The following is a 64,866-nucleotide window of genomic DNA, read 5'->3' as shown; positions in this document are numbered from 1 at the left end:
GTGTGGAGGTGAAAATTTCTGCAATACTTCAAAAAGACTCATAAGCAAGTCAGGTACTGCGACTGCCCCAAAACCTGTCCAGCACTCTGATATTAAACTTTCCCATGAGGCTGATACAGCTGCTTTGTAAAGTCCAGTTCTGATACTGATCACAGTTAATTTAGTTACTTAAGCATTTGCTTACCCCTTTCTTTTTTGTCTGGAATGATTGGTATGCCTGGGTATTTCTTGCACTGATTTTGATTTCTGCCACCTACAGAAATAAATACAGTGTATATCAACTGAAAAATAGAACCTTCCTTCACTAAAAAATGACAAATAATTAAAGCAGATGTCAGTAAGCAATTGCAGCAATGTCTCAGAACCTGGTATCAGGTGGTAACTTATATTTAAATTTACATTTAATTGTAAGGTTTTAGCAGTCCTCATTCAGATGTTACAAAGTCTCCAATGGCATTAGTAGCATTTGGAGTTACGTTAATGAGTACACTACTGTTAAATTGCTAATTCAGTTGTAAATCTTGAAAATTGAAAAATATTAACCTGTTCACCACAAAAATCAACAAAAATACTCCGAACAGAACAAAAGCTATTTGAATTTGGCATGTCTTAATACATCTCCTAAGACACACATTTTAATGTTCTTTAATATTGATACATGTATGAAAAAATTATGATAATGTAAAAAAGGGGAAGCAATTTTAAATGTCAGTTTACATCAATCACATTATTTGTTGCATTTAATATTATTTTTTAAATATCAACTCTGTAGGAATGGGTTGGATAATTCGTGTTCTTGTTTAGTCAAAAACTGGTATGCTTAGATAGGGTCACATGCATAGACCAAGAAATATAAATAATTTTATAAAATTCTAACAGGAAACTAGACAAACTTAGTATGTGTTAAGTATAATTATAAACTGTTATTTTTTCCCTTAGGATCGAAGTGTTGTTTGTTGAGGAGTCACTGCAATGAAAAATCTTGAAAAGTAGGGGTTGGTTTCAGCTTTTTCTACCTGGTAAATATTCAGTGTACTAATCTGATTTATGTTTGAATAGACAAAGAACTTACTCTGATTCTTCAGTTTGCATAAACACTGAGTTGCAAGTAGATTATTCAAATTTATCTTATTTTGTAGAATACTTTTTATTCCTTCAATATTAAAGGTTTTTAAAGTAATTTAAAATTACTTCAAATATTAAAAGTTGTGTGATTTTGTTGCACACCAGAACACTGGATTTTTCTGAAGCATGTTTTGCAGAAGATCCAGGTATCTTTATTTAGGAAGTCACTTGTAGGTCTTGGATTAAAAAGTTCCTAATTTTAATGAATTCCCTTTAATAATTGGGATTAAGATGTTTTACAGTATGTGAATTTTACTAGAAACTAAGAACACTGAGCACTTTCATATTCATGTCTGTAATAAGATTTTTTTTACAAACCAACTTAATTAGAGACAAGGCTTATAGACTTTTTCTGACATCAGTAGTCTTTGGAGCAGACAGTTATTATTTTTACAAAAGTTAGTCTTCCAGTTAAATTTAGCTACCCTTTGCATGTCTGATTTTGAAGTCTCTAATCAGGCAACTTTCCACTATCATAAGTAAAATGCAAACATAAACTTTCAGACTTTTTTTTATTGCTCGGAACTTATAAAGGAAGAAACAGATTTTTGTTCGTCAATGAACTTGACAATTTGTTGAAAGAATAAAATTCCTATAATTTTATCAGCAGGTGAGGTCCTCGATTCAAAATTAACAGCCAAAATGCCACCTGTCCCTTATCTAATATTTTGGGTTTATCTATCTGCAGTGCAACACCAGTTTGTGCTTACTTTGTTTTATGCACCATGGGTAGAACTGCTGAATTGCAAATACCTGCACCAGGTGAAGTAAGTTAATCCATCTTTCTGTTCCTTCAGGATCTGACAGCTTGATCAGGAAAAGCAGCTACAGGGCCTGAGACAGGTCTTGCTCTCTTCTTGCATGGTGAGGGTTGAAGACAAAGCCTTCTGATATCAGTGAATATGTCAATTCACTGCTTTACAATGGGGCTTTATTAGCAGTATTATTAAGCCTAGAGTATTAAAGTGTTGCTAAAGCTGAACATGAGTGGTTTCACAGGATGCAGTTACATGGTTTCTTGCTTAAATGTACATTTTAAAAGAGCATAGCGAATATTTAACAAAAAGCCTTTCACTTCTTGAATTTATAATGCATTTCATCCTGGTATATTTTTCTAATTTTCATATTTGCTTTCTGTCTTCCAAGATTTCTATAAAAGCGAGATTCTCAAAAATGTGAAATAAATAGATAAATATGCAGTTGCTGCAAATTTATTTAGAGACTTGAAAATCCACCAAAACCTTTTCTTTTCTTATATATCAGCATCTGTAACGAAACCTTCCCTACCTATTATTTATGCAGTATTCATGGCAATGGTATGTAAGTTGTCTGATGACATATACAAAGGAAGAGAAGTCCAAGACACTCAAAGTAAAGATCTGTGCATTAACACCTGTGATCAGAACTAGAGTTAGCTTCATTTAACCAGGTCAGTAAAATTCAGATTAGATTACACAGTGCATGGGTAAACAGTGCCTTACTGCTTGGGTAGTTCAGTCCTGTATTGTCTCCACAAGCTGAGCAGGTGCTAAAGGACTGCCACCATTCAGGCACAAACGCCTAACTTTATCGAAATTCATGGACACTGAGGAGAGATTACTGTGAAAAACAGAAACTGGCTGAACAGTTCTATACACATCTTTGTTGTGGCAATGCTCCAAAATTAGTCTTTCCTTATGTATATTTTGCACAAAAGCAAGAAAACCCATCGAGTAAGCCTAAAGAATGCTTGAGAGAATAATTAGTTTTGAATCGAAACATTCACCAGGTTGAGATTATGTATGAAGGAAGAGAAATGGACAGCTTTCCAAATCTGTCATTTTCCTTCCATCTTCAGCAGGGAATGAGTGCCTGTAAATCATTAACAAAGAGGAACACTGCCCAACATACTGTAAGAACAGAACATGTCAGTAGAAATTCTGGAACATGATTTTACCATGCATCTCATCAAAAACTCTCCTAAATACCTGGATGTGATTTTTTTTTTAAATAACATCTTTGTCGTCATAACCATCCTCAAATTTGCATGGCCATCACAGACACAGGTGACTTTATTTGTGGAACTTCAATGCCTGATCGAAAAAATGCCAGAGAAAATGTCTGTTTCAAATCCCAAGGTGAATTTTCATAATTGACATTAGAAAAAAATTGGTGTTATACTTAAAAGGCTCAATTAAAACACTGATCAGTATTGCCCTTCATAATGTGAATGTGAATGCATAAAAAGTGGGACACTGATTGATGGTAAATAAAGAACTGGTAGAGGAATTCTTATGTCTAGGCTTTTAATTGTCTACTTTGTTTTCACAAATGAGAATATGTACACAATAAAAACAGGCAACCCCCCTGAGCCTTTGCATTAGAGAGAATGTTTAGAGGCATCAAGGAGAGTAGAAATAGAGCCTGCAGTTTGCATTCAAAAATAAATGAGGGTAGAATAGAAACAGCTGAATGGCCCAACTTCTCCACAGTGAGATCTGCTTCTTGCAGGACATAGCAACCTGACAAAAGTCTTCTGCTAAGGGAGGCAGGTTCCAACTTGTGAGTTGTATTAGCCAAGCTCCTACAGAAAAACAATGTTGTTTAGGCATCTATCCCTCCTGAATGTCTACAGCAGTGCTTTGCTGTACATGATGTCAAAATGGAAATACCTGATCGGGGGAAGGATGTTTCTAAAATAACACATTTGCAACTCAGTCTTGGTGCCTAGCATGGTATTGGCAAGCAAATGTTTGATATTATTAACACCTATTGTTTCTATTTTGCTTATCAGACAGCCATGTTCAGAAAGTTTTATGTGTAAACCCTGAAAAAGGGGTTTTGTGTAGATTACATAAACATATCCTCCTGGATAACCTGTCAAGGCATGTGGATGACAGGGTGTTTATTAGAGGCAGCCAGCATGGCTTCACCAAGGGCAAAATCCAAAGAGCTGCCATCAACAGCTCAGTGTCCAAATGCTGATTGGTAACAAAGGGTGTCCCTCAAGGGTCCATGTTTAGACCAGTAGTGCTCAATATCTATATTAATGACAAAGGCAGTGGGATTGAAGGCATCCTGAAAAAGTTTTTTGAGTGGTGTAGTTTTCTCTGCTGGAGAGAAGGGGTACAGCATGCACTTCCAGCCCAGAAAGCCAACAGGATCCTGGGCAATTCTGCTCCTCTGTTGTACCCAGATCCCATCTGGAGTACTGTGTCCAGTTCTGGGGCACAAGAAAGACATGGACCTGTTGGAGCAGGTCCAGAGGAGGGGCACAAAAATGATCAGAGGGCTGGAGGACTTGCTTTTGAGAAGGCTCCAGGGAGATAATCCAGCAACCATGTGGTGAGACATGCAAAGAGGCTGCCCAGAGAAGCTGTGGATGCTCCATTGCTGGAAGCATTCAAGGCCAGATTGGATGGGCTTGGAGCAAGCTGGTCTAGTGAAGGTGTCCCTGCCATATCAGGACAGTTGAAACTCGATGATCTTTGAAGGTCCCCTCCAATCCAAACCATTATATAAGTCTGTGAAAACAGACGTATTTCCAATCCTGAAACAAATCAGCATTCATTCAAGAGTAGAAATATGACAGTTTGCCTAAAGTGATGGTCTGGACTGGTGAGCATTTCTTGGCTTCTGAGCATTTCTTTGTCTACGCATAACTAATTCAACTATTTCAGGAAAACTGAAATAAGTAGTATCTAATTGAATAAGTCTTGGGAAAAACTGACTTTATTTATTTATCTTCCTTAAAAGATGAAGAGAGCACTAAAACTATTGAGAAATTGTTTGTTGTTCAGATTCTCATCCTATCAAGTAGGATAGGATGAGAATTTGAACAACATGATCTTGGTTCTGTTATCTTTCCTCTTTGCTACTCCTGTTTTCTTTCCAATTGTTATGTCCCTTTTTCCCCAGGGCAGGGACCACGGCTTCCTATTTGTCAACTCAGTGATGCTCCCAGTAGGGCACTGAGTCTGATTATTACTTTTGGCCTCTGCTACAATATGAAGAGCAGTCCTGAATACAGAATGCTGCATTGAACAAATGCGACATTTAGAACATGTGAAAACCCTCATGCAGCTGTGTGTGTTATTGAACAGAGTTGACACTCAGCAATTCTGACTCAAATAAAACACCCACGGTGGTTTTCCCTTTGGTCTAAATTTCATCATAATATTTTGTCTTACATACCAATATTATGAACTCTTTTACTATTCTGCTTTATAGTAGATCCTTTTTGAAATACATTCCTAATCTAATCCCTATTTTCATCCACACATAATTATCAGATTTAGCTTTAGATATTCTCAGTGATTGGGGAATGTTTTTGAAGTAAAACATTAAATCATGCAGTTAGATTGAAAGGAATGTTTATAAAAATATGCTGAAGGTATATCAGGGCAATGACTCGAATATTTGCTTTACCAACTAAGAGTAGAAGAAAAGTGTATACTTAGAAAGAACTTGTTTGACTTTAATGAGCTGAAATAAGGTTGATGTTTAACAATTTTTTCCCTCACAGCAAACAGACTCAAGCAGCTCCTAATGGAAGACCAACCATTCTTTGAGGGCAAGCTCAGAACCTGTGGGGTAGGCCAAGCTGATTTCACTTTGTTTATTCCAAGTGGAAGTCTCACACAGCAATTGGTTTAAACTGCTCTTATGTGCATCATTTCCGAGAATTCAGGATTAACTCAACATTCAATGTCATGTAGTCAAACAGAAGTTTCAGTGAAAAGAGGTGGCTCACTCAAAAGTGTGCACATTCAGCTGTGCCCTGTGTGACAGAGGTGGCTGCTGCCTTTAACTGGGAAAGGGAAGCCCCTTCTCCATCTCTGCAGCTGACTTGTGTCATCTCCCTGTGCTGGCTCAGGGTGGTGTGACAGCAGCAGGTCAGGCCCTGGGCTGGGCTGGGGCTGCTGCTGGGCCCCGTGAAAGGACAGGCAATGGGCTGAGGGAGTGCACACACAGCAGCCTTGACTGGCGCAACACTGACTTCTCTGCGGCATTCAAAGCTCTGGGGGAAAGCTGTGGTTTCACAAAGTGGCTGGGTTTGTATGACTTATCTGTGTGGTGACATGGAAGCACGATGTGAGGACATGAGATGGGAAAGACCAGGAAAAATTAAACCCCTTACTTATCCTTCACAATAAATCTACAGTTAAACCCACCATGCTTTTTCTTTTGGTCTAGTTTTACCATGGTAGTTTCTTTCTGTACTTGCTCTTGTTTAACACAGTTTTCTCTATGCATCTGATATATAACACTGTATCTAGGTACAATTTCCTGGCATAGCTTGAACAAAATCAAATGCTTGGATCTACATAAACCATCAAAAACCCCACATAATATCCTAACCTTCAGGAGATTTTATACCTCTGATCCCTCTGTCCTTTATTATGGAGAACTCAGGAGGGTGGCAGCTGTTCTGCAGCATGGGATACATTAGCAGTCATAGTATGACAGACTACACCTTACAGCACAACAGTGTGAAAGGCCTTTAGGGAGGTGTGCCTGCTCCAAGGTTTTCTGCTTTTTCAAGTGGAAGTCTCTGTGCCTGCTCCAGTGAAGTTGTTGTTGTTGGGTAAGCCAGAAAGAGTTTTTCCAAAGAGTAACAAGAAATCAATAATAAGAAACCCTTAACTTCGTGGCATTGTTTTACTCACTCTCATGGACCTCTTGAGGAAAGAAGAGCAGAAACTACAGAAGCTGCTATAGGGCTGCTGTAGGAGTCATATCAGCAGAAGAGACCATGTAGAAAGACAGAACCTGATTAAGCACTGGCAGGTTTAAGAAGCAAAGATGATGCTTGAGGAGAATGAATGTCGGGTTCCAGAACTGGATGTTTCCCCCACAGACAAGAAAGGAATACAGTATGTCTGGATTCCCTTTAAAAGTTTTGTGGATAATACTGAGTTCTAGTGAGAAACTCCCATGGAAATTAATTGAGTTACCAATTTCACCAGTGTGAAACTTTGCAGCTGAGAGTGGAGCATTTAATATGTTTTTATATGTCCTGTGATGAACTTTTAAAATAATGTAAATTGCTCCAGATATTGTATTTTCCACTTATTTCATAGAATTATGAAATCAGAGAATATGGTGAGTTGGCAGAGACCCACAAAGATCATCAAGTCCAGCTCCTGGCCCTGCACAGGACACCCCAAGAGTCACACTGTGTGCCTGAGAGCATTGCCCAAACACTTACTGAGCTCTGTCAGGCTGGTGCTGTGACCAATTTCCTGGAGAGCTGTTCCAGTGCCCAACACCCTCTGGGTAAAGAACTTTTCCTGATCACCAACCTAAACCCTTCCTGACACAACTTCAGGCCATTCCCTTGTGTCCTGTCACTGCCACCACAGAGAAGAGATCAGTGCCTGCCCGTCCTCTTCCCTTCCCAAGAGCTGTAACCATTGTGGGGTCTCCCTTCAGTCTCCTCTTCTCCAGCCTGAACAGACCAAGTGACCTCAGCCACTCCTCACACGGCTTCACCCCAAGGGCCTCAAGGCCCTTCAGCATCCTTGTGGCCCTCCTTTGGGCCCTAATGGCTCAATGTCTTTCCTATAAAACTATTTATCATAGGTCTGACTTTGGATTTTGCTTCTCATTAAAACTATAATGGTTAATAGCACAATTGTGGTGTAAAACTTTGGTTAATTTAAGTCTAAATGTATAAGAAGTGGATCCAGAGTACAGTCTAAAAGTCCTGAGTTAAGGGCAAGGTACTGTATTTCTCAAAATACTACTTGTCTTTCCATCATTACTGCACTCTCTTTGCAGGTTAGTATTTGCCAAGGACTGAAAACCAGCAAGAAGAAACTTTGGTTTGTGTCATGTCATGAAAGATTCAAAAGTATGTTACAGAAATTTCTCCTATGACTGATCTTTGCACAACACCAAGGAAGAGAATGTTAACTCCATTGAAGTAATGTAAATGAGCAGTGTTAGACAGAAAGAAAATTAAATATCCTTTTATAGAAATCCCTGGGAAAATCTGTAAGTAAGATTATATGTGTTAGAATTTGGATTTACAAAATTTTAAAGCCAAGAAGAACCTGTACAGTCTAAACTTCTGCATAACACAGGCAATGGAATTTCACCCAGCAATTTCTGCATAAAGATCATAATTATCTGAGCTAAGATATCTTTTTTAGAAAGACAGTCTTGGATTAAAGAGGTCAAATGATAGAGAGCACACCACATCCCAAAGTCAGCTGATGCAATACTTTCTTCCCTTCCCTACAAAACATAACAAATGTGCCTTGTTTATAATTTGAATTGAACACCTTCACTGAAGTTTTCATGCAGGACAGCACCTGTACTAAAAAAACATCTGTTAACACAAGCATGAATAAAAATGTTTTAAGCATGGCAAATGTTGACTAGAGAATTAAGAAAAAGAAAGCAAAGTTTTGTTTACTGTTCTTATTGCCTCGTTTTTATAAGGTCCCTCACTTTTCCCTCCTGGCTGCTTGCTTCATGAGGGAGGATCAGATTTTTGGCAATGAGCTGCAGCAGTTTTGAAATACCCCTGCCATTATCTGGTCTTCAGAGTGACTGTCTTTCCCTGGGTTTCTAACTGAGAAACAGACACGTTGCTGTAAAGGAGATTTGTGATTCAGACTCTGGTGTGCTGAAAATATATTTATCTGACTTTACATTCTTCCTACCAAATGATGGAGTACTACTGGGCTGACAAAACCACTAGTAACTGTCAGCTGGGAGGAGGAGATCCACTTATCCTCCAGAAGCATTTTGGAAAGATTTCATACACATGCACCTAAAGACAGTCTGATGTCTTTTTCTCAAGGAGTCATCAAACACATTAATTAGGAGAAATTGCTAATTCTTCTCTTTTGTTACATGGCTTCTGCTTGCCATAAAGCTTGAACATGACAATCAGAATCAGTGATGCATCCCTTGAAAAAATTCAAATTCCTTCACCATTCAAAATTTATATTCAGAATGCATTTATAAATGTAGTTTATAGAACTACATTTAGGATCCATACTGTAGTAAAAAGGCATAGTTGGTGGAGGGACTTCTCAAAAGAAAGCCTGGTACTGGGGCACCACAGAGCTCCTTAGTCTTACATCATGATTTGCAGCTATTGGCCGGGCTTAACAGGTGTCACACAAATTATATCTGCACATACCTGAAGAAACCGACCCGGTTTCTTTCTCTGGGGTCAAAGTATATCAATCAGAGGCCAGAAACAAGGTACAGATTTTCACTGCAATTAGCGTGACCCAGGCAGTCCTGTCTTGCCTGTGCAGTCCAACTGAGTCCTGTGCACCTGTCTGTTGCACCTCCACCTCTGTGTGATAAAACTCTTACTGAAAAGTACTTTTCCAAAAAAAGCTGCCAATCAAAATAGAGTTTGCTGGTACATTCCTTCCTGTTCTGAATCGTCGGTGGCTGTATAGCATCTGGACAGCATCTCTTATCTCTAGGTTTTAAAATACTGTTGAGAAAAAGTTGCCTTCATTTTTACTTTGCTCCCTGTGGCAGCACCCCAATTGTAAAAGTAATGCTCTCATAAACAATAAAGTTTATCCTCTTGAAGAACATAAGATTTCATTAAGTCATTTTCTGTGATCAAAAAAATGGTCATGTTGTTCTTCATATCCCATGAAATCATGTTTTTATAAACAGGTATTTAAAATGCATTATGTCAGAAGAATGTTCCAAGCAGTGAGCAAACTGTGCGGGTTAAGTGTGAGAAAACAATATCCTGGAGAAACATGAACTCAACTCATCTGAACCCATAAAAAACTAAGCACTGAGGTTAAACCATAAAAAGTGGTGGGCAGTTTCTCACTGCAGTAAACCACTAGACTATTAGGTATGCAGGCAATATGTGTTTGTTTGCTCCGGTGGATACTAAAAGTATTCTGAATTCCTCAGGACTTTAAATATTATGTTATAAAATATTAAACCAATACCTTTAGGACAAAACAAGAATCCAACACATGCCACCAAAATTACTAAGGCTGAAAAATAAAAAATCAGGACTTGAGCTTCAGAAGAATATTTTTTTGGTGGAACATATTTCCACTTCAGCTATAAAAAGGCTCCCATTTAAACCCCTGCACTTGTTTATACCTGAGAATAATGATGTACCTTATTCATTTGCTTTTGGAGAAGGTTATTTTTGTTTCTGCTGAAGCAACTTTTTTTTTTTAATTTTTTTTTATTACAGCATCTTTGAAGTTAACAGTTACCCTGTCTTCTTAAATGAAGAAAATTATATGCCTCAATACAGCAGTACAATTTATTGTTGTTTATGTCTGCAGTGGACTTAACAGCAACACACAGAGCAGCAAGCATTTTTTTTTCCTGGGGAAACCAAACAAATGCAGTCCTCCTTTTGTTAATGAACACACAGATTTTTCAGAGTTCACTCAAAGTTAAGCTTCCTAAAAGTGACTAAAATGAGCTAAATTGGTTTCTTAAAAAGAATATGTGCTGGGAAAGCAGCAACTTAAGAGTGCGTTCATGTGAAGACTGTTGTGAAAGCAATTTCTTAGAACAGATATTTTTCAATGGGTTTTCCACTTCTAAATGCTGGTTGTTAGGGTGGGGTTTTTTTGTTGTTGTTTTCTAATGCAAATTTCTGTGGCATTAATTCTGGGAATTTTTCCAGTTAAACACATTCTTCCATTTAGCACAAGAGCAAATTCTCAGCAGCAATTCTGAACTGTTTTTTATTTTAGCAAGATGGATGAGGAAACCTTTGGTTTGTTTTGAGAGACCCTGAGACTTATTGTGTGCAATGTGGTAATATTTAACCCCAGAACTGCAGCTTCTTCAGGGCCAGTGATGCTGCAAATATATATTTATCCCTTGATAAAAAAGAAAAAAATGGCATACCATTCAGTAACTTGGGCCTTCCTAGCTATCAGCAATATTCCGTGTGCTCATTGCCCTCTCCTGGTTTCCTCTGGTAAGTTTTCAGGTTTAATATATCCAAAATGGGTTTCCTAAGAACACTGAGCACTCCTTGGACAGATTTTTGCCTTTGTCAGTCGAAGGTATCACTCGTGAACATCTTTTTTCAGCTAACACAAACAACTCCTTTCATCAGGGTGCAGATACCAGGCTAAAAGGCTTCACTGGAGTCGCACCTGAGAGCTCTCTGCTCCCTGTGCTGCTGCAGCACCTGTCTGCAACACCTACTTTGGGGCATGCAGGCAATTCTTGACTTTGGTTTAAGAAAATCTTTTGGTAACATCCTGCCTTACATATTTGCAACAAAAAGAAGCTGTTGTGAGATAACAGCTCACATAATCCCTACGTTATAGCAGAGGTTCCTCAGAGGGCAGAGGTGTCTGTTTCTTCATGAAGCATATGAAGCAAAGCCTCAGCAGCTTGCTCAGGTCAGTGCCCAGGCTGGTTCTTGGTATCTCCAGGGATAAAGACCCCACTTGTTTTCTGGGCCTGTTCAAGTGTTTCACAACCCTTGCAGTAGATATTTTTTCTTAATATTAAGTTTCCTACATTTTAATTTGATGAGGTTGTTCCTTATAATAGGACGTTTCACTTCATAGAGGAGAAAACTGATGTTTTCAAAGGAACAATACAAATTAAAAGTTTTGACTGATGCAGAGAAGGGGAATAAAGAGATTTTTTTTTTAGTACTAAAACCTATGACCATTGCCAAGTTTATCTTAAAATGTAATATTTTTTTTCACTATCATATAATTACCTTGTAAACTTGCTACTTCTGATTAATGTAGAGGCACAATGCTGTCTTATTTCTACACACATTTCGTGTGTATGTGTGTATATGTTACACAAACAAGTGTGCATATACAAAATGTAAATACAATCAGTACATTTAACTTAGAAAGTTGTTCTCTGACCTGCTGTCCTGCTCCTGTGAAATGAGAATGCTGAACTAGTAAGAGAGACTTGGAAGGCCCACACCTGAGGGAAGACTCTCCCAGGTGTGGAAGTGTGACAGTGAGCAAACCAGGTGTCTTCAAGAGCAGCTTCATTAGGGTCACATCAGCAGTAAGCCTAGGGTTTGTAACTGAGACATAGTAGTGAATCATCCCTGATTTTCCTCCTTTTGAATGGCAAGACCGTGTGTTTTATAATGCAAAATCAGCACTTTAAATTTATCAAATCCCCAGTCATTTGCTCTATTAGAAAACCTGCATGGGCATCTACAATTATTTAAGCAAAATTTTGCAAAACACAAATTTGTATACTCTCACAAACTTGCAGATGCAGTGTTGTTGTGAAAGCCAAAATATTGGGATATTCCTGAAATTTCACTTTTCCTTTAGCTATGTTATGTATTAATCTACATTTGAAGATAATTCCATTCAGATCCCAAATTGTCCAGGAGGTATGTTGGTGGTTTCAAGACCTCTCAGGAGTAAGAAAAGTCTTTAACTTCTGATGGGATGAGACTTTAAACTGACTGTTTAGACTAAAGAATTTGTCTAAAATAACTTCATAGTGCTCCCAAAATAATCTGTCTGCCAGATTTAACAGACATTCTGCTAGGTTTTAGTGGAAATGTCCACATCCTGGAATAATCTGGCTTTTATATAACGTGGTAATACTAACATGGGTTAGAACTTTTGGTGGTTCTGCAGGTAGAATATACAGTGACTATTAGCATACTATCCACAAGGCATCATATCCTATGTTGTTCTAGGTAGATCTATAGCCAAATCCCTGTGCCACATACAGGGAGTGGTTATCTAAGGCACATCCATGTCTTTGGGTTCAAGATATAAAATGACATTGAAAATAAAGAGCTATTCCAGCAGTGGTTACATGTAGATTATTTGTTATGTGACTACCTACTTCTGACCAATCCAAATCCATGACAAACTACATGACTCTTAAGGAGATCAAATGCATGAAAATCGGTATGTCTTATTTTGTCTTTCCTTTAGTAAATCTTCAGGAGTATACCCAGCACCAGATCCAGAGCCTTCTTAAACAGCTCTGGGGATGGAGAATCCACCAGTTGCTCCCTGGGCAACTATTCCAATGTCTGACCACCTAACAGGGAAAGATTTTTTTCTGGTATCTAATCTGAATCTCCCGTGTCTCTGTTTAAGGCCATTTCTCCTTATCCTCTCACTGCAGGCACCGTACAGGAGACTGATCCCCACCTCACCACAACACCCTTCCAGGAGGCACAGCAGGTCACCTACCATCTCCTCCCAGACTGTGCAGGCTTCACTAATCTCCCCATCACCAATTTCCATCTCAGGGAGAGGGGTATCTAAAAGACAACTGGTTTTGATATTAAAGACTGAGGCAAAGAAAGCATTAAACTCCTTTTGCCTTTTCCTCATCCCGTGTCATTACAGTGCTCTGCTATTCACAGATGATGGAGACTCCTTGAGCCTCTTTTTGCTGCTAATGTATTTATAGAAACTTTTTTGTTATCTTTAACTATAGCTGCCAAATAAAATTCTAGCTGAGTTTTGGCCCTTCTAATCTTCTCCTTATATGACCTCAGGACATCCTTATAGTTCTCCCAAGCTGACTCCCCTTACAGACATGGTAGAGTCTGCTTTTCCCCTAAGTTCTAGCCTAACTTCTTTGTTTAACCAGGTCAGTCTTTTTCTCCTGATAACTTGTCTTTCCACACATTTGGACAGCTTGCTTCTGAGTATTTAACAGTTTTTTGAAAGCACACCCAGCCTTTCTGGACTCCTTCATCCTTCAGTACTCATTTTTGCTACTCTCCTTATAGCTCCAGGGCCACATGTGTGTCTAAGACCAACAAATTTGATTTTTCAAACAGTAGCACCAAATTAATATTCAGGCACAGATTTTCAACATATTTTTAAAATATATTTTTAAAAGAATTTTGTACTCTAGGCTCATTTCTAAGTGTTACGGTTTATTTAATTAAGATCAGGAAGCCCACTAGAGATTGAAGAGTGCAAATACTTTTCTGTTTAAAAGTGTTTAAAAGGTATTTAAGAAACCATAAATGCAAAGCAATTTTAAATAGAGCTGTTGATTAGCTAAAACAATACAAGAGAATAGTTGAGAAGCAATATCTTAAATGTAGTCCAGAAGAAGTCAGACTACACCTGGTCAGCCCTCTCTGTCTCTATGGAAGTGTACTGCTGGAAAGCGCTGCAGTCCACGGTGATAACAGCCCTCTTTTGGGTCACTGCTAACAAACCTTGCTGTCCAGCACAAAGGCAGGAAGTGCTGTGCTGTTCAAGGTACAGCATGTTATGTGAGTTGAGGGGAGAATTAGGGCTTAAATAACTTGCAACCATTATATGTAGAGCAGTGTTCAAGAAAGAAAGGATGTTAGCCTTGGCATAAAAGCCAAGTGATAATGTGAATGAGTAACTACACCCACATAAATTCCCCTTTATACTTGCATCATACTCATTGATACAAAAAACTATTTATAACTTATTTTCCCATCAGAATAACATGTATATAATAATAAATTACTTATCTTGTATAAGCAGACAGTTTTGCAAGGCTGATGTGATGGTAGTATTTATATTTCACTTAGTCTTCACCTAAATTATTCAATTCAAACAAATATGCCTTAATTGTCACCTAAATTATTTAATTCAAATGAATAAGTTAGAATAATGGTATATTTAACTCTCAGTTACATCTTGAAATATCCCCAGTCCAAACAAAATTCAAGAATTTTTATAGAGTTGAAACCAGACAAAACTCTATATAAAGCTTTAATTATACCTTTAATGGTACTAAGATTTTTCTGGAGCTGCAATCAATCTGATAGTCTGTGATTTCACATTAAGATGATTCTATGCTTCTGGCTCAAAATACAAATTTGCTCTGAACTGTTAATCTTTTGGGGGGGCATAATGTACTGCATATTTTATGTTTTTCCATCACTTCTTTTTCTTGTGGGTACTCTTCACAATGACACACTCCAAGTGTGTATCTCTGTTAAGCCATTCTGTCAGCATCTATCAACTTCGTCCCAGCTAAATGGACATAATTCTTCCATTTTTTTGTACTACTGTGATTCCCAAAATTTGACAATGAAGGGTGACACAGCTGGTGGCTCTGCCATTCCAGAGTCATACTTTTAGTCAGTATGAACCACTTCCAAAATACAAACATAAGTAGTATTTGCTTCAGTTGACTTCCTAATTTAACAGGAAGAGAATATTATTTCCAAATATCATTGCAATTTAGAGTGAAAGTAAAGCTGAACTATTATTTGTGAAGCAAAAGACACTGTTCCAGCTAGATGTAAGGGATGAGTTACTAGATCTTCAAGGATGAGATGGGGAAATTCTCCAGCAAGCAATATGAAACAAGAAACGTTGGAACACACAGTCTTGCACATAGCTGTCATTCTTAACCTCATTTTAGGACAGGACATGATGCTGTATGTGTATTTCCTTGAATAAGGGAAAAACAGGTAAACCAGACAAAAACAGGAAAACCAGAAAACATGAAATGCTCAGTTTTTATTAAAGTAGGTGTCACTTTACATCTAAAGAAAGTGAGTAAGTCATAGTTTCCCCAGCCTACTCCTAGAGAAGGACTGAGAGGTTATGCCTAGATAAGAGGTCCATGTGGAGGCTGAGGGACTGCCTGAATGCACCAAGGGCATTTTAAAACCAGAAGCCTGGCACAAGTGGGGTCCCCCAAGGATCAATACTGGGCCTAATGCTCTATTTATTAGCTCTGTAAGTCACTGATAAAATGGCACCAGGTATAACCTGAAAAAGTTTGCTGATGACTCTAACCTGTGTGGGCATGTGGACACTTTGGAAGAAAGAGCCACCCCTTAGGAGCCATAGAATCACAGAACATACTGGGTTGGAAGGCCCCCATCAGGATCATAGAAGTCTAATTCCTAGGCCTGCGTAAGACACCCCAAGAGTCACACCATGTGCCTGAAAGCATTGTCCACATGCTTCTTGATCTCTGTCAGGCTAGTGACCACTTCCCTGGGGAGCCTGTTCCAGTAACCAGCCGATCTTTGGGTGAAGAATCTAAACCTCCCCTAACACAACTTTAGGCCATTCCCTCAGGACCTGTCACTGTCACCACAAAGAAGAGATCAGGGCTGCCCCTCCTCTTCCCCTCACAAGGAAGCCACAGAACAGTGAGGTCTCCCCTCAGTCTCCTCTTCTCCAGTGTGACCTCAGCCACTCCTCACATGGCTTCACCCTCAGGGCCCTTCACCGTCTTCATACTCTCTAACAGTTCAATGTCTTTTTTGCATTGTGGTGCCCAAACTGTCCTCAGCACTCCAGATCTGTACAGGCTGGAAGAATGGGGTAACAAGAATCTTATGGAGTTCAACACAGACAAGTGGAAGGTTTGGCACCTGGAAAAACATAATCCATGAATGCAGCAAGGGCTGGGATCTACCTGGCTAAGGATCTGCTCTGTGGAAAGGGACCTGGATGTCCTTGAGCAACAAGCTCAGTGGACAGTGCTGCTATGGCAGAGAAAGCCACTGGGATGCCAGGCTGCATCAACAAGGACACCACCAGCAGAGACAGAGGAGTCATTGTCTCACTCTGCTCAGCGCTTGTCAACTACAATACTGGAATCGTGTGTTCAGTTTTGGTCCCTGCCACACAAAACAAAAGAAATGGAAAGGCTGGAGACAGTCCAGAGAAGGGACAGAAAGAACAAAAAAACCTGCCAGATAAGAAAAGACTTAGGGAAGACCTAATCAGTGTGTTCTAGTATTTAAAGGTTGTCTACAAAGAAAATTGAGACTCCCTTTCCACAAGGAGTCTCATGGAAAAGATGAGGGGCAATCTGTACAAGTTACTCCTGTGGATAGTCTGTTTAGACAGTAGAGGAAAGTCTTTCACAATAAGAGCAATAAGCCCTTGGGTTAATCTCCCCAGGAAAAAGTAATGAATTCCCCAGCACGACTCAGGAATTTGGCTGAACATGGTGCTGGATTCTTGTCTACACTGTGCTTTTCCCAGGATGATCCTTGAGCTCCCCTTCCAATCTTATATGATCATTTTATACAATAGATAGTAATTCAATTTTTAAGTTACAAATTAATTATTTGTATGTATATTATTTCTATGTTAAGCTTTCAGCAAGAGGTGAAGGCACAAAAAATCTGACCTAAGGAATCATCATTGTATTTTAATACAGAAATTATTTTGATTGTAAGCATTCTGGAAAAACAGGCAAGTAACAACTCCATTGCTATGAAATTTAAAAGTTGACAGCCTTATAAATTGTCTTGTCCTACTCCAGAAGAATTCATAGTAGCATCCTCTCAATGCTTGGTCTATCTATCCCTGTCCTGATCTGCAGGTGCTCTATAAAACTGAATTAAAATAGTTTGCACTTGATCCATTGCATCTCCCCTTTGTGCCAATAAGTACTAAAAATGGGAGAGGCTTTATTTTATATATACAATAAGTGACCCCATACAAATCATGGGTCAGCAGGAAACCGTCAGACAAGTTTCTTTAGGACAGCATCATTCTTGAACCATATCGGCTACACATATCCTCTTTTTCTCTTTCAAAAATATCTTTTTCTCATTTCCTCCTGCTGGTATTTTTGCTCTTCTCCTGTTTTCAGAAATATTGAGTTCCGAAAAGGCAAGAAAAAAGGAGACTAGGAAAAATAAGTACCTCCTAGAATCAAATACATGAGAACTGGAAACCTCTTCTTCTGAAAACATTAAAGTGCTTCAATAAGGCATTTCCTTGTTTACTTCATCATACTCGAGAATCCAGTGTAGCCACAATGTGTTCACACTGAATATGTAATTTTTAACTTTCAGAAGTTTCCCAATTGCAGATTTTTCTGTTTTCTCACCCTTATGATGAACTGCATTTTACTGGTCATAATTCAGGTAAAGATCAGACTGTTTAGTATTACAGGGCTGATACAGGAAAGATTACTGACGCTAAAAGTTCAGAACTTGTTTTAAAATCTGCAGTTTCTGTAGTCACCGTCAGAATTCCTTTCTTTAAAGTATTTCTTAGAGGTGTAATATTAAATAGATGCCAATTTTTCTGCAATGTGTTGTAGCAGCTTTGTGGTAGCAAATACACTTTAACCACCACTGTCCTCAACAGGTTGCTTTTTTCAGCCAAGATCTGACACCACATTTCCAAATCAATTTCCATTCCTAAAATGCTGTTATTACTCCATAAATCCTTTTTATTTTAACTCTACGTTCCTCCCAGCTTTGGTATTCCAGCAGAAAAATGGAGGGATCTTGTATGATACATATTTACTGGCTAAGTTACAGGCAAGTGAGCATTCTTTGACCCTAGTTCAGTCTGCACCTATGCATGGTGGGTTTTTGGGTTTTTGGGCTTTTTTCCCATAGGTAACTGCATCTGTGGCTGTTTGAAATGCCTCATAAAGTCTGAAGCATATATGTTTTTAAGTTCCCCTTCTTAATGTTCAAGTTCTTTCTCTTCATACTCTCATTCCCTATTTTCCTTTTATCATCCCTCTCTTCTTTTACAAAGGCACACAGGCAGATAAATGGCAGACAATATTTGTTCAGATGATTAGACTGCTGTAAGTACAGTACTTCCTTTCTGTTTAATCTTCCCACCTGGTTCAACCTATGAGTTTTCAAAATGTTTTCTGGAAGCTGAGAGAAGGATGCACAGAAATGAAATTTGCTGGGAAAAAAAGAATGCAAACCTTCAACACTAATACCACATTCCAGTCACAAATTTTTGTCACTTTGCCTTGCATAATGTCATAGCACAGAGTGATATGACAAAAACAAGTATTATAGCAGGCACTTCTTTGTACAGTTAGGGAATACAATATTGGCACTGTATCCAAGCAAGGTTTGGGAGCGGTCCCTGCAAGAGGAGATAAGGGCTGCCCCATGGGTCACAGCTGCTCAAGCCAGCTCCACTAGATCCACCACAGGACACAGGTGAGTCCTTCAGCCATGATGCTGGTGTGTCAGGGAACACTTATTTTAAAAAGGGCAAAATGTGAAAGGGAGACAAAAAGAGTGAGAAGCAGCACTGGGAAAAACCAAGGTCAGACAAGGAGAAGGAGATCCTCCACAGCAGAGCAGAAATTCTCTGAAGACCATGGAAAACCCATGTTGGAACAGGTTTATCCTGAAGAATTGGAGTCCATGAAGAGTACCCACACAGGAGCATGGGAACAGTGTGAGGAGGAAGGAGCAGCTGGGTGGGAGTTAGACTGCTGTGTGTTTACTGCAACCCCTGCTGTGCAACTCTGCGGGGGATAGAGTCAGGAGGGAAGGAGTCAGTGTGGGCCTTGGAATGGAGGGCAGGAGAGCTGTTCCACTGACTGTCTTTGTATCTCACCATCTGAATCTATTTTAACTGAAAATAAATTTATTTTCCCCAAGTATGTTTTCCCTATGGCAGCAACTGGTAAGCAATCTTCTATCTTTATCTCAACCAATAAACTTTCTCAACTTACTTTTACTCCCATTCTCCTGGAGAGGGGTGGTGAGCATCTGTGTGGGAGTTGGGCTGCTAGCCAGAGCTAACCCACCACAATGCATTACTGTGTTGTGGTGGCATGCAAAGGTCACAGTTGTCATTAGACAAGGAATGACCCTTGATTGTAAAGATTATGCAGGAAGACCACCCTGGAGCAAGACCCAGAATTCTCGCCACAAACTTATGAATCAGCTACACAGTCACCAGTTTCTCTGATGCTCTAAAATACATGTCACTGGGGGAAATGAAACCTTGACATAAAGAAAACGCATGTTCCTAATTGGTACCTCATATAACACGTAATTACTGATGTACATTGCTGCTTTCAGAAAAGTGGACTCCGTGGACTTTCTGTGGTGAGACACTGTAGTCAGGATAACTCTGGCAGCTATGAGCACTCATCAGTTTAAAAACCAATACTGGAAAAAAAACCCCTTTTCTTAAATCTTCTATAGTCAGTAGCAGAACACCACAAGAAAATTTGACTCCACTGAGATTATGATATTGGAAATGAAGGCTGGATTTGAAGAATAATTCAGGGTTATGCAGTAACTCAAAACTCCTCTGTATTGTCAACTAATTTTCATCTATCTTTATGTTCTTTAAAAAAAAGAAAAAAAAGAACTAGAGGTGCTGAAACTTATCCACAAACAGTGGCATTCTTCCCATGCCCATTCTGCCACTCAGCTTGTCCTCAGGAACAGGCTTTTCTTTCCTTAACATCAAATGGAACTCAACACAGCTTTAACAGAACCTTCTCAAAGCACCAGAAAAAGAAGAATGGCTCATACTGGGTTTGTTTCCTTAGATTTAATGTTTTTAATTAAAAGAAAACAAAACACAAAAGTTTATGCTTAAAGCTTCATTCTAAGCATATTCAGGTGCGTGCCCTCAGCAGCTGGGAATGAAAACAGTTTTATCTTAGGGGGCACTGGGTAGACAGCTTGTGTTGCTACTTGTTTGGGAATAGTTTTGCACTCAGGAAATCTGTCCATCAGCTTTGGTAATGATCTGTGTTTAATCTGCTGAAAAAGAAAACAAGCTCAGATATCGTACGCTTCTCATCTTTACGACAGGTGTATCAGCATGAGAAGTTTATTTTCTTTTCCCAGTCAGTATTTATTGTTCCAGAGATAGCCTTGCTGCATACGAATGCTCTACTTTCATGTGAGGTTGCAAGTTCATTACACTGGGATGTTTTTCTTAACTTTCAGTGTGATAGTTAAAACAGCTACACCTCAGCTTCAACATGCAAATCATTATTTGTCTGAGTAGTGGCAAGAAGTTTTGCTCTAATATTTCAAAATAAAGAAGATAAAAAATGCACAATGAAATATATGTAAAATCGTTTTGTTTATCCAGCTGGACCAGGCCTTTGTTAGAAATTGTTTGAAGTGGATGGATACTGATGTAATTTTGGAAAATGCATTAAACAGGGAAAAAATGTTTTTCTTTTATTATAAGTCAATACCAGGAGGGAAGGAAATACAGTAAAATTTGCCGCAAGCAGTCTCTCAGGGGAACAACAAAAAATGACTGCTTAATGGACATGGCCTTTTAATAAATTCAGAAAAGAATTTATTGAATATTTTTTAGGGATATGCAGAGGGTGTTTGTAGACAAAGAAGTCTGATAAAGTTTATATTTCATGTAGATTAATATGTAATTTTATTTAGGGGAATGTTTAGTCATAAAAGTAGTCTTTCTCTTAGTAATCAACAATTTGATTTAGTAATTCTTCTGTAAGAAAAAAATCTTGCATAGAGTAATGTGTTGAAATATGTGGTTCCCATCTGATTAGTTACAGTTTTCTAAGTATCTGGTTGTTATTGAACCTTCAGTACTTTTCTCTTGAGTACTCTTCACAGTGAGACTGTTTGAAGGGACTACAAGGACAGTACTCAGCTTGTATTTTGAATAGACAAGTGTTTTCCAAAACAGGAAAATGTTTTGTTAAGCAATGCTGAGGTCAGACACGAAATGACAGTGGCTTCTGACTGACTGGCTTTATGTGGTTGAGGAAATCTGGACCCTATTCTTGATGAGAAGATGAAGTGATAACCTACACAAACCTTTTCCAGGAGGAGTATTGCTAGGAACTGTCATGTTGCACTCTGTAGGATAAATGACTCATAGACATGGAGAATAATCACTCTTTTGATACTTTTATAATGCGGAAAAATGTTTGTATTGTTGACACTCTCTGTCGTGTCACTGCATATGCCAGGGTCCCCTATGATGCCTGGGATAATTACACCTCCAGGGAACCTCATCAAACGGACATCAGATTTCACAGATCTGGTCAGGCAGACAACTGCACAATAGGTTATTCCTTATTGAAAACCATTCAATATTTTACTAATGGCATCATATCACTGCCATCCACAAGTTTCAAGGGAAAAACAGATCCCTGCACATCCTGGTCATAGCAGAGAGAAGACATGCCCTTTCAAGTTCGCAGCTGGGGTATGACTAAAGACAAAAGGTACAAGTGAAGAACTCTTGTCAGAGAGAGATATTGCTCTTAAAGCCCCACCTATCCAAGTGTGTGAGAATCACTGCTTTCACTGAAAAGTAAACTAAGTTCTGATCCCAGGACTCTGCTGAATCTGGCCTGTTAGCTCACTGAATGCCTGCAAAACGTTGAAGCAAAAGCAAGAAAGAAATGTTTACCTTTGGTTTAATTTACACCCAGTGAATCTGGGACTATTCTTATACCTCCCTTACTGGTCAGCAAGAGTGCTTGTCCACTCAGAAGACAAGAAAGACGAGTTCAGACTAATACTGTGCTAGAGTTAAATCCCACAATTTCAAACTATGGATGGAACTTATCACACTGAGATAACAAAAATGGCACTATCTAACACAAGAAGTTATTTTCAAATTCTTGCCTCCAGCAAAAGCAATGATGATGGGTTTTGCACAGCTTATTCTATAGGGAGATCATGGGCTCAACATTTAGCTTAATTGTGAGGCTTAGACAGCTGCTTTTTATCAGAGGGTACACAAAAGGAGGAAGAAAGCAGACAGTTAATGAGAGATGATTTGGAATGGGGCAGGTAGGGGATAGCAAGTGGCAGAGAGTTACAGTCCTGTGTTGCTTCAGACACTAAGGCAGCATGTTTGTTACACTGTTTTTGATTTCAAACAAGTTTTCACTCCACTCTTCTGTTTACGATCATGCAGCTATAGGATTACATGTAGAGAAACCAGACTGTGAAAAGTCAGAAATCAACTGTGAAAAGATTTTGAAAGCTGGACGTAATACAAAACTGAAATAATATGAGAAAGGAACTCCTAAGAAACAGCATGAAACCCATCGTGCCATTCATTAAGTGCCTCCAGTGGAGTGCAACAGTTTGCCTTATGGAGGATGTAGCCCCTGACTTTTAACTTGGTAATTTGCCTTTAAGAATCAGATAAATAAAAATGTCAATGACCTTGGCAACATGATCTGAGTGTCTTAGTTTCACTAGGATGAACTGTTCTTGGAAAAAATTTCCCCCTGTCTGAGTCACAACCAGGTTTTTCCTTCTGGAGTAGGAATGTGTGCTGTTCTTCCCCCTGCTCCATTCCTAGCTAGCAACGCAGGCAAATTCCAGCTCACTAGTCTGGCATTTCAATTTCTGTAGGGTCTTCTCATGTTATGCCAGTGTAGAAGCTTTCACATTTTTTGTAACATTCTTTTGAAACAGAACTCTTCCAAAGCACCTTGCTAGAGTCCAGTGACTGAACTTTAAAAAGGATGGGGTTTGGTCTTTGTTCACAAAATGTGCAAAAGTGAATTTCATTATCTGTGGCATATTAGAGAGGCCTGTGAGCAGCAATTGCAAAAGGTACTACATTTAGGCTTAAGAATACAGTGGGAGGGATAGTCACATGAGAAACAAGGTGACAGAAACTATACCAATTAAACATTCATTATCTTGTGTGAAAAAGGTATTTTTACCTTCTGTTGAACAAAAAAAGCAAAAATGTATGCATTCTTTAGATCAACTGCATTTAGTGATTTTTTTGTTTCTTTTTTTCTGTCACACTTTCCACAGGCATATAGACTATCTATCCAGAAAACAAATCATGCAACTAGTTCATATGTTTTTAAGAATTAATTTAAGAGTTTAAAGTTTTCTGCAGTTAAATTTTTAACGGTGAACGCCAATGACAGTGCTTTTAATCATTATTGGAGTCTCCAGAGCACTCAGTGATATGCAGGATGCAGATCTGATACCTCCCTCGGGTCGCGGGAGTTGTGGTTTTAACATCCTGAAGCGAAGAAGAGCTACCTGCTCAGCCAACCAGGAAATATTGAGATGGCTGGGCTCTCAACCCCCCTGGCCTGACGCTGTCTTGTCTCAGAAGCTGGTCATGTTCACCTCCAGACTGCAGAGTCCTTCTCTCCCAGTAGCTGTCAAATTTGTTTTGAGAGCAGCAGGTTAAGTCCTTGTGCTAAGACACTAATGTGACAAGTAGGTTCAATCCTTTTCCTGCATCACGCTAATTTTTACTGGGGTTTCCAGCCTCTTAGTCTGACCGTCAGTAACACCATTTTCTCTCAAAGAAAGAAACCATTCTCTGGCAAGAGCCTATTTTGCATTACACTATTTTGAAATAGTTTTTAATGGCAGTTGTCCAGCCAAAAATAATTATGGCGAATTCTCCATTATCTGATGGAAAGACACAAACATAGCAGAAAAACATGGATGATGCAAGTACCAGGAGCAGTCATGGAACCAGTTCTCATAAGACCAGCCAGACCTAGGAGTATCCCTTCACTGTACCGCACCTGACACTCCAAATTGGAGGAGGAGTGCACTCATTCATGCACAACACCCGACCTTAACTGATCTCTAAGTGCACCACATTTCAACAGAGCTAATAAGCTTTCTAGGAATCCCGAGTGCTCTGCAGCACAGTGGGAGCCAGATGATGCCTGAAACAGCATGAACACAAGTGCATAAAATCTGCTGGCCATTGGATGCAGTTTCAGAGGGTTCCACAGTTCTAGTTTTGTGTGTGTTGCACACAGACAACAAATCTGGATAAAACCCAGTCCAAGCCTATACTACAGTCTGCATAAACTGCATTTTCCCCAAAGATAATAACCCAAGGAAACTAGATAGGTTCGTGCAGAGCCAGCATTGTCTTGTCTTCTGCGACACAATTAATTAGTGGTACAGATCCATTACTGACCAACAGACAAGTGGGAAATATATGGAGAAATATGTTATGCTTGTGCCACTTGATTTCTTGATGTTTTCTGTCTTCCCACCTGTAAGGAGGACATGAAAGTCAAACAACACTGTGTTTGACTGTGTTTGTCCATGAAACACAATGCTATTGCTCTCTTATTACCTACAACAACATCCTTAAGTATCTTGAAGGCAAATCTGCAAGAGTCAGCTACTGGCAATACCTGCAAAGACAATTAGGGGAGGTGAAAAGGAAAAAGCAAGTATGAAAGGATGATACAAGTAATGTAGCTTTAGTCCATATCCAAAATTGCCAAACTTATACATTGTCTTTAGCAAAGATCTCATGTTTTATTAATAGACTCAAAACTTTTAATCATGGTATTGTACTTATATTATAACTGATGCCAAGTAAATAACAACATAAGCCCCATTCTGACCTCTAAAAATACTGAAGTTGAAAATTCAAATGTGTCATAGCATTTTTACAGTTGGCAAATACCTGTTACAAAGTGGTTGTTAATATTTTTGCTCTTTGTAACACAGGCAACCTCAAAAAGGTCCTCAGTGAGCTCTGAACTACCCTTCAAGTTTCTTCTGTAACACAGTTTTAAAAAGCAAATTCAGCATTTGCCATTAAAACAAAAACAAAAACAAAAACAAAACTATGGAGACAGGACTTGCAACATTTTCAGCTGCATTTCCAATCATTGTAGAGTAAACTTTTCTAAATTATTTGGCCACACAATGTTCATTAAAAATAACTTCATATGACCTCTTTAATCTGTATTGACAGCATTCAAATCACAGAGCACAGTGAAATTAAAGTGAAATAGCTCAGCAAACAACTCATATTCTCAGTCTTCAGAAAACAGGATTGAAAGTAATCTTGAATTTTCTCCTAATTATTTCCTTAAAAATAGGTTTCATGTATATACAATACCTTCTTTTTTTTTTTCTGATTTAGGTAATAAAAATTTCACTCTTCTAAGGGCTCACGAAATCTCCTGCTAATTCTGGTAACACCAAAAAGTCCTGTTAATGTATAGCCAGAAACAGAACATAGAGGTCTGCTGTACAACAAAGGATGAGACGAACTACAAGAAAAGTACTGTCCATACAGCTTGTGAGCAATTCAATAAAAGGGAACTGTAAATTCCTGTCTGGTGAGTCTAGATAATACCACAGGTATCCTCAGCCAAGTACAAAAAAAAAAAGCGGAGCAAACAAACAAAATACCCAAACCGCCTACAAAATTAAGTGAAATACTGCTCTAAATCCTTTATTTTCTTGTTATTAATATTTCTGTTTTTGTCTCCCTCCTGCAGCTCTTGGCAAACACTGAACCTAAACTATTTGGAAAAGCAGTCCATTCTTCCCACCTCATCTGTGCCTCTTCTTAACCCCCGAAATCATTAAGCATTGTGGTCTTTGCTGAAATCCTGTTTACCAGTGTTGCTTTGTTACGTGGCTATTTTCAAGTTTTCAAAGGAACTTTTTGTTCCTAACAGAGTGAAGTCTCTTCATGTCATGCTGCAGCCAAGTTAGTCAAGGTGCTGATAGCCCCCTGCAGTGAAAGAACATGAGGAGAGTGAAAACTGGGGGAAACAGAGCAGTCTTTTCAACTGTCAACATTTATTTAAATGTAATCATGAAATTTGGCTGTTCCTTAGGCCATGTGGTGTCTGCCCATTCTGCAGGGTGGGGCTGGAATTACTGCTGGCATGAATTTGTTTGGCCTCTTATTTTCATAACCCTTCAGAGCCACACATGGGGAAAACAAGAGACTACATAAGTACATTTGAGGGCTAAATGTTTGTCTGGCATGGTTGCATCACACAGGACTTGGAAGGGCCGAGGAAATCCTCTGAGCTTAGGGAATGTGAGGTGAGCTGCATAGTTTGATATGCAGACAGACAGCTGAAGAGATACAGAAAGAGAAAATACTCAAGAAGGTACCAAAAGAGTTCAATATGTGGGGATCAATGTCGGAGGAGAAAATGATGTTAAATCCAGTAAATAGCAAGAGGATTAATAGGGCGTCCCCACCTACAGGAAAGGGATACGCCCCTGCATTTCACCCAGCTCTTTGATTTTCTGAAGCATTTTGTGAATGCTTTTTTTCCCCCACACACTTTCTGGTTTCTCCTGTAGTAATCTTGGCCCTTACCTCTTCATAAAACTTGCCATATATCTCTCCCCCCATGTCCTTGCAGGTCCCCTTCCCCCTGCTTAGCCAAATTGTCATATTGCCCTGTTCTCCTGACCAGGCTGCAAAGAGGGGTGTTGCTGCTGCTCCTGCTTCCCACTAACAGGAAAGATTACTTTAGCAAGTGACAGCAATTGGAAATGGCTCCCATGCTTTGTTGTCAACTCCTCTGCTTCTCTTCAGCAGCAAAAACTGAGTACAAAATAATTAGAAAGATGGGAAAGTACAGAGAACGTGAAGGTTGTGGTGGTATCTAGAGAGGTTGAGAGAAATATAGATGATGATTCAGAGGAAGTTGAAGAAATACTGGAGGAGAAGTGGAATTGTTTTTCACACAGGCAAATTAGGAGAACAACACAGTGCTTGCAGTTACAAGTTATTCACAGGTATTGAATGGTAAATCTGTATATGGGCCTGCATAAAACAAGCAATTAAAAGAGTATCACAAAGATGGATGATAGGTGTAGCTGTTGGGGATGTGAACATATGACTGAAATAGGTAAGTGGCTTAGAAAGGAGAGAGAAAATGCCCAAACAGTGCAGCTGGACAATGAAGACAAAGGGTGAGCATGCTGAAAAGTGAAATGAGAGAGAAAGCAAACGGGGGGGGGAAAAGAAAGATGATGAAAAAGGAAGCTGGCACTGGCAGGTTTGCCACAGAACAAAACATTAGCAAAGCCAAGTACCAGGAGGATTAAGAGTACAAAAATTTAAAGAAGTAAAATACAAAGAAAGATTGCAATATGGGAAAGGAAGGAGGAAGAAGACAGAAGAAAGGGAGATAGTGACCAATGTGACAGTGATAGATTCTTTCATTTATTATTAATACAAAGGGTCTGCTGATCTTGCAAAGTGGCCTCTCTGCTTCTCACACTGAGACTTTGCTTGGTCTCTTTCAGAACATAAATCCAGGTTTGCAGGAGAGGACTCAGTGGATATTTTACAGGCTTGGCACCTGATGCATAGACAGACTGCAAAGAGGCCTTCAAGTATTTTCAGACCCATCCGAAGACTGTAGAATCTCTTTCTTCACTCTTTGGTTGAGTGCAGAGCGATTTTAAAATCTGTGTCCCATTTACAATATGCTGCTGTTGTTTTAGTGACATCTTGGCTTAGAAGTATAGGATAGAAACTGATCTAAGTGTGGTTCTTGACTGTTTTTGGCTGTAATTAAATTCTGGATCTTGCTTGTGAGGGATTTTTAAGGAAGAACTGGAAATCAGTCCTTTCTGCTGACACTATTTCTGGCTTATTTATTTTTAATGTAGTTAACGGAAAGAAAAAGACAGAGGATAGGGAATCACTTGCAGTTCTTCTGCATGGAGATCCATTTTGGCGGGGCTACTGTGATGAAATAGGAAGAAAAAAGGCTAGTAGACTAAAAAATAAAAATCTTTACCATGTAAACACAAGAAGAAATTGCAGGGGTTTAAGTCACAGAGGGCTCAAATCCCTGCTGGGGCCACTTAGGAAGAATTACTTGACTCATAGATTTTTGAGCCAGAAGGGATCAACAGATTGTTAGTTTGACCTACTGTGTAACATGGCCATAGTATTTTATCCAACTAATTTTGCAGCTAGCCTAAAGCCTGTCTTTCCTGAGGTCACGTGGATTTGACATGGAGATCTGAGGGGCTGAAGAACTCAATGCATATTAACAGTTTCTCCTTTGGTAGTTTACTCCTTCTTGTTTAATATAGGTTGATCTTATATTTAACTTTATACAGTTCAGCCTCTTTTTTCTTTCTTTTTGTTGTTGTTGCAGTTAAGCTTTTTCTGCTTTGTTGGAAGCCTTCATTACCTATTATGTTCTTGATGTGAAAGATGCTTATGAAATGAAAAGTGTATGCTATGTACAAAGGATATGTGAAAAAAAGGGCATCCAGGCAGCAGTAATATGAGTGACTGGAATGGGGAACATCTGTTTCAAGAAAATTGTCTCATCCCGAACTATACTGCGTGTATGTAGCTGGGCTCCCCTGCAGCTGACACACTGCTGTTCCAATTTGCATCGTAGGTATCAATGCTTGGGGCACAAGATTGCTGATGGCTAGACACCATGATAGCAGGGTAAAGGGGGATGCACTGGAGACAAGGTGATTCCAGCTCTTGGGGCAGATTTGGCAATGGTGGCTGCCTATGTGGGATGTAACAAGAGAGGAAAGAGTGTGAAATGGCAGACTGTGTGAGGCTGCAATGAGTCAGCCACTCCGAGGGGGCTGGAAGAAATGTATAGTCTGTATAAAGGAGCCCTGGGCTGCCCTGAGCTGGAGGCAAGGAGTTCGGGTTTCTGCAAATCCAATTCCTCTGATATTCTTGGCAGTCAGGGGAGGAAACTCACAGCAGAGAGCTCTGGTGTCTGCGGAGTGATGACTCTCGAGCTGCCTTCTGGGAAGGCAGGCCAATAAACGTGGCTACCATGTCCTGCAACTACAGTCCTGAAGAGGGAGCATTAACTAATAACAGTGTCCAGAGCAATATAATATGCATCCTTTGTGATGGGCTGAGAAATGTAAGATTAACAGCTACAGCACTGCACAGCCATAGGTGTCTTTAATAACCAATGATTTGGTTATTGAATAAAACCTTCTTGCCAAGAGAGAGAAATTCAATGCACTAATCAAAACTGTTCCTTCTGGAAGATTTTTTTTTTTTGAGAAGTTCATAATTTTATAATCCTTATGCTGCCACTTATTCTTGCATTACTTCTTAATACTGGGTTTGTTCTTTTTCTGTCCAAATACAAGGGTCCTTCCTCACTCACACTGCATTTTGGAGTTTCAAAATTCTTTCTCAGAATTCCTCTTTCTCTTGTTAAAGACCCTAATTCAGAGGATCTGACATTTTTCCCACCAATCTTTGTTACTCACAAGTATTATCAAAGGTATTGTAGGAGCATAATTGTGAGATAAACACAGTTCTGGTGAAAAAAGCACTAGGTATTTTCAGGTGGTCACACGGGGAAATGTCATTAACACTGTGTAATTTGCTTGGAGTAGTTCAGCCTTGGAATGTGTGGCAGTATTTCACCTCATGAAAAATGATTGTTGCTTCAGCTGCAGCCATATCCATCTTCCTGGGAAAACTTCCAGCTTCAAAGGGAAATCTGGTTGTACACGTTTGAACTGTGTTCTTAGCTGCAACATAATCTCTTCTGTCTTCTGGTTGTCCATTGGAAACGGTAATGAAAACAAGGCATGCATTCCCTTCAGCCTTGGTGTAACCCTTCTCTTCTTCAGGAAAGAAAAGTTAAAGAACACAGAGGGTAATTAATTTACTGACATTCTTTCAGATTCTTTGAAGATATGCTCTGAAGGAGGGTCTGCATGCTAACCTGGCGAGTAAAGCAAAAGAGTGGCACCTAACAAGGCAATTTCACAGACTAAATACATTGGTCTCCTAAGTAATGTCTTCACAACAACCAAATCATATTAAGTTCTTAAATCTTCAGTTACCAAAACATGTTGTCATAGGAAAATCTTCAGTGGAGCTAATATTACTGCTTTACACACAAGAGAAAAGAAATACTGGTAATGGGAAAGACATATAACAAATGTTTCCAAACGTTCAGAAAAGCAATCCTGAAAGTAAAAATAATATATAATAAAATGGACTTGCCTCATTTGTTTTCTCTCCATGAGCAAATGAGCTATAATAAACAGTAAAAATAAAGAAGTCCTAGCAATTGATGACCTCTCACCTTTACCCCATCCAAGCTACTTTTAAAGGCATTTTTCATACTCTTGGTTTATTTATTGTTCCTCTGCTGCTTCCAAGTTGACCTTCAGATAGGATCCCACCCAGAGTTTTGAAAGAAGCAAAATAGGGCAGCAGAAGCAAAGCAGTTATTAGTTGGAATGACGGTTACAAAAATATGTGCAAAGTAATTATATCAGGGTTGTTCCTGTCTTGCTGGGATACAAATATTTTTATTGATGTTTGTCTCAGGCCTTTTGGGAAATTATCAGACACATTGATATCCTATGATAAGTTTCCCATGGCTTCTCTATGACTCTTCCTGTTGCTCCAGGGTGCCCTAATTGCACACGTACAAGAAATGTCAGTGACTTCATATAATAAAGCCGGTTCTAGGGAGTACCTTGTCCACCATGTGACAGAGTCTGGCTTTAACAAGATACATAGGGGAGAGCAATTCATTTCTGCTGTTCTTCTTTCTCGGGAAAAAATAATTCCTGTGAGTTTTGTTTGCATTCTATCTAGTCAGCAAGAGTTGATAATGGAGTATGGAAAAGATACAAACCAGAAGAGATTAAATGCAATTTTGTACCATTTAATTTAAAATAACACAGAGATCTGTGCCAGCCAGCTGGAGAAGTAAACCACATGTATGGCATATGTAATATAGCAAATTTTTTTCAGGGTTGTCCATTTTTGCTTCTTCAAGTACCTAAACATCTCCACACACACAGGTGTAGGTATATGTACATACCTACATACATACATAATACACCAATCAGGAATTCAGCTGGAAATTTCTCATCCATTTTTAATATATTGTTGCTACAAATTTATATGAAAAATTACCAAGGTTTATATACATACTAACTTATTAAAAATCCATCTATTTTATTTGTGGTACTTGTAACAGAAAATGTATTCCAACACCTCGATGAGAACTCTGTTAAGATTTGGGGTGGGCTTTTAAATTGGAATAGTAATATTGTTTAGATTGTTCCTAATTTCTAGTGATCTGAAAACACTTTTATTAATTTAAACAAAAAAAGAGCAAGATGTTAGGGTCTTTTTCCTAAATCTTGCACTGAGATTACTTCTCTTACTATTTTCAGACCTTTGAGCTGACATCTGAGACAGCTCATGTGGAAACAACAGTCCTACCTAAAATCATACAATGGAGAAATATATTTTTAATTTTCTGAAGACACATAGGTCAGTGTAGGCGTTTACAACATGGAAAGATACTTTTATTATCTATTTATAAACTTTCTGTTAGATTGGTGAGTCGAAGGGTCACTCTGATTTTAGCACTTCCTAGATTTTTGACTTTGTAACTGCACCATTATTCTTTTGTACTTGTTTATCTGTCACATACAACAATCAGTTTTGTAACCTCAAATAACTTGAAACTAACAGTCTTGGGTGATAGAATCAGTGACGGAGGTGAAATAATTTCTTCTTTGTTTTTTTATGGCATCAAAGCATTCTGCAAATACTGCTAAAAAGAGGGTCTGCATATTAATTGTCAAAAGGTGGGAGTTCTGTGTCACGCTGACAATGTTTGGTGCAATACAAATTGTGTTTAACCCCTAAAGGAAAGTGCAGGTTAAATGTAATTTGCTTTTTAATCCAGGTGCTACTCATTTGAAGAATACCCTTTGTCGTACGCAGCATAAAGGTGAATTAACTGTTGGGCTTCCTGGTGCTGCAGTGTCAAAAGGCCTCACACGCTATCACTTCCCTCCTTTGCACACAGACATTGTGCAATGCAACATGTTCTGATCACACAACCTGATTTTACTTCTCCGAAAGCTTTTTGTAAATATAACTTTGGGCCTCAGGCCTGGGAATTCACCTGGTTGAAGGATGTGATGTTGTAAAAGCCTCTTTGGCAGGTTCGCTTCACGTCTGCCTTACCAGCACACGAAGCACACCAAACACTTCAAACAGGTACTAGAATTTGTTGGCAGTAGATCTCTGTTGCTTAGCAGAACACTTGCTCTTGGCATGACCCTACACAAACGATGCCTGTTGCGCATTTTAAGTTTTCACTAAGTGACAACTGAAGTTTGTTATGCAGAAAAGGGCAGCATGAAAGCGGCCCTGCTGGCTTGCTCTTGGCACTGCCACCAGAGGACACTTGCCATGGGAATGTTTGAACCAGTGGTGTTTTCTTGTAGCAATTATTTATCATTGTTTCTGTAAGAATTTACTTCCAAGGAAAATATGAAGCTTGCAAAAGTTAAATTTGGAAAAGTGATGAAAACAGTCTGGCCGAAAAGTGTAAATTTTTGAATGAGAAGAGTGCCTACGTGGGAGATGGATTTAGGACTCACCATGCTTATCCTTCTCTGCTGCCTGGACTTCGCAATGCTGCCATATGTCCCTTCTCCCCCAGACAAGAGGGGAAAGGGATTGAGAGAAGGGTCTCTGCGCAAGGATGCAGAGCCTGAGCGGAGTCACTGCCCACAGAACGTTGCCCGGTGCTCAGCTGGGCAGACGTTCCCCTCAGCCCGCCATGAAAAGACAGCTCGTGCGGCTCCCTGCGCCGCCCTCAGCGCCCCCTGGGCCGCGGGCGGGGCCGCCCGCGCGGTGACTGACAGCCGCCATCGCCAATCAGAGGCCGCGCCGAAGGCCGAGATTTGCACGCGGTGCGGCGTTGCCGCGGTAACGGCGGCGCGCGGCGGCAGGGCGGGCGGTGCGGCCTGGCCGCGGCCACGTGAGCGCCTTCCCGCCCGCCCCGCCTCCCTCCCTGCGGAGCGGGCACGCCGGGCCCTGGGCGGCGGCAGCACGGACAGCCAGCCCCAGGGCGCGTGAGGGAGTTGTGATCCACGCGGAGGTAATAGGTGTCTAGGAGGACATGGAAAATTAGGTGCCATCCACGGCCTCGGGAGCCTTCGATCTGACTAATAACTCTTCTTTTTCGGGCAGAGCGGTGGAAGATTGGTTGGGTGAGGAGGAACCATACTTTGGCTTCTCTCCTGAAGTTCAGGCTACTCTTCTGCCTGGCCAACCGGCGCAGGGTCCTCTGAACTCACAACTCAGTTTTGCTGGTTTTCACCTGATTTCCCTGTGAAGATGGTACTGACAGCATGCCTGGCCTGAGCCTCAGTCAGCCAGGGTTTAAATTATGCAGTCCTGTGGCCTGTCCTCATCCAAGGAAAACAGTGCTTTCCCCTGAGTACCAGATGGTGAGATTCGTGTAGAGGTCAGGGGCCCAGTTAAAAATAAGCAGAAAGGTCAATCAACAGAGATTTGTGTGACTTTGTACCCTTAGACCAGCTAGCTGGTAATACGTTCACTTGCATTGGTACTTACTGTGAGGATAATGCATTTGTTCTCTGGAATTTGTTTCTGCAGAGGTTTGCCTGGCCTGGAAAAAATGGTGCGTGAACCTTTACCAGGTCAGATGTTCTGACTTTTTGGTTCCCCACTCCTCATTTATGTGTGTGTTTTAAGGGGCAGGACAATACAACTGCGGTAGTCATGCTAACAATATGGACATTGAAAGGCAGGAATGTTATTCTCTGCAAAAGGCGACCTTACCTGACACATAATTGCTGATTGCCCTATATAACAAATTATCTCAGTTCCGTTCCTAGAAAATATGTGGTACATAACAATAATGAAAAGGTTTAATAAAAAAGCCATTTTGTTTTGCTTTGTTTTGTTTTGTTTGGAAAGCACAACAGAAACAGAAAACGTTGCTCTCCGAGTGGTTTATCTTAAAGCTTACTGCAAAATGTGTTCCTAAGGTACTATAACAGAACTGATCTCCCAAGTCACAAACTAATACCATTTCCTTCATTACAAATTAATATATTTTACTAAAATTTACTTTTTCTATCACCTTAACTTTGTAGGACATTGATCTCTAATAGAATGCACTGGTTTATAAACAGGTTAAATTATGGCTACTCAGTAGGGAGCTCGGACATACCTCTTTTTAAGCCACATCTGGGGACATTTCAGGCTTGTATTCCATATGTATTTTTGTTGGCACATGGAATTTAATCCTAAAGAATTATAAGACAGAAAACAGGACAATATGGACCAATGCTTCAAATGCAAACTGAGAAAAAGATGCTCATTAAACATGACAAGTTACATAATCATCATGACCCAGGGGTACCAGGTAAAACTTGATGACCTTTATCCATCATGTTCTCTCACACCAGTTGTAAATCATTGTTGATTGAATCTGGAGGAGAAAAACAGTAATGTAGAAGAATGATGCTTTTAAGGTTTTTTACAAGCAAAGCCTTCAGAATGAGTGCTATAGTGCTGTTAAGGCTCTTGATGGACATGATGAATGTTTTGACAGCCCTCCTACCATGCTGTTTTCTGTAACAGATTTAGTAAGCAGCCCTTTCTTTTTTGTGTTACTACATCATGAGTGTTCTGCAAAGAATTAGGATGTGCTGCATTATTCATGCAACAATGAGTATTTAATAATGTCTTGTTAGGTTTTCCAGCATTTCACAAAATAATTGGAATGTCCAGAGTTTTGCTTTTCTAGACATTTTCCACTTAAGATAATTTCATCTGCTGCTCTAGATTCCCTCAGCTTCTCTTCTGCTCTTGTGGCTCTCTGCTCATTTAGTTTTTGTATTTTAGTAGCTGACCCATCTTGCTGAGTTTAATAATTTCCGTGATAATCAGATTGTCTATCTGAGTATCCTGTTCATAACAAAAGTACCAAAAACCTTAGTTATGGAATCATTTATCAGAAGAAACAGTTTTTCTCCTATTCAGAAAAATCGATCTATTAAGATTGATTTTCACTGTAAAAGAAAAGAATATTTACCACTTCAGATTACTTTAGCCTGTATAATGTAACTGTATTGCTGCAGATTATTGGGAAAAATATCTTTCCATCACTGAATCACTTTACACTTGCAGGGAGAGGCTCTCAGCACATGTGCAGTGTCCTCCTCCTTTTGACTTCCACTGCCTTGTGTCAGTTTGTACAAGCTGACATCCTTGGCTTCTATTCTTTTTGTTTCAGACTCATAACTGAATATGCATTTATCCATCCACCATTTTTTTCTCCCTAAGGATGACCCTGCTATATTGAAATAATTGCATAGTCATCATCCAGATCCCTGGGGAAAAAAACCCCTGATTCTGTGCATGTGAGTTCCAGAAACTGAAATGCTGAACAAAGATAATTGAGCTGGAAAGCAGAGGTTGCTTACCTTGAGCTCTGTAAGCATACTTCAGTGTCTGTTTTCTCTCATACTTGAGTGCTGTGGGCAGGGTTAACATACTCATTATTATCCATTATTTGATGCACATCTATTATCTAGGATTTGCAGGGTAAATATCAAAGATATGTGCTAGTAACTGAAGATGATTCAGAATGTTATATATAAGTATCCCTATTGTCACTCAATAGGGAATATATATGCTGATTTTTGCACAAGAATAAGTGTGGAGGCAGTAATATTATTCCTTTACAATATGAGATGAGTGCATTAAATAATTGTGAGTAAAACACCCTCAGTCGTATTGCATCACTAAGCAAAATACAAAAACCAAGAACATTGTAGAGTCTAAAGGATATCTGAGATGTGAGAGAATCGTGTTACTGAATTTTAAAAGTTTTTTGAATGCTGAAAGTCTAAAAAAATTACCCCTTTTTCACTAAAAATATTTCATTTTTTTCCCGTGTATTTTAACTAGTAGCAGTCCTAACTTCTTCACATAATGTTAGGATCTCATTCAAATCAAAGGAATTATTTCTTACATTTGGCAGAGGACATAATAACATGAAAGAACTACTGGGTCTTTGTTTGGAGCTTGCAGGTGGTTTCATGAGAGAGGAGGATGCATAAAGACATGGATCATGCTCAGCTGTGAAAAGATGAAGCATGTTGACATAGTAAACTTTGGTATTTATTGCCATAAAATAATAGATTGTTCTTTTCACATGACTGAAGGAAGTTATTTGTCTCTAGGACTAACCAAAGGCGATTCCTTCAGCCAGAAACTGTGGAGAGAATGTAGTGCTGAACTGGAAAAATGTGAGGTTTTTAATATGTGGTTAATTTGCTAAAAATATTGTTGGAAACATAAAAATGTTTTTTCCTTTTATCTTGCAGTGAAAAACAGATCCAACAGTAAGATATTACAAATTGTCCAATATTTTTGTCCAGTTTATGTTTGAGTACTTTGTCTTAACAGATTTCTAAAATGATTTATAATTGAGCAATATAAAACATTAACACAAGAAAAAATAAAGCGTGAGATGCTGGTTAAATTTTGTTTGCTTTCCCTTAAAGAATAATGGGAAGCCTCATAGAAAACATTTTATTTGGAAAGAGCCTGAAGCAATGCTTTCTGGCACTCAACAGCGGGTGTCATTTTGCCCTTTCTGACACCTCTTTTTATATGTAAATATAAAGAGAACCCATGAAAGTGGAGAAAAGAGACTTACTTTTATCTTGAGTGTAGAGTTAGGGGTCAGCCTTAGAAAATCCTGTGACTGGACTGATTCAATATGGAGGTGCTAGAAAATCTAAATTTAATTTTCCTATTTTTCAGACTTCTTGTGTTATGCTTGGCAGATCACTTATTTAATATCTCTTATTTAATATCACTTATTTAATATCCTTTTATACTGAGTTTTCTCCTTTGTCTGTTTACAGAATCCAGCCCAAACCGAAAAACCAGGATCTCTGGGTGCCCTTGTACAAGAAGCTTTCGCTTGTGGCTTCTCACTTAAAGCTATTTGTGACATTTCCAGTTTATATAACAGTACAGTTAGGTACTACAAGTAAAATCTTTTCTTTTAGGGTACTTGTGAATTTAATCCAATGTACATAAATTACCCTTATTAAATGACCCACATAACAAAGTGGTGTCACAAACAGAAAGCTTTGGTTCCAAGCACTGCATGGTGGACAGGCAAACAAAGGGAAAACTCAGAGTGAAGTGGGGTTTTACATAAACGAGGGTACACACAACCAAGTGTTTTTGAATCCAAGATAATGGATGAACCAGTTCCATTCTGCAAGCTGAAATTAGTCTATTCTTTTTTTGGCGCTGACAATCTATCTGTAGCTGAGATTCTGCCAGGCTTTTGTGTTTGCCACCAATTTGAACCCATATTTTTTCCTCTTCATTTATGTGTCTGTGTAGCCTTTCATCCTCTCCCTCCAGCAGATCAACCTATGCAGACATTCTTCTAACTCTGTTATGGGATTCCTGATTTTTGTAAGCATTCTACAATTATAGATGACCTCTCCAAAGAGCCTCGTGGATTTAAGCCACTGTCACCTGAAGCAAGTACTCCATATAAATCCTTCTCAGCTTTATCAAGCACTTAAAAACAATAGCAAAGTATTTGGTTCCCACTGCATACTTTGCCTGTTTATGGTCTTCCTGGAAGTTGTCTCTGCTTTTAGATGAAGCCAAGCATGTCCAAGGGGATTTTTTTTTTTTAATTGTCTCTGCTTTTAGATGGAGTCAAATATATCTGAGAGGTTCTTGGGGCACTTTTGACTTGTAAGCTTGAAAGCTCTGTGTTTATTTGGTGCAAGGATTTATCTTTCTGTGGTAGCAGATTAGAACAGTGACACTAAACCAGCCATACAGATTAAACAGAGTTTACAGTCTGATACAGCTACACATGGAAAGGCTGTGATACCAGTCAGCATCCATCAACTGTACAAAAACAGAATCCCCAAATTGTCACAGCTGTTCCAGTATTTTGTCCATTGAATAAGCGTGGTTATGTCCTGGTAGTAGGAAGCTTCATGCAATGTGTTCTTCCATTAGGTAAACTCTGTTTTTGTTATAGCTGGGAGGTCTCCGTGTGGAATTCTAGCTAAGTCAAAAGCAGTAGTGTTGCGGATTCATTGGAAACAGCCAGTTTAATCCCCCAGCTAACACAAGTATGTTTTTTTCAATTCAGTCAAGGAATCCAGGCTTATAAAATGACTTTATAATGGTTTTTGAGGAATTGTTTACATGAGAGAATCAAGAGAGATGAAAAACAGAGAGGGTCGCTCTTCAGAAATGGGCTGCATACAGGAAATAGGAAACGTATGTGTCAACTTTGCTTCCAAGTTCCAACACTGACATGAAACAAGACATAACGAAGGCTGTTTCAGGGAAAAAGTTTCCACTTCTATAGATTGAATCACACAGGGAGGCGAAGAGAAGGCAGCCTAAGTGAAGCATTGTTAATAATGATGTTGCTTCAATAATGCTATGGTTGCTGTTGTTGCAATAATGTTATTGTTGCAATTGATTAGGTGAAGTTCAAAAACTGTGTGCAAGAGTTCCCGTTCCCACTTCAGGACAAGAAAATTATAGAAGTATTGAGCTACTTGTGCTCTCGTCATTCTGTTCTATTTTGATTAGACTGAAGCCCTTATCCTGATTCTAAACTATACATAGTATTTAATTTGCTTTTAATTACATTGAATTTCTCTGATAGTTGTAAGTGACGTCACTGCAGTTCATGAAATTGTTTTTAAGTGTTGTCCTCATTGGAATTGCAGAGGAGAGAAATGTTTTCCCATAGCTATATGAATGATCGACTGTGCCTTCCTGCTTTATTAAAACATACTGCAATGTTTTAAAAAGAAAAACATAAGAAAGTTTTATGTTTTGAATTGTTAAATCCCAGTCCTGATTTACTCCCACATCTTTACCACTGAGCTTGAGAGAAGATTTGAACTGCTCATATGCCTTTTCATTTCACACTGAATTTATAGGAAGTTTCCAAATAATAACAGTGAAGTTGGCAGGAATAAATGTAGACCAAATTGTGTAATCCCCACAAGGAAGCATAATTCTCTTATGAAGTATTTACAATAGCAAGCTTGGAAATCCAACAATAGGTTATATTGTTAATAGATTGTTTATAGCATCTTTTATTGACTGATTCATTCCTAATGGCAACAGATTTAGTCACCTAACATTCTTCATATGGCAGGCAGTTCAGTGTTCACTGTTGCTTTAAGAATCCTCTCAGGTATGAGAAAGTTCCTTTTTGACATAAATCAATAAATAGGACATAAATAGGACCTTGCAAAGTTCAGAAGTTCCCTGAAATGTTACTAAACTTTCTAATGCTCCCTTCCTGTGACCTGCCAATAACCCTTATCTCCCCTGCCTTCATGACCCTTTAATGTTTCCCTGGCTCTCCATTCCCTTCATCCTCCTAAAGAGCTTGGCTATTTCCCAACTTGGATTCATCCAACAGGCCACCCTCCTTGGAAACACTCCCAGTCTTTCAAACAGCCTTGCAGTACAGTAGCCTAAATACTAGTTTGCACATTTAAATTTCACATACTGCTGAACCTGTTATTTTGATATCTGAACTAAAAATTCCAGTACTGTAGTTCATTGTAACCATCAGCGTATATTATGTGCACCTGATACACCTTCAGACATGACAGGATACTACAGCCACACACTTCACCCTGTTTTTCAACTGACTGCAGTTATCTGATACAGTTTTGGATGAGGTGTTAACTTTGAATGCGCCAAGTATAATGGTCCTCAAAAATTTTATTTTTAACAGCCACAACATACTTGCTCACAGATTTGTTCCAGCACACATCACAGACTGGGTCTGACAGTCTTCACATTTTCCAGTTTGCCTACAAATAAATACAAGCTTCACATGAATTATCTGTAAAATAAGAAAGTATCCCAAGTGTCACAGAAATGTCCAGTTTTGTGAGTATTTAAGCAAGCAGTGTCAATGCAGCAATCTAAACATCTTTGTGTGCTGCACAAAAGGATGACTACTCACATGAACCTGGTGACAACTTGTTTTTTCACTGTTGCCTCTGTACTTAAGGTACCCCCTAGAATATTTGTAAGAGACTAGAATGGGCTCAGTTGCTTCTCAGTAACACAGACAAAGTTTAAGTTTGTCATCTCAAAATTAATGACAAAACTATGTCATTGCAGTTGGGTATAGTAAAAGTCAGCCTGGGGGTTTAGAGTGGGACAGAGGAGGGTGAAAAGGCTGTTGAGTGGGAACAGAGTCTTGAATGGTGACATGGCAAAAAAGCAGTAAAAACATCCAGGTTGCAGCAGGGGAAGTGAACCAAGACACCAAGACAGCCAGTGTGGATATGTATGTGTATTATGAATGCCCCACAAGTTTGGAAGGATTGAGATAAAGTCTGGAATATTCAGTAAGGGCAACATGACTTCAGCCACGTATTTCCTCTATCACAGATAAAGTACTGTCCTTGGCAGTTACCTATCTATGTGATGTGCTAGTTTGGTTTTTTATTTTACCATGCAATTAAAACAGTAGCCTCTGCAGTATATGTGTATGGTCTGAATTATATTTTCTAGTCTTTGGAGGAACAGCCCAAAACACTGTAAGAAATGAGCATTTAAGGGATAAAGCACAAATTTATCTGTTTACAGGGATACACTGGACATTGAAAAACTGAAACATATTTAGTAATATCTGGAGACTGAACAAACGCAATGCCCTTTCTCTCTCATCCAGCATGTACTTCAGCCCCCAAAGCCCCTCAGTAAGCCTTATTAAAAACCTGCTCCCTTTCATTAATAAGTCTTGTACTAGGACAATCAAGATTGGTCAGAGAGTTTGTGACACCACAAGTGCTGAATTAAGGGGCTAAATAATCTCCTTCAACCAACAGATTGACTGGGAATACTTTCCTTTCTTACTGTCCCTTTGTAGATTTGACATTGACATCTCTCTAATGAGAGAGTTTTTCTTATGTCTCTGGATACAGGGAAATGATGTTTAAGTATCGATGTTGAAGACTGCCGGAAATACCAGTTCTATCAGAAACTGAAAGTAAAGCATATTGGTTATACACCAAGCCACTTGCATGTCATCAGTTTCAGTTTGTGCAAACCCATCAAATTTCATGTCCTTCATGATTTTACAATCCTCTGGGACCAGAATTTCAGATTTACATTGTTCAGCTGATCACTACAGATAAGAATATATTTGATGTTATTTATCTGCTATTAAAAATATAAAAGATTAGTAAGGTTAATTGTTCCTTGTGATAAAACCAGTGGTTGGTAACCTTAACTAGAGAGAATGTATTTATTAATTTATACTAATTTCATTTGTTTCAGGGTTGTGTAGAACAAAAGACAAAAGGATAACACACAGAAATCTCCTTCTCTACTGAAGCAGCCATAAGGTTCAGTGTTCCAGCTCTGAAGTCCCTAACATATTTTGGCTCGTGAAAATGGATTAAGAAGATGTAGAATCATTCTGAATACCAGACTTTCCCAAACTCTTTATGTGTAGGAGAGAGAGAAGTTTCCTGAAATGTGATACTCTTCAAGGAAACATATGTCAAGAAAAACAATGTGAACAAAACTTGTAGTAGTCTATCAAGCACTGAAGAAGCCATTATTATCTCTAACACCTTGCCTTTAGAGCAAGTTTCATGATCTTATGTGCCAGATCTTCCCAGAATTTTTCCCAACGTAGTACATCTAGGAATCTGGATCCCAGAAGAGGTAACCAGGCACTGCAATAATATCACAACAGTCAAATTCTTCAGACATGTCTCATACACCAAGAAGACCTCCCTTCAAGGTATGCTACATCTGTGGCAGAGAATTTGGGTCACAATCTATTGCTATACATGAACCTAAGTGCCTGGAGAAGTGGCGTATTGAGAACAATCAGCTGCCAAAGCACCTCAGAAGGCCAGAGCCCAAGAAACCTGAGGCCCTTACTGGTTCTGGTTCCTACACACTTGCAGATGAAAATGAAGCAGCTTATTCTAGTGCTCAAGCCCAGCTGGTGCCCTGTAGGAAGTGTGGCCGAACCTTTTTCCCTGACCGTCTCCCTGTGCACGAAAGGTGCTGCAAAGGAGGCGGCAGCGGTGCGAGGCTGCCAAGCGCTGCTGCTGGTAAATCTGGTACAGCACCAAGATCTGGACCTGGCCCAGCAAGTGGCATTCAACCTGAGGCCCATCAAGGAACGAGCAGGGCTGCACCAGCTGTGTCAGACCAGGTAAATTGCTAACCACGTCCTGTACGAAAGGGTGTGCATGCATCTTGATGCTTGGCACGCCAGGGGAGATTGGCTTGCCATCAAATTTAAAATCACTTTTCTTCAGAAGAAGCTTTTAACTGCATGCAAATTTTTCTCTGCTAAATAGAGGATAAAGAAAAGGGAAATACTGGGAAGGGACTAAGGGAAACTACTTATTCCTATTTATTTTTATTTTCATTTTGAATGGGAGTAGTTGGGTTCTCTGTTGAGAGTTTAAGAGTAATATCCCCAAGAGGGACTATTGCTTGATTTAGTTCCCTGGGAGATTCTATTGAGCCGATCAGGCAAGGTTTGGATGTCATATGTTTTAGGAGATGTTAGGTATTTTTCTTTAGTTAACATGAAATGCAATGTTTCATTGTCCTGCAAGCACTTCAAAACATGATTTTCATATTCTACTGTTATTCTTAACCTTGGCATGCAACATCAGTTTACTGAGGACTGCATGTTCAAAGGCAGCAGTTCTGGGTATAACAACAACAAAATAAATAAGACTGCACATTTTTTTTCCACTGAATTTGATTCAGGATCCAAGAATAAAGAAGCTGATTCACATTATCCAAAAGCTACACAGAGTTTTGGAAAATTGGATATTTTTTTTGCATTTGTTTCTGCACAAGCTGTCCTTTGGCCAGGAGTTTTGTAAGATAGTTGTCTAAATTTAGGCCCAGTGTCCAAATTAAATGGCCTTTTTTTTTTGTAATGCGGGCAGGAATCCTGATTGCCTACATTTCTTTCGAAAATGGGATTTAGATCTCTCAGTCACCAAAGGAATGCAATGCTATGCAGAGCATTTCTTAAGATGCTTTAGAAGGCAAAGTGTGTAACATGTCAGTTTACCAGCTGCTGAGTAAAATTAAGATAATAGCATTACCCTAGCTCACATGAGACTAAGAACTTCAGGAGTCCCTTTTTTATTATGCTTTATGAGGCCACTAATTGATATATTTTGGTGAATATATTTATTATGCTCTATGAAGCCACTGATTGATATATTTTGGAAAGTTGATATATATTTAGCAAATTTGCCTTTATCAGCAAATTTTACATTATCCACAAGCAGTTCAAAGTGCTACACAGCTGCATTTATAGTTGTAGGAAAAGTGATGCTGTTTATACTACATTGTGCTCTTTCCCAAAGACCTGTCATTGCTCTAAAGGTGATTGTTCAATGAAAGGCATGGCTGTGAAGCAGAGTGTTTAATCTATCACACATAATTCTGTAGATTATAAAAGAGAGGGCGAGGGCAATTTTCTATAATTATGGTCCCATTAAAAAAAAAAAAAAAAGTTTAGATTGTGGTTTGGCACTGACAGTGATCTGTAAAAAAAGTTACCCTCTTGCACAACATATCTGCTCCCCTTGTGGATTCACTCACATCTGCTGACTTGTTGAACAACAACATTATTGCCACTTTTTACTTCTGTGAGCTCTGCAGAGCCAAAATGAAATCTGTTCAAATCTGTTCTTCCTTCTGTGTGAACAACAGGTTTCCTCATGTACTTTCAAGCAGTTACAGTTCATCAGTTGCAGCAGAACTAATGAGGCTGTAGAGCTTGCAGTTTGTAATTGACTTTGAAGGACTTTATTATTAACAATGACTTTCAGGAAGAGATAATGGATTCTACATCTCTTGAGGTCTATCCTTTAGTACAGAATTATGCATTAAAGGCAGAGATGCGATGGGAAGATTGAAAGAAATATCCTGTGATCCAAGGGGTTCCTCTGGACTTGCAGACAACTTATAAGAAGCTGTCAAAGGAAGCCACTTTCCTGTAGATTTAAATTCTCTGTGAGAGAATCTTCATTTCCAGTTGAACATTTTGAAAGGTGTGGAAAACACACATTGAAGGGTTTGGAAAAGCATTAGGCATATGGAATAACTGCAGATTAATTATGAACAGGATCAAGGTCTGTGTCTCCACTAAAGTCTTCCTCTTTTTCCAGCATATGGTTTTCATTTTGCTCACCTTACCAGCTACTCAGCTGCTTATTAATACTGTTATAAAATAGTGCTTCACTAGTGGTGGAGTGAAACGGCTACTGTTCTGGTCCTGGCTGGAAAGCATTTGGGGCAGTCCCTCTCTCATCTAACAGACTTACTCACTGTGACAGTGAATTATTTAATTACTTGCGTAAAGTCCTGATTCAGCAGAACATCAGAGGAAAGCAATAACTGAAAAAAAACCACCCAGCCCTTATATATTTAGGAGAATTAGTGCTACTGTTAAATAAATTTATTCAGTAAAAGATGCCCTAAATGAAAAATCTGGATTTTCTTTATTTTCAAAATAAAGTTCTGACTGATTTAGTTGTATACCATGTAAAGTGCATTTTAACTTTACAACTGCAAGCACTTCTCCCTGCATGCCTCTGCCTGTATGCCCTGGAGTTCTCTCCCCTTCAGCAAGTGTGGCATCAACTAGGCCAGTATCATTACTGACAAACTCTCTCAGTTCTGCATTAAATGTCTTTAAGGTGGAGACTGAACAGCCTCTGTAAGCTGTCTCTTCCAGTACCTGTCCTCGCTCTCAGAATCAATGAACACATCTGAGTTAATCATGTCTGACTGTGTAGAATAACAGCATTTGGTTAGAGACTCTCAAGGGTCACAGCAGCTCAGAAATTCTGCTTTGGATTCTGCTGTGATACCCCAAACAATGGAACTGGTGTCTGCAGCTACTGAAACTCAGACTTGCACTAAAAGAGAGTCAATGTTCTATTGTAGAACACAGATTCTGTTTTAGTGCAAGTCATAGACAAAAATCTGTGATATGTGTAAGTGAGCACCAATAACTTGCTGTGTGTATATGAGTTATGGGGTTTTTGACATTAGATAACGCTGATCTTAAAAGCCTATTAGATGGTGCTGCCATCTGCTGTTTTCTTCTTATCTGGTTAACTACCTGAAAAGATTTCACTGATGTTCCTTTGCTGAATTGTAATGCATTTTAACACAATGTAAATCTTTAAAATTTGTGTAGCAAGAACTTTGATGTTGTATTTTACTCTAGGCTAAAACCATGTAGTATCTTGGTAAAGGGAAGGCTTCTTCAGGTGCAGTATAATTCTAATGAAGTTGGAAAGTCAATGAGCTTTTTTTGCCTCATTGCAGTGGTTTTGAATACCTTCCTAGAGAATACTGACAAATAAATTTGCAAATACAGAAAGTTAGATGAGAATGAACAGTGAATGGGTGGTTTGAATGAAGCTTACTGAGTATTATCATTGGGAATGTGTCCTTCCTTCCTTTGCTTGTACATGGACGCGCTATTCATTGTACGGACATACTCAATTTAAAAAAAACACATCAGGAGCAAAATGGGATATTTCATGCTTCCAGTGGAGTAATATTTTTAATTGTATGCATAATCTTGCAGAATTACCTTGCTGTTCAAGGCATGTGATCCTAACATGAGTGCTGTTGTAAGCTGTGAAGTGCAGCTTTGGATAGTCATGAGATAGCCACCATACACCTTGTCCATGATCCTTATGCAAAATGTCTTTTACTTAGCTGAGAGGAATGTGTGGAAAGGGTTGCTTTCATGCAATAGACTGCTGCTACTAAGTGCTTGCACCATTCTTTTCCTGAGCCTCTAATCCATGGGCAGTTCAAGTCTATGACAAGAGCTCCATCCCAGAGCAGGATGCCCCCCCTCTTCCCATTAAAATAAATGGATAATTAAACAAATAAGAAGGGAAGAGGTGTGTGCAGACCTGGATGATAAATATTTATGTAGGGAAGTTTGGGATTCAGTCTTATTGTGTGTACTTAAGAAGAAATAAAAAGCTTTGTGCAGTATGGAAGGATTTGACCTCATGTAACACTGTAACAGCAGCCTGGGGCTAACCTTAAGTAATGTCAGGTCTATTGAAAATACATAGTTGCATGGCCCTCTGAACTAAATAACTTCATTCATAGTCACGCAGACATACTTAGCAGTCTTGGAGTAAAAAAGAAAATACTGAGACACCAGAGGAAAGCCTAACTACTCTGTTAGGTATTTGTAGGTATTTTTATAATAACACATATCCTCAGGAACAGACCTTCCCTACAACCCTTTTTGAAAGTTAAAAACAAAGCAGTGAACAGACAGCCTAGCCACTGGCCTGTGAGTAGTTTGGGTTGGAAAATTGTGGTGTTTCCAAAAATAGTTTAGTTTCAAACTGCAGGCCTCCAGATGTTATATTTGGGATAGACACACTGAAAACAAAAAGAAATGAAGGGTAAATATCATCAGCTGTAGAAATTCCAAGTAAAGCTTATCATATCTTGGATTCCACAGTTAAAAAAAGAAAAATCTGTTACTACCAATTGTTAGGCTAATCTCTTTCAGGTTTTAAACATGTGTGCAGAGAACAATTTGTGTATATAATTGTATGTGTGGTGATGGGTCAATCTCAGTATTTTTCGGCAATAAAAATAATTCTATCCTAAGAGTGATCTGATTTCTTTTAATTAATTCTGCTTTCTCCTGTTGTTTCTGTACCATTTTTAATTGTGGAAATTGCAAAAGACAGACATTTCTACTTGAAAAAATTTCTGCATTTGCACTAGGATTTCTTAATCTGTTACCATGGAAGAGTCCCTACAATCTGAATATAAGTAAATTGCTCTTTCCTAGTTTGTAGCCAATAAGTAACTATTTAAATGAATGGCAGAAACCCACCTAATGAGAACTCATGGGGAAAGTGTGTTCCCTATGATTTTACACCTAGCATTTTTTAAGAAACTGTTTCTAAAATAGTATAACCATACCCACAGCAGGAATGCACACTAAAAAGAGTTCTCTGTCCTCGGGAGTTTAGATTGTAGTTTCCTTATCTAAAGCTCTCCAGAGCCTACAAATAAATGTATAGTGTCTTTAGAAGACTTTGTATCTGCACCCAGAGTCTTACTTTAAAATCAGACAAGTTCTAGCTCACAACCTGAAGTAAAGAAGTAACTGAAATTTGATAATGGAAAGTTATAAGATGTTTTTAAAATAGCTGTTGCTGTATTAATCTAAAAATAGGAGAAGAAGGCTGTATTTTTACATATATTAGAAAATTTGCTTATATAAAATACTGTGTTATCAAAGATAGCAAGGAAATTCCATTTGTAAGTCAAGAGGATGAAAATGTTCTTGGAGAGCCCGTCTTTTCAAGACACTGTGAGAACTTTCCAGATGAAGTCCAACTTTTCCCAGAAAAAATACACTTTATAGAGTAGTATTTCTTTCATGTAAGTGAGATTACATGTGTGATACAGGAAGGCAATCTTATGGAGATTGTTCACTAATGACATTTTCAGACTGTAACATAAATACAAGAAGAGCTGCCCAGAATTTCATGAACACATTGATGGGCTGACAGAAAGAGTCATAAATACGGGAACAGGTTATGCTTTGTCTTACACAGCAGCAGAGGAAAAAATGAAACCCCCACCACTCTTGTTTGAGTGAGAAAGGTTTCCTGTATTTGGTCTGGCATGGCTGTCCGTCTAACTTGAGGAGGGCAGGGATAGCTCATCTCTTACTGGTATTCTGCAGTCAGAAGTGTAGGAAGTGCTGGCAGTTGTGAGACCCATCTGTGTGCCTCAGAGTTCTTCTCTGCAGCATGTTTTTATCCTGCTTCCTGAGCACGGCTGGTGCTGACACCACGCCTAGCCCAAGACGCGCCTAAGGACACAGCTGAGTCCATAATCTGCAATACCACAGTAATTATACATTTTTCAGCCTTAGATTATGTATTTGTGAGGTTTGGGGTTGAGGAAACTTTTTCTTCTGTTGTTGAGCTGTTTTCCTCTGAGAACAAAAGCAGATCTTCAGTGTGGAAACAATGACTTGCTTAGAGTCCAGTTCTGCCCTTGCTGCAGTCACTGACAAAGTTCACACTAAGGGCTTTGGGATAAACAAACAGCAGTTTCTTTTTTGCCCCTCATCCTGAAATATCCTGGCTTGATTTTAATCTTTGAAGGCCAAGAATTCCACCAGATAACTAATCTGTGTCAAAAGTGAGGTAAAGAACCACAATCATCTCTTGGGAGAGCTGCCCTTGCTGTCCTGCTTAAGAGAGATACTAAGGCTGGACACAGTGCTTTGAGCTGTGTTCTGGTAGAAGATGGAGTCTTTCAGTTATTGTACTAGACATCAAGAGTTCAGCTGATGAAGCTTCTGTTGCTGCTTTCCATTTTACATCTGATTTGTAAGTAAAAAATGACTTCAACCATTTAAGATGAATGTTGCATTGTAACCTGATGAAGCAGAGGTGTTGTTTCTGCATGTGAAGACTTAGCATTTTCAGGTATGAAAATCAAAGAGAGGAAACTTAACACAGTTAAGTATAGATTAGTCCCACACATCAGTCATCCCAGCATCTGCAGAAGACACCTGCCTGTTCCAGGTGCCCACTTAATGAGGCAATATCTCTTACAAGCCTCAGGACTGATTCCCAACAAAACCAGACTGAAAAAAACAGTTACACAGATTTCACAGATAACACATTCCTTATCTACATGATTGCTTCCATACAAAGTCATTCTGATTCAAAGTGAATATTGAAAACGATATTTATTTTTCTTCATGGTTGTTATTTGCAGGCAAAAGTGATAAGACGGCCACCAACAGTGATTTGCTACATATGTGGCCGTGAGTATGGAACAAAATCTATTAGTATACATGAGCCACAATGCCTGAAAAAATGGCACCAGGAGAATGAAAACCTCCCCAAGCACTTGAGAAGGCCAGAACCCAAAAAACCTGAAGTCAGGACTGTGCAAGGTAAGCTACAGACTAAATTATGAGAGATGAGCAAAAAATTGTGAGGAATTAAAAAAATATTTTAAAGCAATAGGTAAACAGTTTGCAAGTACTTTGTTCTCCAGTGTACTGTCAAGATCTTGTTTTAAGCTTTCCCTCTGCTTCACAGAAGGAAACCTTATAATAAAGTCTTGAAAGTAAAAGTAGTCATTATCTATGGAACATGGCTCCTGGGACATTCCCCTCCATGTGCCAATGTGTCCTGAATCAAAACACAAATAGATTAGCAACCTGCTTCACAGCTACACTACTACTTTTTGACTTCTTCTTTTAACACAGGCACATCTTAAAATGAGCAAAAACATCCAAGAATAACGTGCAGACATGACACAGAATCATTAAAATAAAATGTCCTCAGGCAACATAGGTATAGATACTTCAGCCAGATTCTTCTACAGTCAACAGCCCATATTGATGCCTTTTTATTTACAAGTCTGAGAAGCTTTCATTGTGAGACACTGTAATATAAACACAGTGGAGAAAAAAATATATATGTAGTACAAACCAAACAATTAATTGTTGCCAATTTTACATGTTTGTGCTGTGGGTTCTGTTTCCTAAGGTTCCACTTCTTCAAATCAATGAACACTGATGATCCCCAGCATCCCCACAGATGGGCTGTCATATGTATCTGAGGGTCATATGTTCACTCTAGGATGTAAAGGAATTCCTATACATGCTTTGCCTGGAAGCTCTTCCCAGGACTTCCCACTCCCACATAAAGTTATTTCACCTTTCTTGCTGGATGCTTTCCCTGGCCCTGCCAGCCGGTCTGAGCTACTTTGGGCCAAGTTTGGACCACTTCCTCACAGGCATTTAATTCACACACACTTTTTTTTTTTTTTAATTCCCCACAATTTCCCTCAGCTTCCCAAAATGTCTGGAAAAGTAGACAAAGTCTCCTACAACTCACTTGTGAAAGAGTCATACACCAGATCAGTTTACAGCAGTACAAAGAAATATGTCCTCAGAAGACATGCAGAAGAGAGCAGGATCACTGAGAACACTAACCAGATGTTCAAAATAATAATCAAAGTTGAAGTAATATAAAATCGGAACTTGGTTAACAGATGCCAAGTGGCATACTTGAATCTGCAGTAAAAGATGTGTTCAAAAGACATCTTCATTGTATTTGCCTTTTAAGATGTTAAGCACTTTTTAATTATTACACATTGTGTGGTAAAACAGATGGAGAAAATGAGAATTCCATGTGAAAGAGGGGGATGCAAAAAGGCAAATCAGGTTATTTTGAAATACACTATTCTTATTTTGAAGGAGTGAAAGCAGAGAGACAACCACTCTTTGAGAAAACAATCTAGCAGAAGGCTCCCAGATATGAATCAGAAAGTTGTCTCATTTACTCAGTGAGTCATATCACAGGCGCCTCCAATCTCCTGTGAGGTGTGTGCCCACGGTTCCTCTGGGGATACTGACCTGCTTCCAGCATCTGTCCCTAAATGCCTGCTGATGCAAGCCTGATCTGTTCTGTAGCTTGAGCTAAAACTGTTGTTCCCCCTGCAGCTGCCTCATATTCCTGGCCTTGAGAAAATAAGCTGTGTTGTTCTTTTTCCATAAGACTTACTCTTGGTCATGTGGTAAATGCTATAACTGACCTTCAGACCACATGCATGTACTGCATGTCTCACAGTTTCTTAGCTCAGGGGGGAGGGATTACCCCTGTTGTTGAATGAAATAGACAATGTTCAAAAAAAGCTCAGAAATATTAACTGCTTTCATAAAACTTTTTATAACTTACATAAATCTTTTTCTGAAAACTCAAGTGCCACGGGAAGACAACCACTGCCCTCATTACACAGTGTTTTGTTTGTGGAATGCCTAACACATGCCTGCAAGGAGAAAGTCATCTCTCTTTCTCCCTCTCCTCTTTTTTTTTTTTTTTAATATTCCATAAACTTTCCAAAGTACAGAAAATACACATTCATTTCCTGCAAGCAGAGGGGATATTTGTCTCAGCCAAGAAAAGAAACACGACTTGATTGCTCTTCTAACAAAAAGAACATTAGGAACAGGCATATTAAGAGATCTAAGGCTTATTGTGGTTATGTGAACCACTGGATATGATTCATATTAAAATTGTATGGGCCTTTAATGAAGAGCTCTATCATGTGCCAATGACAGAAACCATGAAATATTTTTAAATGCAAAAATCCTTTTCTTTCAAAAATTGTCCACTGCTAACAGTTCAAAGAAACAAAAAAGATTTTAAAATCTTTTACTATATTGTCATACCAAATAAGAAGGGTGAAGCAAATACGTCTTTAATTTGAGCCATGTAGACTTTGTAGACCTTTTTGTGCATGCACTTCAAATGAAAATCCTTAAGATCTAAATCCAGGTATTAAGCAACCTGCCTGGCCTTTTTGCAAATCAGTTTGAAACAACACTATGTGAAAATCCATTTCGAAAGGAAAGTCCATTTCAAGATGAAAGTAAACAAGATTTTTTTTTTTTACCCAAATTAAATCTTGAAAACACATCTGAGTGTTTGAAGAATGCTTCCGAGTTTTCAGAGCAGTCATTCTTCCCACAGTGGAAAATAACTGAGGGTAGGGCTGGATTAGTGTTTAGATGACAATAGATGCATCACTGCAATGACTTCACAGGAAGTTGTGGCTTTAAAGTACTGTAGTTTTTGTCTGTAAGGTTTTAGGCTTATCTAAGATTTACTCTAATTTTTAAGTATAACTTACATGGACTCTAATAGGAAGAAAACTGGGCCCCTTGTCCAGAGCAGTACAAAGAGCATATTCTCAAGTACGATATGCTCCCACCCATAGCCATGGTCAGATAACACATGCTTGTTAAACAGAGCTTGAAGCAAAGCCAAAAAGTGAATTTGCTGATAATAGTACCTATGCAAAGATGTTAATAATTAGCTGAGAATGCAGATCATAACACGCAGCATGATGTTTTCTCTGTACTCTCATACAATACAAAATTATTCAGTTTGAAGTTAATTTAATTCAACCCTTGGGACAAAAAACAGTCTTTTTAATATACTTTTTACTCTTTTGCTTCTTTCTTTTCTTTTTCATTTGCAAAAGCAATATGGTTTGGTTAAACTGAAAGGCTCAGTCAACAGGTATTTCCTGAAAATATTTTCCATAAAGAGTTGAATGTGGGTCTCCAGAATGAAAGCTGATACTTTCTTTTTCTAATTTTCCAGCCAAAGGTTTCTATGATCTTGATGCTCTAAATGAGGCTGCCTGGACCAGTGCCCAAGCCCAGCTAGTTCCATGTGATATTTGCGGGCGTACTTTTCTTCCAGACAGACTGATCGTCCACCAGAGGTCCTGTAAACCGAAACCTGCAAAGTGAAGTGGATGTAACACACATGCATACAAATGCACGTCTGCTCACACATACACAGACAGACAGACACACATTTTTCCTAAGCTAAATAAAGCGTGTGTGTGTGTGTGTGTGTGTGTGTAAGTGTGTGCACATGAATACACACACATGCACCCATGCCTTTCAGACAAACCATGAGAGAAATAAAATTCATCTGGAGAGACATGGTCACCAAAACTTTATTGTGTAATGATATCATGTGCTTCAAAAGTCTCCAGAGTAAAAATCAGCCGTTGCTACTAAAGCGTAAAGTAAAATAGAGAAAATTACTTCATTGAAAACAAAATTTCGCTTCTCTTTCCAAGACTCTCTGGTTGGTGTAAAGATCTTTAGCCGAACTTGACTAACCAGAGAAATCATGTAGCTCCTTTAAGTTTGTTCATTTTTGTTTGGGTTTTTCAGTTTTTGGGGATTTTTTTGTTTGGAGCACTCCAGTGTTCACATTCACGTGTAACTGCATCTTATGAAGCTCTTGACTGCTACATGTGAAACCTTTTCATGTAAAGGGATCCACTCGTGTGGTAGAAGCAGACACGGGCTGTTTGTAAAAAAACACCCAGAAGTGCCCTCTTTTTGTTTAAGAATTAGGCTGACTATGTGATTTTTCCTCAGCTCAGTAAACTCTTCATGTAAAAAAATTTGTAAGTCAGGGAAGCACATCTTGGTCATGAATTTTGTAAAACAAAACATTTTAATGTCAAGACAAAATGATCATGGTGTGCCAGATGGCTGGCATAAAATACCACCCTCCCCTCTGTACCAATTGTGGCCATAACAGAGCCAGTGCTGGGTGGAAGAATGGGTATTATACAAGAAAGCCATGGGGAAGGTGTTTGAAGGTGCTATTTTGAAAAATGCTGTTACCTTAATGTAGAGGAATGAGTGCCAAAACACATCAGTATAGGAATAGGCTAAACACATGAAGGAAGCAATACTCCCTTTTACAAGGTACAGCAGAGAGCAACTATTATTTTACTTACTCTGGAGCCTTTTATTAAGTGGTGAGGTTATTCAAAAGGTATGACAAAATCCAGTACAAGTTGTGAACTAGCAATCTAGGCTTTCTGATATCATGAAAGAAAGTGTACATCATGTATGGGCTTAAGGCCTAGAGTTGTATGTTATGTATTATGTGATTGATCTGACTTTTCTCAGAGCATTCACACTTACTATTGTACTTACAAATCAGAGGAAGCAAGTGCTTTCATACACACTACAATGAAATATGGGTACCAACAACTTTTCCAAGCAATCAAGCTGTGTGATTTGTGGAGTAAGTGAAACAAGCAGCAATATCTTTGTTCTGTTATTAGAGAAATACTCCTGACTCCAGCCCTGGCGGGCTGTTAATTCAGACTGGAAAAGCACCAGCATTCTTTGGTGAAAATAATTTCCAAAACAATCAATGGTACCTCAGCAGCCCTTTCATCTTTGGAATGAGGATTGTATAGTCTGAAGATAGATATCTTCAGGAGTCAAAGGTTCAGTTTCTGTTCTACAGAACAAAGCTGTGTAAACCCTGCAGATCTGTTGTTAGTGTCTCCAGCGTAAGAAGAGGTGCTGTCGGAGCTGGGCCAGTGCCACCCCTCCTTCTTTTGGCTGGGAGAAGGCATGTGGCCTGAGGACAGAAGAATGGGGGCACTAGTTTGTGATTGCTAGACTGGCTCCTAGGAGCTGCTGGCTGGCAACATATACTGCAAGCTCCTGAGGTCACACCAAGGGCTGGCCCACTGACAAGTGGTTTGGTAATTGGAGGATTATGGATATCATACAATCTCACCTTTGTGTCCCCTCTTGCTCTTCTTGGAATACTTTCTTTTCTTAGACACAATAAGCATTTTTTGGTTACATCTGCCTCATTGGGTCATCGAGATTCACTACATCCACTTCCAGAGCAAAAACATATTTTAAAGAAAGTAAGCCTTTGCAGAGTCACTGCAATGTTTGCCATTAAAAATTCAGCTCTGCCTCTTGGTGGAATTCATATATTGGAATCCCTGTGTAATTCTGAAAGTTGGACTTAGTGTCTTGATGGTTCTAAATCTGTCAGGGATTTCACCCAGAACATGTTTTCTGTGTTTCATTCTCAGCTCTACACTTGGATATATTTTGGTTTCTGGAATTTTTTCTCAAAAAGCGGTAAAATCTGTCTGATGATCTGAATGTTTATGAACAATAAAAAAGTACCAATATTAAGTGTATGTTGTGTCTTATCCAGAAATACTATTGTAGGGGAACTCCTGAAGCTATAAGCCTAGAGTATGTTTTCCACATCATCTTTTAAAAAGGGAAATGAGGATCTGCCAAATTAAGAGCTGTCTCCGCTGGCTGGTGATTGCTGCTGAGTTCTGAACTCAGTGTGGGATTTGAGAAATGGTGAGCCTTACCACTCACAGAGTAAAGTCAGCATTGGGCTGTGAGGGCTGATGGTGAGACCAGAGCACGCAGAAGCTCAGCTGGAGCCAACAGTCCTTGGAAAGATCTCAAGGGTTGTAGCATTCCCTTCCCTCCACAACTTCATCTGAACAATGATTTCCAAAATATGTAGAAATATAAAAATCACTGACATAGGAGTGCATATTGTTCCCTTTCAGACGTCACTCACATCTCAAGGTTACTCTGTCACAAGCTTTTCTGCTGAGCTCACCGGTGCTGGTGTGTTTGCTGAAGATGACAGTGAGGTCAAAGCAAGCTTTGTTTACTGGGAGAAGCACTGAGAATGCTTTCATGGCTTGCTCTCAGCAGACTTAAAATGAGATCTTATGAGCATTACAATTATTGCTTGGCATGTATAATTTTGACTTTTTTTTGCAGGAGAGGAAAAGGAAATGAGAAATTGAGCTACTTTGCTTCCTTTGTTTCTGTACTTCGGTGATTTGTCATTTAACCTTATCTCATCCACTGTTGGCTCAATGTTATTTCCAGCTGAATCCCATGTTTCCTACTGCCACAGCACATTTAAAGAGCTGAAAAATATCTTCTGGTACTTCAAAACCAGTGACATTTCATCTAATTTCCCACAATTGTGCTGAGTGCAGCTAAAAATATTCCTGGACAAAATATTCAGAAAGTCAGGACATGGATTGACAAGCAAAATTTAATCACATTAAACAAATGAGCATGCACTTTCTGATCCTAAATAAAAGCCATGACTTAAGTTTTAGTTCAGCCATTTGAACCTACCAATTTCAAATTTAAAAGAGGCATTTTATAAAAGCAAATCAGAAGATCATAGTCAAGCTAGAAGCATTTCACTGCAGACTTGAAAAATTGGGCATTAATGAAAGAATCCATAACTGTAGTTAAGTATTATATGCAAAGAGTTATAATCTCTTGAGTTGGGAATGTCACAGTTACCATACAAACTTCAAAAGGTCCTGCATCTTTAAGGACAGTAGTTAAAAATGCCTGATAGGCTTGAACAAGACAGTTTCATGGACCTTTTTTCTTAAAGGCTACTGGGAGTGAATAGACCACAACTTGAGGAATAAAAACATTTGTAAATGTAATGTCAGTTTCTAATTGAAGATAGTGAGCACTTGTATGGATCTGTGAATTCTATTTGCAGGCCACAGACCTAGAAAGCATATAGCACCATGTAGAAATTATGTTTTCAGTTGGGACTACTCACAATTTGAATGCTTAAGCTTTAGTCCCGGATTTGTAAACAGGATTTTTGATCCTGTGCTCACTGAAACAAATCCTACATCTATTGTACTGTATGTATGTATATACTGTACTGTATGAGTATGATCAGATGTTGACACATGTGTGTGTCTTAATCCAATTAAATAGTGCAGTTTTTTTATGATGGCACATAGGCTTTCAAAGTCTATCTTTGCTTAAAAATAACAAATTCTCATAGTTGAGAATTTTGGGTTTATTACCCAGTGCACAGAGATGGTTCATGAAGAAGGAATTCTAGGTGGTCTTCTGTCGGAATTAATGTTTTCTTCAAGGGTCCTGTGCTTGGTTTTGCTTCACTGTCAGTGGGGATAAGGCTTCTCAATTCTGTATTTCTGAACTATGTTAACCACAGTGCGTACAAATGAGTTTGCTGTATGTGGATACATGCCACCCCCAGCAACATGGCTGGATTGTGCAAAAGCAGGATTCAACAGGGGTGTGAAGTCCACCAAAAAAAAGAAACCTGCAAGCCTGGAAAACTCTCCAAGAAGTTGACCAAGGGACTGTCTAAATTCTTGCATGCTATTACTTTTTATTCCTTGGTCAATAACATAACTGACATAGACAGTATTGATGACTCTGGAGCACACAAGGATGAGGTACTCCTCCTAAATATATATTTCTTAAAAAAACTTCCGTCATTTTCAGTTGAAGAAAATAATTTATAATCTTCACAGAGTTGAAAAGAAAGAGTTGACAGCAGAGCAGGAAATTGTACCTAACAAGAGAGACTCCAGGAGGCCAGACTGTTTAACTTCTCAAAAAAAACCCATAAAGTGCCTCCCTGATAACCTGTACATATCCAGACTAAAGAGACTTCTTTCCAGAAGAAAACAACTGAACAATTTCCAAGCAGAAATTTGTTGCTAGTCAAACTCAGAAGGAAGAAACTCAGAACTTTCAAGCATTTACTAAGATTTTCAGTAGAATGTCTGTGGCAGGATTTTTACAAACAAAATTAAAAAAAAAAAAGTTTGCATAGGTATAATATGAATAAATTTAGGCCAGCCTTGTATTACAGTATAGCTTGTATATATATATGTCCTAAGATTTTTCCAGATGATCATGAAATATAATAATTAACATATATTTTTCAGGACAGTTTGTAGAAGTCTAAGAAAAATATTGCAAGTAACTAGTTTTGGAGACTCAAGGACCATTTACTAAAGTCATCCCCCAGCCTTGGAATGGTTGTAATAAGTAACACATCCCAATTTAAGGCGAGAGAAACGTCTTTCCCAAAGGCCTTTGTGTTCACATGTTAATTCCCTCCGAGTTCTGTTGTCCCATTGGCCCATTGGCTCTGACTGCCCCGTTCAGGCCCCATTTCTGTTTATGTATATCCTCTAGAATGTTCTCCCTTCCCTGAATCCTGTTGGTCCTGTTTTACTGCATTGCTCCGCCCTGTCAATCCCAATGGCTCTCGCTGTCCCTGAGCCCGCCTTTGCACCATTTTGCCCTGCTCCCATTGGGGCCTAACCCTCCAGACTGCCCCCTCACCCCAGATATTGTCCTGGACCCTGAAGCCATCCTGGTTCTTGTTCTTGGTGTGTATTTGAAGCTGTATCCTGTTTTTTTTAGATTTTCAAGCAAGAACCTGTCCCAACACCATCCTTCGTCAGCCTTCTGGTGGTTTTGTGCTCCAGGCCCACACACGTGGCCTGCCTTGGGACCTGTTTTGGCGTGTTGCTACGTCTGCCTCCTGAACAGGGACTTTCTCACTGAAGTCCCTGAAAGCGGCCAGGCGATCACCTGCTGGACAGCTGTCATCGGGAAGAAGACACGCTCAGGTTAGCCCGACCCTGACACTAAGCATGAGTGTTTTTGGGCGAAGCTGCCAGGAGAGGCAGTGCCCTTGGTGCAGCAGGGGGACAGGCTCTGTTGGTGAGCCCCCGCAGGACATGATGTGCCTGACCGCTCCCCAGACACACCGGAGGGCGAATGGCAGGGAGCCTGCCCGGGATCTGGGTGCTTCTCCATTAGAGGTCCTGTGGATGAGGGGGAGCAGCCATGGACAATGTGCTTAGCGTGGCTGAAAAGGACATATATATACAGATTAGGGAAGTTTTTAATTCTTAGGGAGAAATAATTTTCAAAGAGGGATCTGAAACAATTAATTTGTTGGTTGTTTAAGAATGTTCCTGTGATTTCTAAAGACTCTGTTAATTCACTGGGTTTTTGGGACTTTGTTGGGGAAAAAATTTATGTTCTGCAAACAGAAGAAGTTAAAAGTTGTTAAGTTCTGCACTCTTTTTCATTTAATTTATGATGCAGTTCAAAGTTTATTATTTGAACCCTGCTTCCCAGTTCTTGTGTTCCCACCCCCGTGCTCCTAATCTCTCTGTCCTGGAGAGCAGGACAGGAGATGGAAACTCTCTATGGTTGCAGATGAGCCACCTGCCTTCTGCCGTCTCCCCTCCCTTTCCGTCTCCTACCCAAGACAGTGTTGGCCCGGCTGTTTTGGGTCCTACCCTAATCCATGCTCCAGCATCCTTTATTCCTTTTCTTTCTTACCACCCTTCACAAAAAGGCAGTGGCACTGTAGGGGGATCCAACATCTTGAGTGACTCTCCACTGCCCTCCATGAGTTCCTCTCCCGTGACCTGTGTGTCGGGCATTGCCCCTGCATCAGGAGCCTCTCCTTTTGGGGAGAAACCCCTTCCCATTGAGGGCCCCACTTCCCCTCATACCCCTGACCCAGCCTCTTCTCATCACCCGGTTTCCAGACCTGGCAATGATGCTGACCGGAAGGCAGCCATCCTGGCTACCGACAGCCCACACCACTAGGCCATGCCGGTCAGTCGGCCGGCCATCACACCCCTCCACCAAGCCATATCCATCCTCTTCAGAGGAGGAGGAGGTGCGGCGAGGTGTATTTGGCCTTCAAGGGCAGAGAAGGTCAGAGTCCGGCTGGCTGAGGTTAAGGCCGACACCCAGCTGCATAACCTGCCAGCACCCCTCAGCATCATAAGGCCTCGGGCTGTGCTGGCTGCGGACTGGATCGCTGCTAAACGACGAGAAGGAAGGAGCTGGACACTCGCTGGGGGCCAAACAGGTTTATTGGAAAGCCCACGATGCCAGCCAGGGAGGGACCCCCTGACGTACCAGCGAATGACCCAGAACAAAAGGTGCAACAGGGTTATAAAGGGAAGGGGTGGATCCAGGAGGGGTTTACAAAAGACCAATGGGGGAGAAGAGAGGATGAGCTTAACACAAATGACATAGGGGAGAGCCCAATAGGTGCCAGGTAAGGGAGGGGCCCCGGGACCACAGCCAACCACAACCCCCAAAGAGGAGAAGCTTCTGGAATACTAGGTGGAGTGGGGGGGGTGATTGACTTGGCCCAGGGAGGAGAAAAAGCATACATAAAAGGGAAAAAAAGGGGAGGAGGAATTATATAACCTAGAAGATTGACAATAGAACTGGCAGGGCTATGGTGGAAAAACTGAGGAGGGCAGAACCATTTTACACAAAATGTGGGGGAGCAGATACATAAAATGGGGGAGGAATTAAATGAACTTAACGAACACACTACAACAAGGAGGGTGAAGGCTCATCCAGTTATAAGGGCAAGCATGATGACTATTGGCAGAAGGGGCAGAGGCAAACAGTCAAGGAACAGGACTGGACAATGGCTGCTAAAATTCAAGCAGCCCCAGTGCAGTACCAGAGGGGAGCTAATCCCAAGTGCGAGTGTTTATCCTATGGGGAGATGAAAGAACATTGCAAAACAGCCAAGGATTTTGGGAGACGGTCACCTTATTTTAACAATGTTTTCTCTGCAACTTGGACAATGCATGTTTTAGTGCCACGTGATTTAAAACATACAGTGCCTGTCCTACTTTCTCCTGCTGAACATATATTATGGGAGGGAGTATGGAAAAGGCAACTTTGAACAGTGATAGAAGACTATGCAAATGAGGAGGGGTGAGCATGCCTTGCCTTAGAGCACTTAGATGGGGAAGGTGACTACTCTAAGCCTGAAGGTCAGACCAGTGACCTTCCCCAGGCTGTCTTGGAGTTCATCAAAAGTGCTGCAAAAACTGCTCTAATCCAAACACCTGATGGGATGATCCCCAGCCTCGGCTTTGCAGACATTGAGCAAGGCCCAGAAGAAGATCCTCTGGACAGCTTTGCAGTTGCGCAGCAGGACTTAATTCCAGATATACAGGAACTTTCCCTTAGATTTTCCCAAGGAAACCATAAGCCAGTTTGATAAACTGTATGTATGTTGCCCATCAGTGACAAGGCATGGAGCCGGAGTACTCATTTTCAGCAAGTTTATCCTTACTATAAGTCCTAACTTTTCAACTTGTTGCTGTTGTTTTCAGGCTAACCCGTGTCCCCAGAAGCCTGGACCACCCGTGACCAGGAGACCTCTGTGTGTATGGCCGCCATAAAAGGATTCTGGATGCTCCTCACTGTGCCACATGCCCTTAGCTGGGTGATCCCACCAGCCAGCTGCAACGTTTGGGTCACCCTTGCTAGGACACTGAAACAGGATAGCTTGTGTCTGTCCGTGGAAAGCCCTTACAATCCCCAGTCTACATGCCTTGTAGGGTTACCTATGGATGAATGGCCGGTAACTGTGGATGTTCTCCGTAGAAGGCAAGGTAGCTCCCCCAACAACCCCCACAAGAAACCTAGCCCAGTGGATACCTGGGACACCTGGACTGAGGGACTTGAGCATGCACCAGAGGAACCCCAAGAATTAGATCTATTGGGATCCTCAAAAATGAATTACTGTGTTAAGTTTTATTATAAGCTCAGTTGGGGAGAACGGGACAGCAGAATAGTTAGGCCTGATGAAAAAAGTGTGATTGTTAGACAAAATGTCACTCCCTATCATTCCCTTTATAAAAGGGAAAAGAACTGGTGTAATTACATATTTCCAATTACCTCCTAGTCCAGCCTGCATCCCAGAAGGTTACCTAAGGGTGTGTTTCTTGTCTGCGGGGACCAAGCATGGCCCAGGATTCCACCTCGCCCCCAGGGAGGTCCCTGTAGCCTTGGGCGGCTCGCTCTCCTGTCCCCTGACTTGGCCCTGATTCAAGGCTGGAAGAGACAGTTGGCCCCCAAAAGGAGATCACTTAATGAATTTGACAAAAGTTGTGATAGCCAAATTTCAAGTTGGAGCAAAGGTAAGAGAGTCACAGACTCCCTTTTGTTGCCTTGGGTGGCTGCTGCCGAAGCTCTCAGAGAGTTAAATCCTTTACAGTGTTGGCTTAGCAAGCAGTCCAATGCTACTTCCATTGCATTAAGCAGCCTGCTTGAAGATGCCAACACCATCTGGTATGGTTCCTTGCAGAACAGAGCAGCTGTTGACTACCTGCTGCTCACCTCGAGGCAGGGCTGTCAGGAGTTTGAGGGCATGTGTTGTTTAAGTCTGTTCTCACACAGCGAGTCTATTAATCAGAGCATCCAGTCTCTACAAGATGAAATAAAGAAGATGCAAGCAGAAAGTGATGGAGACTGGATTGATGGACTCCCTGGTGGTTGGGGGCTCACAGGTTGGCTCTTGCGGCTAGTTGAAACTGTATTGTGGGTTACAATTCTTATTGTCACTGTGTTAGTTATGTATTCCTGTTTTGTTCGCTCTTTGCGTAGGTCTGTGAGAGAGGCATTTTAGTAAAACAAAAAGGGAGAGTCATGGAGGCCCAAGGGCCAGTTACTAAAACCAGACCCCCAGCAATGTACTTGTACATTGTACTTGTACTTGCAACCTTGAAAGGTTGCAATAAGTAATACATCCCAGTGTTAGGGTGACAGAAGCCTCTTTTCCACAGGCCTTTGTGTTCATACTTTAATTCCCTCCGAGTTCTGTTGTCCCGTTGCCCTGTTGGCTCTGACCATCCTTGTTCAGCCCCCATTTCTGTTCAAATATATTCTTCAGAATGTTCTCCCTTCTCTGAATCCCTATTAGTCTTGTTTTACTGCATTGCTCTGCCCTGTATCCTGTTTTTCAATAAACCAGCATTCAGATTTTCAAGCAAGAACCCGTTCCAACACCGTCCTTCACCAGCTTTCTAGTGGTTTCATGCTCCAGGCATGGACTGCCTGGGTACCTGTTCGTAGCATGTTGCTGTGACTAGTGGTGTCTCTAGGGTACGTATTCAAGAATTCAGAGTTAGCAAATTAAAAGAAGAAAGATGCATATATTCTAAAAATAGTGCCATCTCTGCAAGAATGTGGGCCCTCACCTGTGAAACATGTAAATAACAAGGCTTATTAAGGTAAAAGTGTTTGAATTGGGTTAGGATTTGTACCTTTATTTGAAGCTGAATCAGACTGCCAAGTCAGATTGTGATAAAGAGATATTTAGAGCAGCAGTAAGAGATATCTGGACAAAAAATTTGCAGGATACAGTCTCAAATGGAGGATAAACTGCCAGTCTCGTCAGAAAGAGGAGTTCGATTTCAAAACAATTAGGTGCTCTGCCTTCCTTGCTTTCTCTGGCACCTTAAAGGGAAAAAGATTTACCTAAGTTAGCTCACAGGACTTGTAAATCTCAAGAGTTAGGAAACTGGCTGTTTCGGGTTAGTTTCACACTTTATTGTTGTAATACATCCAATTCAAAACAAGCCTTACTTACTGTCTATTTATACCAGGTTTAAAGGCTGGAAAGGTGTAAAATAAGGGCTCTGCCAGATACAGCTTGTGATAAAAGAAGATTTCCAAGACCTCTTTCACCAGTCTACTCCCTCTTTGTAACAAATGCTGGTTTGTTAGCCACCGTAGCTTTCCCTGTAGTTGTTTTCCTCCCTGTGTCCCCTGCTCCACCATTTAGGCTTATTTTATGCATTCAGACAGAGGTCTCTTCTCTAAATACCTCTTGGAGAACAGTTAAAACTTCTCAGTGTGTTGCCACGAGGCTGCAAAACGTGTGTGCAGTGTGGAAGATGCCAGAGTCAGAAACATGGATCACAGGCTACACTCCCGTGTTACAAGGCCGTATTCTGGATACATTCAAACAATACAGCAGAGCCACATGGAGGGGTTTTAATCCCTTAATAAGAAATATTTACATTTTATCATGCAGCAGATAAGATGTAGAAGGGGTATGCATCTTGAAAAACACAGTTGTGGCTATGAGAATAAAGAGGCTCAGTCTGTTCAGCTTCTCAAAGACAAGACAGGCTGTTTGATCTGTCATACGTGCCATATTTCAGCCCTGAATTTTCATAAACCAAGTACAAGGGGAGAAGTGAGCACTCACAGAATTCCACTTCTGCATACTTAACCTTGACATGCGCAGGATCCAAGAGTGCTTTACAAACTTTATCTCATGTAGGTAACATAGCAGACTAGATACCAGATTACTCATTGATGTCACACTAAAAATACCCAGTACAACTTCCAGAGTATTAGCTTTAGCAAAATTGAGACTTCTGAAAATACCAAGGGGGTCACCCATGTCATCTTGTCTTGGCTCTTTCAAAAAAGTCTGTGGAAAATACCAACAGGTTCTCTAGTGTTTCCCATTCAGTTTGGTCTGTGAAGCTGACCTGAATGCCAGAGAAAATAGAGAGTTGTTAGAATTGTGACTATGGTACGAAGTGGTCTGGACAGGCAGTTTATTTTCAGTGGAGGTAAGAGGTCTTTCTCCTTCTGAGCATCTGTAGTCAAAGGAGTTAGGTGCCTACATATCTCAAGAGATCTAGCTCTGTTTAACTGGAGAACTGTAGTGTTTGGAAGCTGGAATGAGCTGTTGGTTTGTACAAAAGTTTGTCATATGTTAGGAAGGATCTGAAGAAGGTCTGTGGGCTTGAGGATGAGTACAGGACAAGTACAATGTCAGGCAGCGTAGTGTTTCTAAGATTGAAGAGAGCTTCTATCCAGTAGAGTTCCAGCGATTATATGTAGGTGCTATGAATGTATGGAGGGTTTTTTATTAGAACTAAGCAAAAATTTCTGGAGTCTTATTAGATCTATAGTTTGCTTTTTTCCCTGAATGTGATCCTCTCAAATATTAGTAGTCTGCAGTTCTAAGGGAAAACTTGTCTATGGAGAAGGGGAGTTGGAAACAAGTCCCAGGGTCCTTATTCAGTGACTACAGACTAACTTCTAGTCTAGGGGGCACACTAAATGTCAGTGTGTTCTAGGCAAGCCCAGGAGTTTCACAGCACTCCAGAAAAGATCAGGGAGAACAACTCTGACCCTTAGAGTTCCAGCAATCCAGCCTGAAATAAATGGAAAGATAAACTCAGTCATTTGAAGTCAAAGTTCAATAAAACACAGCCCTTTTTCTGTTTTTTTTTTTCCTGTTTCTTGAGAGTGTCCTTAATCCAGTTTATAGCCTCCATCTGTGTCTATTATCCACAGTTTGAGTCTGCA

General features: G+C 39.7%; 1 protein-coding gene across 1 annotated transcript; it reads left to right on the top strand.

The window, feature by feature from the left end:
- The first annotated feature begins 34,755 nt into the window (after nucleotides 1-34,755).
- Nucleotides 34,756-52,812, top strand: ZNF475 (zinc finger protein 475). The gene is given in 5 exon segments (XM_063181396.1): nucleotides 34,756-34,773; nucleotides 41,952-42,107; nucleotides 42,109-42,630; nucleotides 49,254-49,434; nucleotides 52,661-52,812. Coding segments are annotated over 5 exon segments (1,029 nt in total).
- The last annotated feature ends 12,054 nt before the right edge of the window (nucleotides 52,813-64,866 follow it).

The sequence above is a fragment of the Melospiza melodia genome, chromosome Z, assembly GCF_035770615.1.
Source record: "Melospiza melodia melodia isolate bMelMel2 chromosome Z, bMelMel2.pri, whole genome shotgun sequence".
Lineage (NCBI taxonomy): Eukaryota > Metazoa > Chordata > Aves > Passeriformes > Passerellidae > Melospiza > Melospiza melodia.
This window is presented reverse-complemented; position numbering and strand designations above follow the sequence as displayed.